General features: G+C 46.5%; 5 protein-coding genes across 7 annotated transcripts; 1 reads left to right on the top strand and 4 right to left on the bottom strand.

Moving 5' to 3' along the window:
- Window positions 1-18,347: 18,347 nt before the first annotated feature.
- On the bottom strand, window positions 18,348-20,684 carry LOC117859674 (uncharacterized). Its single transcript, XM_034742838.2, has 2 exons — window positions 20,347-20,684; window positions 18,348-19,114 (listed from the first exon to the last, which is right to left on the bottom strand). Exons 1-2 carry the CDS (start codon window positions 20,547-20,549, stop codon window positions 18,640-18,642), a joined length of 678 nt encoding a protein of 225 aa, XP_034598729.1. The 5' UTR covers window positions 20,550-20,684; the 3' UTR covers window positions 18,348-18,639.
- A 3,902-nt stretch (window positions 20,685-24,586) lies between these two features.
- Window positions 24,587-28,527, bottom strand: LOC117861147 (probable GTP diphosphokinase RSH2, chloroplastic). Its single transcript, XM_034744645.2, has 6 exons — window positions 27,406-28,527; window positions 27,127-27,312; window positions 25,875-26,335; window positions 25,617-25,775; window positions 25,193-25,544; window positions 24,587-25,087 (listed from the first exon to the last, which is right to left on the bottom strand). Exons 1-6 carry the CDS (start codon window positions 28,114-28,116, stop codon window positions 24,803-24,805), a joined length of 2,154 nt encoding a protein of 717 aa, XP_034600536.1. The 5' UTR covers window positions 28,117-28,527; the 3' UTR covers window positions 24,587-24,802.
- Window positions 28,528-30,316: 1,789 nt separating this feature from the next.
- LOC117861495 (protein trichome birefringence-like 14) lies at window positions 30,317-33,965 on the bottom strand. Of its 3 annotated transcripts, none has more exons than XM_034745063.2 (6): window positions 33,812-33,965; window positions 33,451-33,558; window positions 32,244-32,493; window positions 31,970-32,152; window positions 31,502-31,697; window positions 30,317-31,389 (listed from the first exon to the last, which is right to left on the bottom strand). In XM_034745063.2, exons 3-6 carry the CDS (start codon window positions 32,395-32,397, stop codon window positions 30,561-30,563), a joined length of 1,362 nt encoding a protein of 453 aa, XP_034600954.1. In that variant the 5' UTR covers window positions 32,398-32,493; window positions 33,451-33,558; window positions 33,812-33,965; the 3' UTR covers window positions 30,317-30,560. The 3 variants fall into 3 exon arrangements, with proteins under 3 accessions (XP_034600954.1, XP_034600952.1, XP_034600953.1); XM_034745061.2 differs by having other exon boundaries at window positions 33,647-33,950; XM_034745062.2 differs by having other exon boundaries at window positions 33,655-33,950.
- Window positions 33,966-35,854: 1,889 nt separating this feature from the next.
- On the bottom strand, window positions 35,855-39,033 carry LOC117860238 (protein trichome birefringence-like 14). The gene is given in 5 exon segments (XM_072294465.1): window positions 35,855-37,225; window positions 37,332-37,527; window positions 37,751-37,882; window positions 37,885-38,061; window positions 38,583-39,033. Coding segments are annotated over 4 exon segments (1,320 nt in total). The 5' UTR covers window positions 38,048-38,061; window positions 38,583-39,033; the 3' UTR covers window positions 35,855-36,396.
- An 8,888-nt stretch (window positions 39,034-47,921) lies between these two features.
- LOC117859814 (probable serine/threonine-protein kinase PBL8) lies at window positions 47,922-50,606 on the top strand. The gene is made up of 3 exons (XM_034742995.2): window positions 47,922-48,693; window positions 48,843-48,979; window positions 49,635-50,606. The coding sequence occupies exons 1-3, from the start codon at window positions 48,096-48,098 to the stop codon at window positions 50,352-50,354; spliced, it is 1,455 nt and encodes a 484-aa protein (XP_034598886.1). The 5' UTR covers window positions 47,922-48,095; the 3' UTR covers window positions 50,355-50,606.
- The last annotated feature ends 20,351 nt before the right edge of the window (window positions 50,607-70,957 follow it).

Genomic DNA, 70,957 nt, shown 5'->3' with positions numbered 1-70,957 from the left:
TAAACATCTTCGATGGCAACATCGCACCGAACCAACTCATGGTTGTGGGCCCCCGTCGCGCAGCACTATAAAGAGAGAGGTGGGGATCGGGGGTACGCACGCCAAGGTTGATCGTGCCCACCAAACCCACCTGACAAACCCTAGACCCGATCTACTAGGCGCTGTAGCGGCGGGAAGCGCCGCCGCTACCTGCGCTGCCGCCGCCCACACTCGCCGCCATCACCGTCCATGGCGAGCTCGTCCTCCAAGCCCGATGGTCGGTGTCTCTACTCTATCTCTCTCTCTCTCTCTCCCTCTCAGTTTCTCTTGTTTAGACCTAAGACAATGTTGATTAACCTAGATCAAGTGTCATACCCACTAGATGTGGCCCAATTGATCACTGGTTAAGTTATTTGAGTTAATGCTAAGCTAATTAAGATCTATCAGAAGCTATATATAACAATCATGGCTAAGAATTTCGAAGAGGCTAATAATATGAAGCTTGTGCTTACAGCTTTTGAGCATCTTTCTAGCCTCAAGATAAACTTCCATAAGAGTGAATTATTTTGTTTTGGTGATGCAAAGGAGGCACAACGAGAGTACATGGATATTTTTCAATGTCCTATTGGGGAGACTCCTTTTCGATACTTAGGTATCCCATTGCACCATACTCGACTTTGTAATAAAGATTGGAAAGTCATAGAGGAAAGATTAGAAAGGAAATTGAGTACATGGAAGAGCAAGATGCTATCCTATGGAGGAAGGCTAACTCTCATTAACTCAGTCCTAAGAAGACTTTCTATGTGCATGGTCTCATGTTATGAATTACCCAAAGAAGTTCTTAAGAAAATACATTACTTCAGATCTAGATTATTTTGGCAAGGGGATGGGCACAAAAGAACGTACAGATTGATAAAATGGAACGATTTGTGTAGCCCAAGAGATCAAGGAGGTCTAGGAATCTTGGATTTAGAAGTCCAAAATAAATGCCTCTTAAGTAAATGGCTTTTCAAGTTCATTTATGAAGATGGAATCTGGCAAAAAATTCTAAAAAGGAAATACCTAGGCTCAAAAACTCTTACACAAGTGGTGAAAAAACCAGGTGATTCACATTTCTGGTCTGGGTTAATGAAAGTCAAAGAGGATTTCCTTGGTTGTGGAACCTTTAAAATTCAAAATGGGGAACAAATCAGATTTTGGGAAGACAAATGGCTTGGAAATACTAGTTTCATGAACCAATACCTAGCTCTCTACAATCTAGTAATTCGGAAGCATAACATAGTGAAACAGGTCATGTCTTCAGTTCCTCTTAATATTTCTTTTAGAAGAGTTCTAAGGGGAAATAATCTGTTGAATTGGAATGAGCTGGTAACAAATATTGCATGTATCCAGCTTGTAGATCAACCAGACATGTTCATTTGGTCCTTGCAAAAAAAATGAAATCTTCTCTGTTCAGTCAATGTACAGAGCGATTCTAAATATGAGGGTCGTACCAATTAACAAACCCCTTTGGAAATTAAAACTTCCTCTAAAAGTAAAAGTCTTCCTTTGGTTCCTTCATCATGGGGTTATTCTAACTAAAGATAACTTGGTCAGGTGAAATTGGCATGGAAATGAGAAATGTTGCTACTGTAGTAATAATGAAACTATACATCACCTCTTTTTCGAATGTCACATGGCTAGACTGATTTGGAGAATAGTTCAAACCACCTTTGGCTTACAAATACCTAACAATGTCATTCATATGTTTGGGTCATGGCTACAAGGTATTAGATGGAAGGGAAAAAAATTTAATATTGGCAGGTGTAAGTGTTGTTTGTTGGGCCATATGGCTTAGCAGGAATGACATTGTCTTTCATAAAGTAAACACGCAATCTTGTTTGCAGATCTTTTTCAAGGCAACACATTGGATAAGATTTTGGGCATTGCTCCAAAAGGAGGAAGACAAGGACATTATACCAAAGGCTTGTCGAGCTTTGGAGACCAAGCTATGGAGATCTTTGCAAGAAATGGATGGCCGTTTAGTAATAGGCTATGCGTAGAAGCTATTTACTTTATCCAATCCTTTTAGATCACACATGGTTGTTTTGTAATAATGGCTGGATATTCCGTACTGTGATGTTGAGGCCGGAATATTGAACTATTTCTTTATTAAAAAATAACAACCATGGCCACCACCGTTACAAATACGAGCCACCGTTCTAGCAGTAGCAGCAAGAAATTTGTTTGCCAGTTGCCACTGATGTTAATTGGAGTTCTTCCAGCCCGTGGCCGCCAGTCATTACATACGGAATGGCTTCGTATGTGATTGATCCAACAATGGAAAGAGGAGCATTTGGCTGCAATAACGATGCATCGTTCATGGCATGGCAGGGTCTCTTCGCGGCACCAAATGGGAATCAGCTTGCACTGGGAGACAACATCAATGGATCACTCTTGGGGCCTGTGTTTTGCCCTGGCACGGTGTTGGAAGGGAACTTCAGCCTTGCAGCAATTTTTTTTTCTTCTGATCAGTACGAGTTGGCCAGGTCCAGGACGCTCCCATGTATGACGTTGGTTTTGATGGTCATCAACTTGGTGCAACTGATATATAGAACCGCCGCCGCTGCTGCCAACGTGGCAGCATGGTGTGGGAGGCTGGGGGCATACTGAAGGTCTTGTGATCTTGGATGAGTTCCTGACCGAAACTAAGATTTCATGTTCCCGGAGTATATGAACAATGGTCAAAAGTAGTTCGTGGAGTGCAGCAATGCAGCAGCAGCAGTTAGTAGAGTAATAATTGTGACAGAGGGAGAGGCTCACGAGTTTCCTCTTCGAGATAAACCAGCTTGCAATAATGTATGGTTACCTAGTCTCTGAGTAAACAAAATCGTTAACTGCCATTGCTGCCGACATGCCAATCGAGGAGCTAGCATTGCGCCCTCGGTCATTGGTACCATTGACACTGTAACAATGCCGCTATTTTGGTCACACACCAGTCACAACGTACTTCTACGGTTTGCAGCACTATGAGCAAGGTTGATGGACAATGCATATGTCTGTCATGGAATTGTGACTTGCCAAAAGTGGCAGTTAGCAGATGTTGCTAGTCAAACGAAGAATAGATATATTATTGAAATTACAGTGGATACTTCGTTTTGCGACATACAAATGCGTGTAAGTAAGTGGACGAACTCTATTGGGATGGAATATTACAAACATTTAAAAAAATATGCAATTAGACAACGCACATGTCACTTAAGATAGGGTTATTCGTGCAATGGTCATGTACACATTCAGGAGAGGGGGCAAAAATAAATAATTGTTTACTAGAAAGTGGTGGGGTAGTAGTAAATAATTGAGATGAGAGAGAAAGAGAGAGAGAGGGCCCTAAACACCAAAGGGGCTGCATATAAATTGAGACATACCAAAATAGGAAGTTGGTGGATATTGCTAGCCGAAGCAGAGAGGGATGCATTGGAATTTAATTCAACTAGATACTTACTTTTGCAACATACAAACTTGTGCAGGCCAGTGGCACTGATGGAATATAAAAATATTTTTTTAAGATGAGTAATAAGGTACGTAATACGGAATCACTAAGGACAGGGATGTGGCAGCGATGTATGCAACCATCACATCCTCATAATGAGAGAGAGATAGGGGGAGGAGGGGAGGGAAGGGGGAAGGTTGACCTATAAATACACAGCCTAAGCTAGTGTGGTTGCTTAAAGTTATGGAGACGTTGACCATGTTTCCTGAAAAGATTAGAGCCTTGGTTGTGGACAACGATGCAAGATTTCTTAAATCTTGTTCTACAGTGCTTTCTCTCCTAAATTTTAAGGGTACGTATATTCTGTTCTTCAGTTGATCTATTTCTATTCTACGTATCTAAATCTTACCATACATGTTCTATTCAAATCAAATCGCGTGTGCTCGCTTTTTCGCGCCAATTTTTAAGATGGGGGGAGGGGAGGGGAGGGAAGGGGGGAGGTTGACCTATAAATACATAGCCTAAGCTAGTGTGGTTGCTCAAAGTCATGTAGACGTTGATCATGTTTCCTGACAAGATTAGAGCCTTGGTTGTGTATAACGATGCAAGATTTCTCAAATCTTGTTATACCGTGCTTTCTCTCCTAAATTTCAAGGGTACGTATATTCTATTCTTCAGCCGATCTATTTTTATTCTACATATCTAAATCTTGCCATATATGTTTTATTCAAATCAAATCGCGTGTGCTCGATCTTTCGCGCCAATTTTCAAATTTCTCACCGTTGTTTCTTAAAGAAAATCCTTTCACCCCTGTTGTGTACATGTTACTGAATTGTTTTCAGTTCTGATCCGTGGGGCTAGCAAGCTCCCTTTTGTTAACACAAATAGATCAAGATCTCCTTCTGTCCGATCTTTTTTGGGTTTAACACAAACTCCTAATTTTACGGACATTCTCCGGCACCCATGATCTTTTTGCAGTGACCACCTGCAGAAAGCCTGCTTCTGCTGCACTCACACTCCTACTTGGATCCAAGCCCAAGGACGTTGACGTCTTGCTCATCGAGGCTGAGAAAGCCGCAACCTGTGGCTTTGACTTCCGTGGAATCGTGGAGCCAAATCTGTCCATCCCGGTCATCTATTATTGTAAGCACACCCTATACTATGGTCATCACTGCAAGAGGAATAATTTATAGATTAATCATTTCGCTGCCGTTCCATGGATGCGTTCCTGCTGCTAGATCACGAGGCCACCGGCGACAAGGTGGACGCAATCCGCCGCAAGCTACGGTCGGGGACCTACACCATCAGGAAGCCGCTCGACGTCGACGACGTGCGCGACCTGTGGAGGGTCATCGCATGGCGCAAGTGCTGCCTCGAGGTCAAGCCGAACCACGCCGGCCGCAACAGCGTCACCTTCCCCTCCACCGCCGTGGTCGGCTCTTATGGCAGAGGCCAGAAGAGGAAGAACAGCGCCGACCCCGGCAGCTCCTCCGGCGGCGGCGCAGGTTGATCTGCTCATCGAGAACCAGAAAACCCAGATTTCATTTTATCCAAATATATGTTCATCGTGTTAATTACATGCGGACAGAGAACGAAAATGGTTCGAGTAATTCTCTTTACGTCGGTTATGTATACAATCTCTCTAACACCGGTATTCCTTAGTAGCATAGTTTGTTCAAATTCTATGTTGTATAGTAGTAAAACTCCGCAAAATAAATCTTTTTCGTTTTAGATTGTTAACTTGTCGTGCATATAGTTCTTGCTTCAACTCTCTCCCTTCATCAAGCAGGAGACCACTCAGCCATGGGACAGCAGCAGATGAACGTGATACAGGGCCAGGAGAGGGTTAACTTGTTGGCTAGCCAGCAACAGGTGCCAAAATTTCTTCCAAATTCCGTTGCCCATTTGTACTAGAATTGCTGCTTACTTGCTACTTTACAGTACTTCATCTGGAATGGGTTTAAGATGAAATTTGGAACTTTATTTAATTTGACAGTAATTTCTTCATTTTGGCTTCCTCCTGCATGCGTTACTAGTTAGTGCTAGCAACCATATACGTGTCATTTTTTTTTAGGACACCATATACGTGTCATATGCAGTGACGCAAGACTATCGCTAGTATATATTGCTAGAGATTTCGGTTGTCCCCTCTCGGTCATCTAGCTAGCAAATTTTCGGCAAACTACTTAAAAAATAGTTCACGTTAACGTGCAGCCAAAAAGTATTTGTAAGTAGTCATTAAGTGCTTCTGCAAATGAAACAAGTATCTATACTTTTTTTTTCTATAACATTGTTGTGAATGCTATAACATTTTTTTAAGGTTGTGAAATATGTTTCGCACAGATCGATTGCTTAAGTCCAAAACCACACTGGAGTATATAGACACATCAAAACAGGAACTCTTCACCTTTTAGAATTAAAACATCTAATTAATTATTGTTTGATCATAATTTTATCCAATTAATCCATGCATTTTTAATTTTAAACTTAACTATGCAAGTACCATTTGATGCCTGCATAGTTACTGGTGAGATTATTTAGTACAATAGTACTTCATCTCCTTTCCGAAAAATTCTTAGTACTCTATCAGTCGATCTGAAAATTACATTATTAAGTGTATTCATATTTCTTTTATAGCTTGAACCACACGAACTCCGTGGCATGGAAGCCAAGAAGAACAATGGTAAAGCGCCCATGGTCCAGCAAGCCCATGCCATGGATGCTCGGCAGAAGCTGCGCCAGTCTGTGTTGCAGTCCGTTCTCCGTGCTCTCGACATGCCACAGTACAACCCCAGTTCAAGCATCTTTGCGGATGCTGCCGGGCCAAGCAACAACGTCACCGCCTGCGCCGGCGCTAGCAACACCGCTGGCCCGACGTCACTGCCGGTGTACCCTCCAGCACCGGCGCCGGCGCCAGCACTGCCTCCGGTGAACCGACGCATATTCCCTGCCCAAGCACCTCCTCCTCCGTACCCAACGCCACCGCCAGCAAGGACTCCAGTGTACCAAGCCCCAGCACCGAGTCCTCTCTACCTGTTCCCGCCGCGGAGTCATGGGACTGGGCCCATCATGCTTAACTTTCAGCAACCACAGGGCGGTGATCTTTTCACCGGCACGGTTACTGGTGGGGCGACGACCTTTGGAGCTTCAGCCATTGCACAGACAGGAGCATACAACGGCAACGCTGCCAGTTCCTCCCTTCTTCATGATCAGTCCCTGAACCCTGGTACAGATGACCAGAATGAGCTCTCAGCCATGGTGGCCATGTACACCGGGCCCAATCCCAATCCACCCATGGCTCCCCAGCATGTTGGTGATAGACCAAATGAGGCAGCGATAGCCACACTGTACAATAACAACTACACCAACTACAGTGCCGGCTCACTTGCGGCGCCGCCTCAGCACGTTGGTCACGACGCGGCAGCGTTCGCGGCGGCGGCCAAGGAATTAGAAGCGGTACTCAACAACGACAACTTCAGCACCGGATCACACATGGCCATGGCGCCTGATCAGGTTCTCGGCATGGCTTTGAATGTGAATGAGCTAACAATGGCAGGTCGTGGAGCATTTGGCGGCGGCAACGATGTTGCCGCATCATCCGTGGCGCCTCATCAGGATCTCGCCGCCGCTGCGCCGAATGGTACTCACGTTGCACCAGGAGCAATGCTGGATGACATCTTCGAATCGCTCATGGGGCCTCATGGCCCTGGCGCAGCGATGGATGGGAATGCTTGCTTCGAAAAAATGTTTCCTGATACTGACGATAACTTCACGTTCCCTCTGGAAGATCTCATGGCCCTTCTAGACGACGGCCAGAACGATGGTGCAAGCGCAACCGGTGGCACCAACACCGCCACTGACGTTGCAGGGACCTCGCAGATCGGTGGGGACGAACAAGGCATGGGGATCTGGGACATGGGAGCTGCTGACAAACTTGGGAAGGTGGGTGATTTCTTGGCGAATGGCACCGGGAATTTCATGTTCCCGCGTGACGTGAACAAGGGCAGCAACAAGTAATTACTGGAGTGCAGCGATGTAGTATCAGTAACCTAGAGATCAGTAAGAGAGTTTGGGAGAGAAGAGGGCTCGTGAGTTTCTCCTGTTGAAATAAACCAGCTTTAATTTGATCGAATAATGTACAGTTACTCCGCTGAACTGAAGCGATGTCTTGATGGATGAAGATGTTAACCTGTGCTTATTTATGTTTCCTTTGTTTTGTTATTTTTTAGTCGCTATCTCTGAAACTGTTTCATTTGGTTTCATCCATGACTGATCGCTGGATGCCAATTTTTTTTATATCCAAGACTCAGCTTAAATTCTTTGCTTAGCCAGTATAGTTCAATCTTGCATGAGGTACAAATCTGTGTTGATTATGACCAAAATTGAGCATCGATGGATGCACATCAATGAAGCCCAGCCTTCTCTTAACACACCTCACATCGCCTTACATTTCTGGACCGAGGGAGTAGTAAAAAATTCTAGAAATAGTTAGACGACAACAAGCAGTTCGTTAGACCATCTCATCTGAAACAAAAAAAATATTACGGACGGCCTACAATTACTGGAAGAGACATAGGGGTGGCTAAGGCTACTCTTAACACATTGTCTTGTGCCATTTTTTTTTCAAAGAACTTAAGAAGACTTGATGCACAACTGTATGAGTGAACATGCAATTAACATGAAATGTACAGGGCATGCAAACCACATTTGCAAACATAGAGATCCGAGCATATGCCATCTCCTGCAGCCCCACATCAGTGCTGTGATGTCATCTTCAGGCTTCAGTCATGATGCCCGAGACGATATCCGTCTTCGCTGCCTCTGGTGGACTGCATGCGCTGATGGGGTGCGTGTCATGAGATAGAACAAGGCCAGAACTGGCCGTGATGGCTGGCCTGCAGATTGGTAACTGATTCATACAGATGCAGGCCGTCCGAAGGAACCACTGCACCGGCCGGAAGTCTGACAAGTGGCTGCTCGCATACCTCAGTGGCTGCAAGAGATGGAATGGAATAGAAAAGGGTTGGGATATTGTTTGTTTCTTGGATGTTGGTCTTCAGGCCTTGGTGCCATCGCAGCAGAACAACACCGTGCCACATCGATGGACCAGACACCTCTCCTCCTACCGCATCCGATGCCCACCGCTGCTTGTAAGAAGGATTCTTTTTTTTTTTGAAAAGGTGAGGCATGAATCACTGTAGAGTTAGTATTGGGGTGAATAATTTCAGTCTGCATGGTCATCATGAGGCTAATGAGGTATTGTTTCTTTTCTTGTGCCTGCGGGTGGTTTCTTTCATGCTGCCTGCTTTGTCGTTTCAGTTGACTTAGTTCCTAGGCCCGCGGCATCTTTGACGCTATGACCCCACTGTTCTCTCAATGATCTCACAAATCAGTTACTCTTGTTATGGCTATGCTTATGACACTATGGAAGAGGGCTGCATGCGGTCACGGCATGTAGGGCTGCACATCAATTGAGTAGGTGGCAGATGTTGCTAGACGATTTGAGACAGTGCCCAAGTCACTAGGGACAGAGATCAATGATGACACATTAGGAATGAATTGAAGATGGAGAGACTAAAATGAATATTTACAAGTAGAGAGAAAATTTGATCTCTTTTCCCCGCAGTAAAAACAGTAAGTGTAACATAAGATACGGTAGCCAATTTTAACCATACGGGTTAATAAGCATAAGGTTTCAAACATTGAACTAAATTGAAAGATCCATCATAATTATCCTAGGTAGTTTTGGCTACAAACCCCAAATCCCACAAAACATCCCACCTCGATCCATCGCTGGTCAGCAGTCTTTCTGACCAAATGTGAGCCCAGCTGAGCTACGGTTTCATGTTTGACCGGTGAGGTTACTCCTTTGCCTATAAACACGTGCCTCAACCAGAGCCCACTATATCATTAGCCCACTCCGCTATTACTCATCGAGAGAAAGTTTTGCCTTTGTAGATGGCTTCCTCCTTCATCACCCGGTCTATTGAGGCAACACACTTAGGAACCAGTGAGTGCCTGAGTGTGGTGCCTCAAAGGCATGGAGATGGCTGCCTCCTTCTCAAACGGCGTTCGAATCTTGATAGTTAACGACAACACAAGGTTTTTGAAAACACTTCCATGCTATTGTCTATTTTAAATTTCAAAGGTAAATCCCGGTGCATTAGATTTGGATGTGTTGTCCTTTTTATCTAAAGCTTGGTAAGCATATTATTATTTCTCCATCCAAAATACCCTGTGTCAATTATTGTGCAAACTTTCCTTCTATGTTTTCCTCAAAGATGCATAGAGGTGCACGTATTTATTTGTTTGCATAGTTTCTATGAACAAGATCTTATGGGTGCATGTTGAGGTTATCTTTTCAGATCCTCGGCGTGAGCACAATATGCGTCAGGATATGCATCGCCCGCTCGGGCGGCATGGGCGGAACCAGCCGCCGCACCCCTCCTGCCCCTCCCTCAATGCCTCACCGCTGCCGGAGTGCACCGCGCGGCCATGGTGATGGCAGCGGCGGGACCTTCTCTCGGTTGCCCGGGGAGTGGCGGCGGTGCCCCGCTCCACGACAGCTTAGGCACGGCTGTGGCACTGGAGGCGTGATGCAGGAGCGAGGTGGTGGTAGCGGCTACAGCGGCTTGGGGCACCGCACCAGAGGTTGTGGGGCTACTGACCTGTGCTTGCGTGTGGCAGTAGCGCATGTTGTGGCCTCGGAGTTGCCTGCGGCAGACCCAATCGCAGGGTTGACGTCGCCCTTACATTTTTTTTAGGAGTAGAGAAGTTAACAACAACATGTATTTCAGACAAAAGGTATAAGAGCTCTGAAAAATAAATCTGTTTTTAGGTTGTTATCTTGACATACACATACTTTTATCGAGCAGGGGGCCAGCCAATCCAGAGATAGGGGCAGATGAACGTGATAGATAGGCAGGAGAGGGACAATAACTTATCTAGGCACCAACAGGTAACTTCTTCATTCTGTTCTTCACAAACTAGTGAACGGTAACTTCTGCATGCGTTACTACTTTTGCTGCTAGCAAAATATTTATATGGATCTTTTAGCAAACTATACATGGCACAAGATTATGCATGTCTTGCTACAGTTGGTTCAGTGTCGCCTCCGTTCATCTTTGCAAAAAGAAAAAGAAAAGAAAAAGGTAAAGTCATGGAGATAACAAATTCTAAGTTTACCTATTCCGGTCTCTTTGCACTATGTAAAAAGAAGCTTCTCACTATGTGCAGAGCCCTGGCACGGTGCTGGATAGGAACTCTAGCCCCACATGAATGTTTTCTTCTAATCAGTACGACAAGAATGCCTTGTTCCCACTGGGATTTCTAATGGGCCAGGATGCTCCCATGTACGACATCAGTTTTGATGGTCCTCAGATTGGTTCGTGCAACTAATAGCACCACCGGCTCCGCCAATGTTGTAGGGATCTAGCTGATCGGCACGGATCCTTCGTGAACACAGAACTTAACCAGCATTGCTGCCAAAGATGCCAATCAAGGAGCTAGCATCAGACCCTCTCGGTCATTGGTTACCACATCATTAACACTGTAACGGCGACGTTCTTTTGGTCAAACACCGGTTACAACATATATATAACTTCTATTGTCGTGCTTGCAACACTACAAGCAAGATTGAATGAACATTGTAAGTGGCAGTTTGGCAGATGTTGCTAGTCAAACCGAACACAGATATATTATTGGAATTCCAGTGAAAACTTCCTTTTATCTTATACAAACTCGTGCAACCCAGTGGGTGAACTCTACATAAATGGAATATAAAATAATATAAAATTAGCAATAAAGCAATGCGATGTTACTAGAGATAGAGGGTTGTGTGCAATAGTCATGTATGAGAGAGAGAGAGAGATGACCACCATATGGGGCTGCAAAATGAACTGATACCTGCCAAAATAGGTAGTTGGCAAATACTGCTAGTCAAATCAGAGATGGATGCATCGAAATTTAAGTAGATAGTTCAATACCTTTTGTAACACACAAACTAACTCGTGCAGGCCAGTGGACAAACTTCGCACCGATAGAATATAAAAATATTTTTAAAGATGAGTGATAAGACAATATGCGAGTCACTAAAGATGGGGTGATGCGGTGATGTGTGCAATCATCACATACTCGTTCGCATGAGAGAGGGAAAGGGGACATTTATTTGTAGACTTGATATTCTTTTTAAGCAAGTATATTGATCTGGGTTGCTAAAACTAGCCATGTAATGTATTCATTCTCAGAACCAAACGTAATAATGGAAGAAACAACAAGTGAAGAGAAATACAAAATTATCAAAACTAGTTGTTAGCAAATGTTGCTAGTCTTTATCTCTATCACCAGGGACGGATCCATGACTCCAAGGAAGGGGGACTCACTTCCCCCTTCTTCCTCCCTAATCTCTTTCTCTTCTTCTTTCTCCTAATTTTCTTCTTCCTCTTCTTCAACCATGGATGAAAGTTGTTGTTGAGGGCACTTTGGAGAGACTCCATGGGCTGCATGGGGGGTAAAGGGGGTAAGGGGCTCCACACCCCCCCCCCCCGGAATCCACCCCTGTCTATCACACCTTACTTGTCAGCCCCTCAAACCTCCCCCACTCCCCTCTCCCCCACCACCACACCCTATCTATAAATACATAGCCCTCCAACATTCTCAATAGTGCAAAGCCACCACTAATCAACCAAACATCAATTAGTATTGTGCATGTCCATGGACCAAGAGATATCAAACTTGTTTCCCAACGGGATTAGAGCCTTGGTTGTGGACGAAGACGCAAGATTCCTCGCATCGTCTTCCATGATGCTTTCTACGATAAACTTCAAGGGTATATTCAGATCTTTAGTTTACATGCATCTGCTATGCATATATAAAGCTTGCCATATGTGTTTTCTCTATCTACCAAAGAATCTGTTTTATCCTTCGTCTATGCAAGATTCAAATCAAACCGCGCGCGCGCTCTCTTTCGCGCCAATTTTCAAATATCTGCACCGTCTTTTCTAAAAGAAAATACTTTAGCCCCCATTGTATATTTCATTGAATTGTTTCTAGTTATGAACTATGAGGCTAGCAAGTTTCCTTTTGTTGAAAAAAAAACATGCTCTCGTTTTCTCCAATCTTGTTCTCTCCGAACCAAGCTTTCTCTGGCACTCATGGTCTCACACACACACAGCACTTACCCTACCTCTCTTTGCAGTGGACATCTGCAGAAGCCTTGCTTCTGCGCTGAAACTCCTCAACCGAAAAAAGATCAAAGACGACGTCGACGCCATCCTTGTCAATGCTGAGAAGGCCGCGGCGTGCAGCTTCGACTTCCGTGGAATCGTCGAGTCCAATATGTGCATCCCGGTCCTCTACTGTAAGCAAACTAATAACACATACAGTCATCAACACAAACACTATCAAACGTTGCATCATCACATGATCACATCAAGCACCGAAAGCAGAATCGATTAATCATTTCGCTGTCGGTCCATGCGTGCAGTCCTGCCGCTGGGTCACAAGGCCACCGGCGACGAGGCCACCCTGTTACGGCCAGGGACCAACACCATCAAGAAACCACTGGACGCCAACGACGTGTGCGACCTGTGGAGGGGCATCGCGTGGCGCAAGTGCTCCCTGGAGGCCAAGGCGGACCTGGCCGGCGGCCTCATCAACCGCCGCCGCGTGCTCCCCGCCGCCGTCGTCGAGGCTCTTCTGGCCGGCGGCAGAGGCCGGAAGAGGAAGAACAGCAGCAACCCCGGCGGCTCCTCCGGCACCAGCCTCTCAGGTTGATCGATCTCCTGGTCGTGCACCGGCTCGAAACACCATAGTTTATTTTGGTCAAATGTATGGTCGCCGTTTTAATTTCTTTCGGATAGAGAACGAAAATGGTCTAATTTTCTTAATGTCTGGTATAACAATCTCTCTAACATCGGAATGCAGTAAAATAAACCTTTTTTTCTTTTAGATTGTTGTTAACTTGCCGTGCGTGTATGTTTGCTTCAATAACTCTCTCGCTTTTTTTATCAAGCAGGAAACCAAGCAGCCATGAGACAGCAGCAGATGAACCTGACAGAAGGGCAGGAGAGGGACAACTTGGTTAGCCAGCTACAGGTGCCAAAATTTCTTCCAAATTCCTTTGCCCATTTGGTGCTAGAAGTACTGTTTACTTGCGATTTTTACTGCACTATGTTCTGGAATGAGTTTAGCGTTGAAATTGGGCCTCCTCCTGTATGCGTTACTAGTGTCATCATGCAGTGACGAAACACCATATCACCAGCATCCCCCCAAAAAAAAGACTAAATCTCCAGGATATAAAGCTACCGTTTCAGCTGTCCCCTTGGACATCTGGCAAACTTTCGTCGACCTACTTAATTTGGGTAATACGTGCAGGTGCAGCCAAAGTAATTCTATGTTTGACTGGCTACTATATCTCTGTGTTTTTAAGTACTTACTAGTTAAGGTGCTTCTCCAATGAAAGAAGTATGTATAATCTTTTAAATAAAAGAACGTTATGTATGCTATAACACTATACTTTTTTACGGTTCTAAATATGTTTCCAACAGATCAGTTGGCCAAAGTTGCGTTTCAGATATGTTGCTTTGGGCCAAAACCACATTGCATGGGAGGGAGTGTATAGACAATTAAATCCCAAGTTCTTGTTTGATCTCAAGTTTATCCAATTAACTAATGCATGTTTGATCTTAAACTTTATAGTGGCCGGCCATTAAACTTGTCTGTCTGTATTACTTAGGTGCCTGTACTCTCAAAATGCATATCTGACTCCTTAAACTTATATTAGGCTCGGGTATCATTTAGGTCCATATACTCTCAAAATGCAGATCTAGCCCCCTAAACTTAGCTTCAGGTGTCATCTAGGTCCATATACTCTGTAAAAGCATCCGTCATCTCAATTAAATTGTTAAATAACTTATTTTTACATCGATATAATTTAATTATAGTCAAATAAAGTTTCAACTTAACGTGTGTGAAGAATATTGATGTGCTAAATCTATAAAGATTGATGATATTTTACTTTGAAGGCAATATCTTAACTTGCCAAGTGCGCATGACAGGCGTGCTCTATTATTTTTGGAAAATTGTTCAAATTTGAATAACTAGTAGTTGCACTTACTAAACTAAAATTAGGGGTTTATAAGATAAATTACTAGATGAATATTAGGAGAAGCTAAAGGGAAAAAAATAAGTCGGAAAATGTGCCAGTGAAAGTAATGGCTTGCTCGAAAGCATAAACTTTGATCTTATCATGTTGTATTAGTGGGATGACACTGCATTTCAAGAGTTTAGGGACTTGTAAGACACCCAAAGTCAAGTTTAGGAAGTAAGATATGCATTTTGAGAGTATAGAGACCTAAGTGATACCCGAGCTCAAGTTTAGGGAGCTAGATATGCATTTTGAGAGGAATCTAAGTGACACAGCAAGAAGTTAAAAGGACAGCCAGTGTATTTTACTCATAACTATGCAAGTATCATTTAATGGTAAAGCGTCTCTGAAAAATTTCTTAGTAATCGATTTGCAACTTGCACAGGAATGCCGAGGCATGGAAGCCAGGAAGAATAATGGTAAAGCGCCCCTGTTCCAGCAACCCCGAGCCATGGATGGTCGGCAGCAACAGCAGCAACAGTCTCTGTTCGTGCAGTCTGTTCTCCGTACTCTCGATGTGCCACCGTACAACCCCAGGATCTATGCGGACACCGCCGGGCTCAGCGACAACGCCGGCGCCTGCGCCAGCAACACCGATGCCCTGCCACCTGCACTAGCAACGCCTCCGGTGAACCCAAGCCCAGTCCCAGCCCCAGCACCGCTTCCTGTGTACCCAGCAGCCCGCAATGTCTTCGGCGCCACCGCGCCGTCGGCGGCAGTAGCAACCATGGCGGCCGGCGGCCGTCCGCCGCTAATGCTCAGGCCGTTCTCAGCATCACACCAGGGCCCACGGCCGCTTATCGAGCAGCAGGACATGTTCGCGCTGGGGACGCGAGGCGGCGCCGGAATGCGGCGCCGTGAGACTGGGACCATCACGCTTAACTTTCAGCAACCACCGGCCGGTGATCTTTTCACGGGCATGGCTAGTGGTGCGGTGATGACCTTTGGAGCTTCAGCTGCGGCCACTGAGCACGCCGGAGCATACGGCAACGCTGCCTGCTCGCTTCTTCCGTCCCTGAACCTTGGCACGGATGACCACGATGAGCTCTCAACCATGGTGACCATGCACAACGGGTCCAACTCCAATCCACCCGTGGCTCCTCCTCCCCAGCATGTTGGTGTTGCATCGAACGAGGCAGCGATGGAAGCACTCTACGACAACAACTACTGCTACAGGTCACTCATGGCGCCTCGCCTCGTCGATCACCGTGTGGCACCAGCAAACCAGGTAGCGGCCATGGGAACGCTCGGCAGCGACGGCTACATCGACTACAGCACTGCATCAGCCATTGCACCAATGCAAGCTGATCACGGTGTAGCAGCAGGCATGGAAGAAGAAGCACTCAGCGCCAACAACTTCAGCAACTACAGCTCCGCATCACCTCTGGCGCCTGATCATCAGGTTCTTGGCACGGCTTCCCATGTGAATGAGCTAACAATTTCAGGAGGAGCACCATTGGGCGACAACGCTGCGGCATCGTTCACGGCGTCTCAGAATCTCGTCGCGGCGGCGCCAAACGGTGATCAGTTTGCGCCAGGAGCACTGGACGACGACGACCTCAGTGGATTGGCCATGGGGTCTCATCAGGGCCCTGGCACGGAGATGGATGCGAACGCTGGCTTCGCGGCTATGTCTCCTGCTGATCAGTATCCGGCGAACACCATCTTCTCGATGGAAGAACTCCTGGGTCCAGACGACCAGCAGGGTGGCGCAACTGATGGCGCCGCCACTGACGATGCTGCAGGGACCTCGCTGATCGGAGGGGAAGGTGGCAACGGGACCTTGGACATCGGCGCTGCTGACAACCTTGATGATGATTTCTTCTTGGGTGATCTGTGGGATTTCAGGCCCCAGCCGTATGACGTGAACAATGGCCGCAAGTGATTGCTGGACTGCAGCGATGCAGTATTGGTAACCTGCTAGAGAGTAAGAGTGTGGGAGAGAAGAGGGCCCGGTTTCCTCTTGTACATAAACCAGCCTTGAATAATGTAATATAGTTAAGGTCCTGTTTGGAAAGAGGGTGTTAAAGTTTAACACCCTACTTTTAACACTTTTTAATACTTTTCTATCCAAACACTTGTGTTAAAAGTGAGGTGTTAAAGTTTAACACCCCATTTTTCATAAACACATGGAGGGGTGTTAAAACTTGCTAAAGGTGTTAAAAGTGGTCCCCTAGTCCACTTTTTCCCAGGTTACTCCCTCTCTCTCCTCCCTGCCGCCTGCCCATCCTCCCCTCCTGCTCATCCTCTCCGCCTGGCCAGATCCGCCGCACTGCCCCTCCTCCTGGCCGGATCCTCCACCGCGGCACCCTTCCCCCTCCTCCGTCGCGGCGCCCTCCCTCCTCCTCCGCCGCATCCTCCCCCCTCCTCCCCGGATCCACCCGGCACCGCCGCCTCCGCCTGGCACCGCCGCCAACGCCGGCCATGCCGCCTCCGCCCGACACCGCTGCCAACTGCCGTGAAGCTGGCCACGCAACTCCTCCCCATGGCGCATGGCCCCAACTCCCCGTCCTCGTCCACCTCCTCCTCCTCCCCCTCCTCCTCCGCCTCCCTGTCGTCGCTGGTGATGGCAGCGGCCGCAACCGCGGGGGCGTCGCAGCGGAAGCTCGACCCTGAGGCGCGTTGATCCGAAGGCAGCGCGCGGATCTAGAGGGGGCCTGCTATCACCACGCTGCTGTCGGCCACGCCGCTGCTGACACCCGACGCTGCAGCCGTGCTATCCCGCGCCGTGGCGTACGCGTCCAGGCGACACCACACGCACACCACGCCGCTCCACACGGCGGCCGCGCTGCTCTCCGACCTGGCGCCACTGCTTCGAGACGCCTGCGTGGTGGGGCGAGCGGGCGTGTCCCCGCACCCGCTCACCCTTCCATGCGGCCGCGCTCAAGCGCACCTACGCGCACCACCGGCGCATCGAGAGCGGCGACGTCGAGGCCTACGACCACCGCGTCGGCGTGCCTCACCTCGTGCTCACCATCCTCGACGACCCATGCGGAGGAGCGGCGGCCATCGAGGAGCTCCACTGGGATCTGACCGTGAGGAGGGATAAAGGAGAGGAGAGAAAGGAGGAGCAATTGAGGGGCAATGGTGTCAATTCCAACCTTTGGTGTTAAAGTTTAACAGACCATCCAAAAACCCTCATGTGTTAAACTTTAACACTTCATTTGAGGGTGTTAAAGTTTAACACCCTTTAAACTTTAACACGATGTATCCAAACAGGGTCTTAATCCGCTGAACCAAAGCGATGTTATGCAAGATTTAAGTCTGTTAACCTGTGTTTATTTGTCTCCTTGCTTTGTTGTCTCTGAAACTATTCTATTTGGTTTTACCCATGTCTGGTCGATGGTTTCCAATTTTGGATATCCAAGACTGCATAACTACTTTGGTTAGCCAAACCCACTACAAATAACAATTTTCAGAGGTGGGTAAATGGAATTTCCAGAGGCGAATAGCTGCTTCTGAGTAGTAGTTGGATTTTCCACAACAGGCAATGAATTTTTGTTGATCAGACAAAATTCAGTATCAATACACATCAATGAAGCTCACCCTTGAAGTTCCAAAGATCAGCATTGGTCGATCGATCAACATGCATTCCTGTAAAAGAATTCCAGGTCACTTGCCACTTGCCAGTATCTTTATGGACTAGGTTCATGTTGGCTCTGTACAGTCAGACAATCTCCAACCATTATCGAGGTTACTGGATTGAATTCTTGAATTATGCATGAGGAAGTTCGCTAAAAAAATTATACATCATGAAGAAGCAGTGGGAAATGTATTAGAAAATCTTGTTAATTTACAGCTGATGGTCGTTACATGAGTAGATGCCAGTTTACGCGATCCATGTTAGTACATTATGTTAATTTACAACAGATTATAATGAACTATTTTACAAACACACATATACCTCCTCACCAAACTCAAAGTGCTCGCTTATTTATCCAGAAACCTTCATGCCAACTTTAGATATATTAGAGAAGATTGGTACTAGAAACCTGAGGCAAAAAGATAACAAAAGGAACTGGAAAATCCTCTAAATTTTAATCTAATCTTCTTTCTTTTCTTTGAGACGAACCGAGGAACTTGATCTATGCAGACAATGCAAATCCATCATTGATAACGACCTCATAGGCGCAGATGATGCATTAGGCGCAAAAGATCCTGATCGTGGTGTGGATATAAAATCATCAGGTGAGAGTGGAGAATGTAGCTGCTCAGGCAGCTCATTCTCTTCAATGCTGATACTGCTGCTGCTCCTCGAACTGATACTAGCCAAGGTCGCCAAAGAGTTTCTGCTCAAACTAGCAAGCCTCTTAGGAGGCGCAGTTTCATAAACCTGAGCAGCTGCTGTTTCATGTGAATTTCCATACATGATGCTGTAGGCAAGAAGATTCTTCCGTTTTCTGGAGTATGCATTATCTGCCTTAGTGATGTCTTTTGCAGAACCAGAAGATGTTATAGCTTCTTTGAGGCACGCAAAGGATTTGGATTTACCATTGTAGAATTTGGATATGCTGCGCCTGCCCAAGGAAAAGATTTTCTACGTCAAAAAGGCAATATATCGAAGCTATCATGGATGAAGCTATCATGGATGCAGCGGGCATCCATATCTGTATGCACAATGATTGAATTTAGAAGACCCATCACAATGTTCCACGCAAAAGCAATAACATAACAATGCTACTTGCTTAATATTATCAGGAAACATATCCCACCACATAATAAAGAATTAAGGATGCTAATTCACATTTAAAATATACGTAGTCATAGAGATAGCAGGGAATCTCAGTTTTGAGAGAGCAAAGGTTGTGTTTTGACAAAACAACACATTTAAAATATGCTAATTCCAGACCTGGTACGAGAACGGATATGCTATGGGGAAAAACCAAACAGACAACCTTTGCGTTCGTGTACTATTAAGAAGAGTTTGTACTTGTACTTTGTGTATGGATGATACTGTGGCCTGTGGGGGTGCTTCATAAGCCAATAATTGATTTTCTGTGGCTCAGAGACATTCAAACCACTGCAGTCCTTCTCCATCGAAAGTTGCTGCTTAAGATTGGTTGGTACCATGTGAGGCAGGTCCTTTTCAGTTACTTAATAATTCAACCAAAATGTGCCATGATTACCACACGCATTTCCACGCTAGATATTCCGGTAGATTAATTCATTTCAATATTCTACATTTAGCTTTCAAAACGTCTGATCATTCATTAAACTTGTTGAGATGGTTGCATAATTATTTATTATGATATGCAAATACTTCTCATCTCACAAATGTAAAAGGTAACTAGTCTTCTTCAATCACTGGTCAAAGAAGATATTGGAGCATTCCTCACCACATAAATTTGACACGCCAGAATTATCCAGAATAAACAAGAATAACCTACAACCAAGCTAGACCATAACAGCAGAGTATGGTCTGCTACCCAAAGCAACTAGTAATTCAGTGCCAAACATCCAAGACTACTTCAATCTCAAATTTCCCTGCGCATCAATGTTAACATCTCCAAAATACTCATAAATTCCAAAAAATAGCAGTGTGTAGTGCATATCATCGCCCAAAAAACAACAGCAGATCACAATTCACACAGTAACAACTACAGCTAATCCCTGACACATATTTTTAGGAATTAACCCATATTCACCAACGGAACAAATTAGCATCCAACTATTCCTCCGCAACTCAGATCAGGAAACAAAAACTCCCTCAAGCGCAATAAACGAATCAAATAAACTGGCAAGAACTCACCGAATGGGGAGCGCCTCCTCCAATGCCTCCAAACCCGCGAGGCCGCCGCCTCCCCCTCCTTCCCCCGTGAACGCGCTCTGCACCTCCCCTTCCTCCTCCTTCCCCGGCGGCGGGCACTCGTCGCTGTCCCTCCCTATCGACGACGAGCTGCACGTCGACGCCGGCGGGGGCGGGGCCATCGCCGCCTCGACGTCCACCGGCATCCGTCCGGCCCGGGACCGACGGCCCCGATCGCGAGGCGGGGGGGCGGCGGGCCGCCGAGTCGCCACGCGCAGGCACGCAGCGTCGGGGGCGCGAAGGGACGGGACGATCGGAAGGAAGGAAAGGCTTTCGCGGCGAGTAGATTTGTTTCCGTGGCTTTTTCTAACTTAGTTTTGGGAAGCAACTACTATTTCGTGATGGCGATGCCTAACTGACAAGGCTTATCGCTTCTTATCGCCTTTTCTTGCGTGCCACCAAGCAAATCTTAGGTTAGGTTTACTGCGTGCTACTCGCTCGTGCCGGAAATTTCTTGGAAATTTAAAATTTATTGCAGTTGTAGAAACTTTGTAGAAAACATATTGATTTAATTGTTAGATATTCAAAAGGTTTGGCTTAAGCTCATTTTACCATTATTTAATTTAGGTATAATTTCAGCAGTGAGCCCCTCGACCGATCACATTCATCCTGTATTAACCTAACCACTTTTTCAACGAGCTTCACTTATCCATCATCTTCTTCACTATTTACCTATTGGGGCTCCATTTGGGAGGACTTATTTCGACTTCGGCTTCAATTGTTTTACGTAAAACGAGGTACTCTAGCGTCGTTTTGTAAGCCGAGACTAAAATAAACTAGAAGCCAGATGAAGCCACTATTTTTTACTTCACCGGCTTTTGCTTCACTGGTGAAGCCATTTTGGAAGAAGCCAAAGATCCTTATTATTGATCATTGCATTTGTATCATCACCAATAACTATCACCTTCCTAATCATCACCAATAACTATCACCTTCCTACGACCAGTGGATCCTCATTACACCGTTACCTTCAAGCCCCATCCGTACTAACCTCTACGACAAGTCTTTCCTACAACCAATCATTTTCATCCTACACTTACACCAAGGTGTGTCGCCAAGCCAACGACCAACCTGGATCTCTTGCATTCCCTCTAATCTCAACAGCCACCACTTTCATAGTTTCATCCCAATAAACCTTAATGGTGTCAGAGTACCACCACTCGACGACCAAATCATATGTTTGTCTTCATGTTCTTGCCTTCTTCATCCTTGTTCTTACTTTTCCTTCGGTATATTTCTTCTTTCCTCTTTAACCAAATCCGCTTCCAACATACGCACTGCACCCTACCTTTTCGAAAACGAGATGTCATGTTAGAAATAAATGAGAACCATCTTGTTTTAGCATTTCCATTTAAAATATCAACATTGAGTATAAGTTTAAAACTTTTTGATTTGGAGGTACTTCTCACATAAAGATCTAGGCACCTCACAAAGCAAAGGTTGACCAAGTTTGACCAATAACTTGCTTCGATATTGTTTCCCTTTGTTTTATATATTTTCTTGGAGATAAACTCCCACTCCTCTATTAGTGAATGCTATGGGGACCTCCTCCAATTCCAGGTCAAAAACACAAATTCGAAGCGGAAGAAACATAGAGGGACAAGGGTTTCTTTCATGTTCCTCCGTGTGATATGAGACAGATGGATAATCAACATTGCACGTTGAACATATCAGATTCTCAACACACTTTTTATCTATGTTACTTTCGGTTAAGGCTATGATCAGTTTGAAATGGATGAGTGCATGACAAGGAAAGAACACTAGAGTAGAAAAGAGAAGATTGTGTAGGAGCACATGATTTACTGAAAGGAAGTGCTTGGATCAACGTTTCATCAAGAAAGAAATGGAGGAAATGTGTTGGAAAGTAAGTGTGTACTATCTTTGTTAGAATGAGAAGTTTTTCTTACTCTGACTAAGAAGATATCTTGACCCGTAAGCTTAGGCGGGTTTTTTTTTTCTTTCGAGGAATTAAGATAGGAGGTTTGGACGGCGACATATCATCCTGTCATTTGGGTGAGGTTACCTCCCGGCTTTCTCCTCGCATAGCACTTTCTTGTATGCTTCCATGGTCATCTCGATCTTGCCCGCAGTCGCATCAGGGGAGAGAGAGAAAAGCATGTAAATTTTTAACTTCAAGGTTTACTTTAGCTTTAGCCATACGAATTCTCAATATTCTTTGGGCCTAAAATTCCTGTCACGAATGTTTAGATACTAATTAGGAGTATTAAATATAAATTAATTACAAAACTAATTACACATATGGAGGTTAATTTGCGAGACGAATCTATTAAACCTAATTAGTTCATGATTTGACAATGGATGCTACAGTAAATATGTGCTACCCGCTCCTGCTTCGTGGGTCGAAGTCCATACACGTAGCCCAGCCCAAGTTTAGATGACTAAATGATACGTTAGGCTTTCTTCTACATCTTTTACTGTTTTTTCACGGGCCGAAATCTTTCAAATCGACACATGGATCAACATGGGCCAAACATGCAGTCCATAATCGCACCCCTACTGGCCCGGAATTCCTATCCATCCTCCGCAGCTTCCAATGTTTGAGATTCAAGCAAGAAAACAAGGTCCGTCAGATCTGTATAGCCCCCCCCCCTCCCTGCTTGCGTCATCGCTACGACTGGCCCCGCCGTCCTCGCCAGCCCCCAGGCGCGCCGCCATCTTGACCCGTGTGCAGGCTCGCCGGCCGGAGCCGAAGAAAAAGGTTGGATTCAACTTTTTTAAAAAATATTGGCATGTTGGATGTTAGCTCAACTTTTTTCGAATAAATGTTGGTTCAACTTTTTTAAAGAAATGTGGTTCAACTTCTTCTTGAAAAATGTTGGTTCAACTTTTTGAAGAAATGTTGGACAATATTTTTTATCCAACATTTTTCAGCGGGTCATCATTAAATGGGCTTTCAGTAGTCATGCGTATGGTTGTTGTGCTGGGCGATGCTCGATTTGCTGGACTGTGCTACAATGGGCTTTGGCTTTATAGTGGCGGGTTCCTCCTATGGGCTAGCTTCGCGACGCTCAGCAAGCACACAGCCGGCCCGGGCCGCGGAAAAGCTCCAGCCTCGGATCCGCCTTTTGCCCCGTCCGTGTGGGCGTGTGGCTGTGTGCGCACGGCGGCGGCCGCCGTTCCCTCCCTCGTCGAACCCCTGTGCCCTGAGACCCCGACTTCCCTGAGTGCGCTGTTCCTGTTCACGGTGGGCCGTGCGGCGGCGATGGTGCCCTGCCATGAGCCTCCCGGCGCTGGCTGCTGGTTGCAACGGCTACTACATCACCGGGAAGCGCGCCAATCCTCTCCGTCACCGACGCCGCAAGGTGGGGGCGCCTCGGCCATGCCGAGGTGGTACCTGTTAGGCGGCGGATGCATGGCAAGCTGAAGCATCATGGTTCCTCGGCAGGTAGCGGCGTAGTGCAGTCAGGATCATCCTGGTGACACGTTGGCTTTTTATTGATTCTCCAGCAGAAAATGTTTAGAGTTTTCCTTGGTTTTTGACCTGTTGGTGATCCTGCTTGGTTCCTATCCACAGCATTGTCTGCACAATTCTAGATTCATCCACCACCTGCTGAGTGTGCACAAATGAGGTGATTGGTTTGCTGCATCATCCTCCGTTCAAGCTCCCCGCATGCGACCTCGGGCTGGGCTAAGTTCTGGACCTAGCCCGCCACGTGCAAAAGGGAACGTGGAGCTTGGCTCCTGAGGTGCGGTCAGAATCTTCATTTCCCTGGAGCCAGGCTCGCGCGATGCATGGAGGAGCACTTGGGCAGCATGTCAAACAGAGAAAGCGGCTGGACGTGCTTAGCGAAGCAGGCAACCAATCAAATTTCCTCTGGATGGCCTGGCTGTATTGAAACGCGAACCAAACAGAAAGCTAGCGCACCCTGGCCAACGGGGCCTGCATGACCGGTGCGAGCCAGGCTGCGACCGGAAGGAAACCAATCAGACCCAAATTTGTCCAGCAGAAACAGCCACACACAATATACCACGCCAAGAATATTCTGCCGAAAGAATAGGAATCCTCCTCCACAAAGTGCACGCATGGACAGCATGGTTTAAATGCCAGCCAAATCGATGTATCATGTATCTGCCATCCTTTCCCGGGAAAGTTCAGAAACAGCGACACTGCAGCACAACAAAAAAATGTGCAAGTGACAGTGTGACACAAGGACACCACAAGTTCCTGAGTATTCCCCTGAATCTTGGAGGATGATACGAGGCACATTTCAATATTTCATCAACTTGTAAAGAGTTACGCACAGCAGTGTCCTGGGATCAACACCCCCAACACTAATTCAGTTGGGAGTTTTGTTCATCTGGGCTTTCTCTGCTGCAAGAAATTAGTTTTCATATTTACATGGTATTGTACAACAGCAGGTTACGGGGCACGAGGGTGTCAGCTTCTCGGGGTGGTGGCGAGGGCGAACCCGCCACGCTCGTACATACGCTGGATCTCCTCCCTGTACTCAGTCAGCGACTTGTGCGGGAGCGCAGGCGTCAGCTCCACCACATCACCCATGCTGAGCTTCCGGTTTGGATCGCTTATGGGCTTGTGGTTAACCCTCGGTCGCAGCTCCTCTTTTAGTGGGAAGCTGTAAGGGCTCCATCTTGGACTGCTGGCCCCGACTCGCTCCATTAGATCAACTACAGTCGAGTTTGGCGGGAGCTCTTGGACAGACATCTGAGTTGCAGATATAGTTTTGTCAGACATCAGAAATGACAACAGTTTTGTTATTGCAGAGATATTCTACCATTTATAAATTTCAAATGAGATAACAAAACCTACCTTATCATGTTTAAGCATGATCACAAATATGGGACCTTCATGGTTGCACTGCTGGCTGTAGGAATAAGGGCAATCCTCTGAATGCAGGGGAAAAGGACATGGTGGCCTAATCCCAACAGAGCTGGCTAAAGCTGAGGGGCGCTCTTTGCTCATTGCCTCGCATTGCCAAGTGAGCACCCACCTTGCCCATTCCACCATTTGGAGCACAAAGGAGTGCCTGAAACCACCTTCTTTGTATCTCCAGTGTGCGGCAAATCCATATTCTGCCTGGAGATGCATTTCCTTTGTTCGGATCTGGATCTCAAATGGATGGACACCCTCGCACATGATAACGGTGTGCAACGATCGATACCTGCAAGTGGTAAATTAGCAAAGTTTCCAGTAGAGTTTTTTCAGGAGTCAATCAAACTTTTGTTCTGCATACCCATTCAGCTTTGGATGTGATATATAGTCTTTAAATCTTCCAGTGACTCGGGGCCACAGTTTGTGGACTATGTCAAGTGCTCGATAACAATCTTGCTCTGTCTCAACCACAAGCCGCAGGCCATGGATGTCATGGACATCATCCATTGTTAAGTTCTTCCTGTAAAAATCACAGGCACGGTTAAGAGTTGGTATTGTGAATGCCGACTGTAAAAACTACTGAACTGCAGATAGATTAACAAATAGAACGACAACATACTTGATCATCTTGGAGTATATACTGTACAGACTCTTGTGCCTCCCAGAAAGATTGTGATATGAAATACCTTCATCTCTGAGACCTTTATCCAGTTTATCAAGAGTAGACGTAAGGAGTGCTTCATCAAAAGACATCACAAGTTTAGAGGAAAGCTCCTTGTGCTCCTCTGGATTCAAGTGTTTGAAGCAAATATTTTCCAACTGGTCTTTCCAGCTAGCAATTCCTAATCTGTTGGCCAAGGGCACGAATATTTCCATAGTCTCTTTCGCAAACCTTTGTTGTTTAACCAAAGGCAAAGCTTCTATCGTCTTCATGTTGTGAAGACGATCTGCTAGCTTTATCAGAACAGCTCGTGCATCAGCCATTGCAAGAAACATGGTGTGCAAGCGATCTGCTTCAACCGTCCTACTTGCAGTATTGTTGTCCCGAGCAAGTTTGCTCAAATGGCTTAACTTCGAAACCTGAATAAATAATTATTAATCCATGAGCTTGCAGCAGAAATAGCAACACAGTTTTTATGAACTGGATATGATTAAAACTGAGAAAAGATGACACAATGTATTCGTAAGGAAAAAGAAATAAAAGATTTATGTGTATCCATTCATGAAATTGTGTGACAAGGATTAAGTGAACATATATAACAATATCAAATTTCTCTCAAACAGTGATCAGGAAAGAGGTGGTTGCCCACTTGTGACTTCTTGTGGATGATGAAGGCCAGAACTGTTGATTTGTGGTTGAATGATCAAAGATGCTGACGAAATTTGGGGGGCATGTTACAGAAAACGTTGAACACTTGAAACAGGCCAGATTTCTTGCCTCTTTTCTTGGTACTGAGTTGAGAAACTATGTCTAATTTGTGGTGTTCGAACAAATAATGTTGACAAAACAAAGACAAAGGTTTAAGAATGGAATAGTTTGACTTGTTAACTAAGAAACTTCATCACAAGTTGATTGATATGGCCTACAGCTTATAAACAAATAAGTTGCTCAGTCAGGAAGAAGCTTCCAAGGTCAAGACATTAGAATTTGGGTCACCGAGTACTTTGTTTACTTAGTAGTAAAGGCGTAAAGCTATCCATACATTAAGAAAAAGGAGCGCATGACTCATTGACTTCTAAAGTTAAACAGGGTAATCTGGATAACTTGAATAACTAGTAGAAAATCCAGCCAAAACCTTCAGTAAACTACAGGGGAAGTTATCCCCACATCTAAAATAATGATCAAGAAAGAGTAACCAAAAAGTTCATACCCCTTCAACTAGATCGGCCACACCAGCACCAAACATCCGGAAGATATGATCATAGTCCATGAACGAATCATCAATTGTGTCATGGAGAAGGCCGGCAGACACGACAGTCGCGGTTGCGCCGATTTTGGCTAGATGCACTGCAGTTTCCACACAATGCTGCAGGTATGGATCACCACTAGCCCGCTTCTGATCACATAACCAAAGCAGAAAGCCCATAAGGTTTAACAACAACACAAGAATACAAGATGCCAATCGAGAAGCAAGGGTTCCACAATTTACCTGACCACGGTGTGCCCGCTCGGCCTCGAAGAAGGCCTTGACCACAAGCTCGTCGCGGAAGATGCGGTGGCGAGCTTGAGCACCGGCGAGGAGTTCATGAGCATAAGGTTCGCAGGACGGCTCCGCGGCAGAGAGGTTCTCGTCAAGCTCAAAGGCAAGCTCGGCCGCGTCGATACCAGCGGCCGCGGGGACGCCCAGGGGCAGGCTGGTGACGGGCGCGTAATCAATGCAGGAGCCCAGCGCGTTGCGCACGAAGCTGGAGAAGAGCCGGTCGCGCTCGCGGCCGGCGAGCCAGGAAACGGACGGGCTCCTGGACGCCGGCGAGGAGGCCGGGCTGTGGAACAGCGACGCCGGGCTGCGGTGGAGGTGGTCCCGCAGCTTGAACGGCGACGGCGACGCCGACGACGACTGGGGGTGCGAGTAGCCCCCGCCGCCGAAGCCAGCGCCTACGCCGACGACGGCCGCCGGCTCGTCGGATCTGTCGTGCCACAGCGCGCCGAGCTCCTCGTGCGCCGCGGCGCGCGGCGCCGCGGACGGGGACGAGAAGAGGCAGGACAGGCCCCCCGCGTGGCGGTGCGAGGTCGCCGCCGACGGGGACGCCGCTGCCGCGCACGGCGCCGGGCCGCGCGAGCTGCCCGCGTCGTGCTCCGGCGGCGCGTAGATGGCACCCGGCGGGCTGGTGTACACGGCGGCCATCGCCGGCACGGACATGGTCGCCGGAAGCCGAGCGGACCCTCAACCACCCACCCAATCCAATCCTCTCCAATCAGCAACCCGGAGCAGAAAAACACGCAATCCGCGGCTTCAGCTCCGACCCCGGAGGCCTCAACCTCAAATTCAATCCCAAGAGCTCTCGCAGCTTCGCGGACACGAACCAAATCAAGCAGAGCAACCCGCGCTAATCAGCTCGAGCTCCAGGCGCAGCCGCAGCGGGCGGGGCGGGGGCGCAATTCGACCTGCAGAGCACGAATTCGGCGCCGGAGCACGGCGTTGGCGAGATTGCCCTGGCGAATCCGCGGGGATTAAGAGGATGAGGACGCGCGCACAGGCTGCCTCTGCCGCGCGTGTTTTTTGTGGGTCGCCTCCGCTGCGTGGTTTGTGAGGTTGTGGATTTCGGGTGCGTGAGCAGAAGAATCTGGGGCCGGGGCCCTCCCCGCCAACAATAGCCGCGCGGGGGTGGAATGGCGGAAATGCCCCCGTGCCAGGGAGGAATCCAGCCGGAATTCGGCTTATTTTACCACATCCGCTTCTGGCTACTTTCGGATAAGATCTGTTCCTTCCACGAGACTCGTCAACTCCTCGATCGACACTAAACTAAAAGTTCATCATATTCATCGTAATCATATACAGCAAGATATGATCATGAAGTAGATGCAAAGGTAGACCCATAAAACACAAAATGGCAGTATCACTTATCATTTAAAAAATCCTACGATACTTACAACACAAGAACTGTAATAGTTGGCTTTTGATTTTTGAAACAACCCCAGCCCCACAAAACACACACATAACAACCATATAAGAAGAGTTCACTCACGTTGGACTTTAAAAGGTAAAGTGAAGCTAAGACAAATCTTAAACGGAACATACAGCAAAAGTAACTAAATTTAGAAAGTTTTTATGCGGTGAGAATTTATTGCTTACATTAATAGATAAAAACTTGGACTCGCGTCTACGTAGGTCCGCCGTTTTTGTAAGAAGAATAATCCTTATAAACCTTTAAAGATAGGTCGACTAGAGAAGAAGGGCACATTCGCTAGCGGGTAGCAAGTGCATGAGTTTTGTAAGAAGACGGATGAAGAGATACATCACGCATGTGTTGGCTCGATGAAAGAAAGAACTAGGCGCCAAAATGATCCAATTATCTTCTATAATGTGATTAGAAATTGTTTTTACATATTATCTACAAATATATCTTATAACTAGAATTGCTACTGAACCGGCTCGTCAGCTAGTACTCAACCGGCTAACTGATTAATTCCTCCTGCCCTTCTAGAGAAGGTCTAGCGGAGCACACACAAATTACTCGCAAATCGCACCGCGTTCCTGTCAGAATCGTCCTAGATCACGATCAGCCTGCAATTTTGGCCATGGATATCTCTGCGAGACTGCGATCCGTTGCTCAATTATGAGTATGAATACTAGATCGATCCGTGCCTGGCAACGTCCGCCACAACCCGGAATCGCATGGAAACGCTGGTCCGCCACTCGCGCCCCGCGCATGATTGCTCCCGTCCCGTCGCCGTCGCGTCGAGCCTTCCCGTCGCTGCGGCTTCCCAAACGGCCAAACCTCTCGCTTCCCATCACGAGGGAACTCGCGGCACAGGCTTCGGCATGCAAAGCGGGCATCGCGTCAAGCCCTGAATAGTTTGCCTGCCAATTGCCATCAGTCCATCACCTGATGGCGTAGCTGATAAGCCCCTGCGTCCAGGCCTGGGGCAACGCGTATGGTCGGTGCATGTGCAACGATGTTAACGTGATGGCAATAGTATATTAGAGAAGGGCACGATGGATTAGTGCTGCTAGGCTCACAACAAACTGTGATGACTGTTCAGCATCAGGTACACAGCCACATTCAGTGCCGATGTGCCATCTTGTTCATGTAACCGCAACGACATTTAGAATGTATCCGATGACACCACTTCATACTAAATACTATAATAACAAGCATGCGCAACTGACTTCAACGTATAGATCAGCAACAGTAGGGATCAGCAATGCATAATTATCTCTGTTTGGTAAGTGAGTTCCCAGACGGCTGGATGTTTTAGCTTTTATGGATACAAAGATTTTGCAATACACTTAGATATTGCAATACACTTAGATATAGGGGGTTATATCCAGATATATAGCAAAACCTATGCATGTAGAAAAATCAAAACAACCTACATTTTGATTGAAAAGGTGGGAGTAGTGAGTAACGACTGCCATTCCAATTTTCCAAACAACAGTAGACATACACGGAAGCAAATACAACAGTTACTTACAGTTACACTAGAAAAGAAAAGCCTCTATATAGTTACAACTTACAACAAATCACGGTTCCGAAAATCCCGATCTACTGCCGCTTGATGTTTTCTGTCAGCAGCATAAGAACTCTTCAGTAAAGCCTAACAAAGTATATAATAGCTTTCAATCATCCAATTAGCTACAGCCTACAGCTGGGCTGCAAGGATCTCATTCCACGTATCGGGTACACCAGGAAGGCACCAGTGCAAACAATCCTGAACGCCCGGCGTGGCCTTGATGCTATACCGTGATATATGGCCCTCGTCCCTCAGACGCGATAGGGCAGTGACATCCAGCAGGTTGATCCTGGTTCCCCTCACCGCACCCTCAGCATCGGTGTCTTCGGAATGGTTCAAGTGAATGCCACTACCTTTGGCCAAAGGATTTGTGTTATCACATCGGCCCCCAGTGTTCCAATCCCCGTTAAAGAAGTGTCGAGGTGATATTGATCTGTAGAACACCTTCAGCTGGGGGTGGTTAGGGAGCTGAGCATCCAACCAGTTGATGACACTGTGGATGGTGAAATTTTTGGCCTTCCAGATGACAGCAATGTTCCGGTTGTTGTTTGGTGCACCACCAAGATACATCTCCCACTTGTTTGCCTTTAGCTTCCCTCGATTCCAGTGGTGGCCGGTATTAAGAATCAGGACATGGAACCTGTGAAGGTTGTTCTTTAGAAAAGCAGGTGGTCGGTCAAGGTGCATGGCATAACTGGTTGCATGATCTGATGGATTCAGAGGCTCCAAATCACAGAGTGTTGATGACCAATGGTACAAAATTGTTGTATTGGTGCTCGGGAACCGATAGGCCCAGCCGTCTGGTCTTTTTGCACCTGGTGCTAACACAAAGCCATATTCCGCTCCAACATCTTCCACATCTGGCCTCTGTTTTCCACCAGTCACCATACACATCATTGATTGAAACATCTGCCTCCCTAAAGAATCACCCACATAAGCAATGGTTTTATCCTGCATTCTGAAATATGTCCAAATTAGTATTTGCCTATTGAGTGAAAGATAATTCACAGGCCAAAGAGTGCAGTATATGCCATCTCCAAATTCATCTTGGACTGGCAATGGTCATGTACCTCCTCAAGAACTGAGAGGCCTCAAACTCTGGCATCTCACATGCTTCTGGCTGCCATCTAAATTGTTCATATGCAAAATCTGTGCGCTGGGTTAATCTGCAGGACCAACTCTCTGAAAGCCACTGCTTACAGCCAAACCCCGAGTACAGTGGTCTACGATTGTCAGAAACCCACTTTCCATTCCTGTAGTTACATTCTGTAGGATAGATGAAGCAAACATTAGATGGAAGTATAGAGCCAGACAATCCGCATTTATGTACAAGTAGACTGAACAGAAAATAATCTTCTGCATTAATTACGTAGGCAAGATGAGGAATATGCCAATGCATAAAACAAGCACATTTGAATGATCACAGAAGAAATAGATTCATGGTTTCTCCAGCAGCCAGGGGCGTTGCCAGGAATTAGTTTTTTTCGTTGTGGGGGGGGGGGGGGGGGGGGCGGCAACAGTATGTGTAAATGCCATACCTTTCTTCTCAGGAGGCGGCACTTCGTTTTCATCTGCAACATCAACAGAATAGCCTACCATAGTCAATGGTGGTGGTGCACCAGTAATTTGCTTTTCTACTTTAACTACTGACTGAGGCAATGGGTCCGCACTTGGAAAGTCTTCTTCTGAGGATGTATGCTGATCTACAAACTTTGAGTTAGCTGCAGAAGTTTAAAAGGAAAATGAGAAAAGAGATAGATTTGATATGAAGAAATTTTTTTAAAAAAATTGTTTCATTGTGCTTAAGATGACCTGGATGAGTCAAAACCAATGGATCAGGTTGGAGGATTCCAGAATCATAGTATGTGCCTTTGTCCCATTTCCAAAAAAGAAACAACATGAAAAATGCAAGAATGATAAGCTTAAGCTGCTTGAACCGCAATCCATTTATACTTCCAAGCCTCATCCCTTTATTGATGTTCTGTAATATAAAATATTCTTCTCTTCAAATTTGATGCGTACAACCATCCATATAAAAAGTAAGAAAATGTTGTCAGTGAACCTGTTTCAGAAAAGGTAATGTTAGATGCATATTCTAGCACATAATGCAACATTTCCAAAAGAAATGTTTAGCTGCCAGCTATGTAAGAAAGATATACAATTCAATGCATTTCCTTTTGACAATTTACTGAATTTTTGGCTGCCAACAATAAACAGGATCAAGCCTGTCTTGGCACATGCCAACTAACTAGTGAAATCATGTTGCAACACAAACTTTATGGGGACAGGCCATTTTCTGTGACCTTTTGTCAAGCAGTGACCCTTCCCACCATATGCTCGCTCACAAGTCACAAAGTGCTTTGCCAGCAATCTAGTTCACTTTCAATTTAAGATGCAGAAGCTTTGATGCTTTACCAATATCCTAAAAGTTCGACCAAAAGCGCATACCATGTAACATCCCGGAACAATAGGTTAACAATTTGGTCCAATGAAAGAAGATAACACACATTTTGAGGTTGTGATTGCAGATCAAATCATCCAATTTAACACGCTACTATAAATGCTCCAAAATCGCTAGGAGCACAAAATCTAGACAAGTAATAAATGCAGCATCACCACAGAAAATCATTAACTTAGTAAGCACTCCCTTAACCTTGGGCAATGCAAATCAAACAAACTTGCCTTTGCCAATGCCACCTCAAAATCCTAGGAGTAAATGCGGCAATCAAATGAAAACAAAACCTAATTTAGAACACAGCAGCCGGCGCTTGAATGCTTGCAGCCTGTGTAGAAAACGAACTCATAATCTGCCGCTAAACGGGATCGCACCCAAACCAAATCCAACGGGGGAAGGGAAGTTAGAAAGCGAGAATTGCGCTACCATGTCCAACCCCACAAATATTGGAAACTACACGTCCCTTTCCCTTCGATCTAATCCCTGGAAAAGGCGGGCGAAAAATAAACGACGCAGGAAATTTCCTGAGCGCAAAGGAACGGTTGCGCGAGAGGGTGGACTCACCGGCCGCCGAATCAGGCCTCCGCCGCAGCCGCCCGTCGCCGAATCAATCCCCTGCCGCCGCGGATTCGTTGCCAGGAGAAAGGGCGCCGGCCGCCGCCTGCCGCTCGGCTGTTCGATGAGATCAAGAGAAAGGGGGGAAAATACATCAGCCTGCCAATAAAAGAACGACGGGAGAGTCAGGGGAGACGCTCCGTACCGCCGTACCTTGCCCGGGGTCCCTCTCCTCTCCCCGCTAGATCGAACGGCTCTTCCCCGCGTCCGGCGACCGCTCGGCGGAGGAGGAGGGAGGAACGCAGCCGGGGTGGTGAACGGCGGGAGGGGCGGAGGGCGACGGCGTGAAGCGGTAACAGCGGTTAATTACCGGAGGGAGAGGTTAGGTTATAGGTTAACCCCGGTGTGTGTGGCTTGCCGATGTTCTCTCAGCCGGGCCAGCAACGGCAACGCGCTTTGATGAGTTGATCTGCCTCCTGGTTGGTAATTTGATGGAAGTTTTACTGGGGAGGAGGATTAACAGAGTTCATTTATGGCGATCGATGGAGGAAGAGCACGGCGGGTGTGATGCTGAGAGATCTTGCAGACATTCGGGTAGATGATGGGTCGTGTTTTTTTCTTTAAAGAAAAGCCCAAGTCGTGTGTTTGGTGAGGAGTTGTTGAGCAGTGCCACGGCCCATTGCATTTCGAGGCCCATCACTACGTAGGAAGGTCAACTGGAAACGGACCAGGAGGCCCTTGGTGGTGTCGGCTAGGCCCTTCGCGTGCGCAACCTAATCTTGGGCCCGAATTGACTAGTGCACATGGCCCTTTTTGTTTTCTGAACTTTATTCTCACAAATACGTTCCTAGTGGAACCATTTCAAAATCAAAATCTGGACCCTTACCTTAGCGCCATCCACGCTGACACCAAACTTACACGTCTCGGCGCTAGCCTTTCTAGCGCCAAGGTCCTACACAGATGCCGACGTGACGGGAGCTTGCGCTAGCCATCATGGCGCCCGTAGATCTCGACGCCGAGCAGTTACCTTGTACCTCTTGGTAAAAACAAAACCAGAAAGGCTGGTGCCGAGACATGTAAGCTTGGTGCCAGCGTGGATGGCACCAAGCTATAAGTCCAGATTTTGAAATGGTTCCACCAGGAACGTATTTGGGAGAATCTTCCAAAAAAACAAGGCTAGAAAAAAATAGCCGGGCCCCCGAGTTACTTCGTACTGAGCAGTTATTTTTGAAACCAAAACATTTTTTTTTTCTTGAAACGAAGCACTGAGCAGTTACCGATAAAACAGTTGCATTACAAATATGATTCTCTTCAACAAAAATGCTGCCATTCTAATGCTACAATGAACATCAGAATCTCGTTCCAATAATTTTTTTTTTCAACAAATACGTAGGGGGGCTGCGTATTTAAAGAAGAAAATATAAAATTTTAGGTTACAACGCGGGCCTCCCGGGACCGAGCGCGCACACACGGTTTTTAGTCACTTTTAAGCGATTACATACCAGAAACAACAACTGAGGCAACGTGTTCCAAACGATGAGCTAACTAACTAGGTCCTTGTGCTCCTACTGGTACAGGAAACTCTTTCTCAGAAAACAGTAACACAACTGATGAATAGCGAATCAGACTCTTTCTCAGAGTGCAACACAAAACTAGTACCAAAACTAGAATGTGGTCCTTTCTATAAGCAATGAAGATTCGCCAATCCCCATCCCAAGTTCTAGCTCGTAGCAAACTCTCTGAATCAGGCTGACGCTTCCAGGCTAGCTATCTGAACGAGTCTAAGGGGATGTTTAGGAGGCATGGGCTAAACTTTAATCCCTGTCACATTGGATGTTTGACACTAATTAGGAGTATTAAACATGGGCTAATTACAAAATTACTTACACAACTCCTAGGCTAAATCGCGAGACGAATCTATTAAGCCTAATTAGTTCATGATTTGACAATGTGATGCTACAGTAACCATTCGTTAATGATCTATTAATTAGGCTTAATAGATTTGTCTCGCGATTTAGCCTAGGGTTCTGCTATTAGTTTTATAATTAGCTCATATTTAGTTCTCCTAATTAGCATCCGAATATCCGATGTGACAGGGCTAAACTTTAACCTGCTATCCAAACACCCACGACAGATTGCATCGTTGGCATGTTCGTCATTTTCTGATACAGTCATCTACCTGAATCTGTCCACCCTGTTCTGTTGTTGTCCGAGAGTACCAACCACTGCCAGTTTGCCGGTCGTACTCCAATCCAAATCCAGCAGAAGCTTCCTCCAAAAAATAATTCCGGCAGGCAGCGCCGTGCGTGCGGGAAGATCGGTGCAGCTGCCATGGATCTTCGCTTCAACCAGCTGCTGCCTCGTGCCAGGTTATGAGCACGTGCGGTAGTTGCTGCGTTGCTGCTGCCTGCAGGCTGCTGCCAGCGTGTCCCCGTGCGCATGGGATCAGGATTCAGGCCATGTTTAGTTACCTCCAAACTTCCAACTTTGATACTATGTAAAAAGAAGATTCTCCATCACATCAAACTTGCGGTACATGCATGAAGTACTAAATATAGACGAAATCAAAAACTAATTGCACAATTTTGTTGTAGACGAATCTTTTGAGCCTAATTAGTCAATATTTGGACAATAATTCACAAATACAAACGAAACGCTACAGTTGTGCATTTATGGCAAAATGCCAATTTTGCCAGTCCCAAATTGGGAACTAAATAAGGCCTCAGACGGAGACAGTGGGTTCTATCTGCCAGAGTGTGAGCGCGGATTATGCTCTGTCCTTGCCTTTACAAGTGCAGAAATCTTTTTGTCAGTATGCACCAATCAGGCAAACATGAAGACATGACATTTGCACGACGCAGCTTACCTTCCTTTTTATTTCAGTTAACGAAACCATACTGTCTGTGTGGGTGGTTATCTGAATATGCAAGCCTGAATCGCCGAATCAGCTCCGGGCTATAGCTGGGCTGCAAGGATCTCATTCCACGTATCCGGCACGCCAGGAAGACACCAGTGCAAGCAATCCTGAATGCTCGTTGCGCCCTTGATACGGTACCGTGATATATGCCCCTCCTCCCTCAGGCGCGATAGGGCAGTGACATCCAGCAGCCTGATCCTGGTTCCCCTCACCGCGCTCTCAGCATCATCATCTTCGGAACGGTTCGAGTGGACGGCACTTCCTTTGGCCAAAGGACTTGTGTTATCGCATCGCCCCCCAGTGTTCCAATCACCGTTAAAGAAGTGTCGAGGCGATACCGATCTGAAGAACACCTTCAGCTGGGGATGGTGCGGGAGCTGAGCATCGAACCACTTGATGACACTGTGGATGGTGAAATTTTTTGCATTCTGGATGACAGCAATGTCCCTGTTGTTGTTTGGTGCTCCACCAAGATACATCTCCCACTTGTTTACCCTTAGGTTCCATTCATTCCAGTGGTCACCAGTGTTAAGGATCAGGACATGCAACCTGTAAAGGTTGTTCTTCAGAAAAGCAGCTGGACGGTCAAGGTGCATGGCGTAACTGGTTTCAGGATCTGAGGGATTCAGAGGTTCCAAATTACAAAGTGTTGACGATAGATGGTACAAAATTGTTGTGTTAGTGCTCAGGAACCGATAGGCCCAGCCATCTGGTTTTTTTGCACCTGGTGCTAACACAAAGCCATATTCCGCTCCGACATCTTCCACATCTGGCCTCTGCTTTCCACCAGTGACTATACACATCATTGATTGAAACATCTGCCTGCCTAAAGAGTCACCCACATATGCAATGGTTTTGTCCTGCATTCTGAAACATGTCCAAATTAGCAGTATTTGCCTATTGGCTGAATATATATTCATATGCCAGTATATTCCATATCCAAATTCATCTTGGACTGGCAGTGGTCACATACCTCCTCAAGAACTTAGAGGCCTCAAACTCTGGCATCTCACAGGCTTCTGGCTGCCATCTAAAATTTTCATATTCAAAATCTATGCGCTGGGTTAATCTGCAGGACCAGCTCTCTGAAAGCCATTGTTTACAGCCAAACCCCGAGTATAGAGGTCTACGATTGTCAGAAACCCACTTTCCATTTCTGTAGTTACATTCTGCAGGATAGATGAAGCAAACATCAGATAGAAGTCTAGAGCTAGATAACCTGCATGCTAAGTGCTAACTAATGTACGAGTAGACTGACCAGAAAGCAATTTTCTGTTTTAATTATATAGACAATTTGAAGAACATGTCAATGAATAAAACAAGCAAATTTGCATGCTCACAGAAGAAATAAATTCATTGTTTATACGGTGGTCACACAAAATGTGTAAATACCTTTCTTCTCAGCAGGTGGCACTTCATTTTCATCTGCCATATCAACAGAGCCTATCATGGATAGTGGTGGTAAGGATGCACCAGTAGAGCAGATATAGATGTGGTACAAAGAACTTTAAGAGAAAATGTTTATATGTGCTTAAGATGACCTGGATGAGTCAAAAGGTCTGGCTGGTGGATTCCAAAATCATAGAATGTGCCTTTATCCCATTTCCAAAGAAGGAACAACATGAAAAATGCAAGAATGACAAGCTTAAGCTGCTTGAACCGCAAACCATTTATACTTCCAAGCCTCATCCCTTTATTGTCTCCTGCAACAGAAAAATAGTGTTCTCTTCAAATTCGATGTGTGATTAGGAACCAAACCATCCATATAAAAAGTAAGAAAAATGTTTACAGTAAAAAAAAACAGTTTCAGAAAAGGTAACGTCAGAGGCATAATACTAAGCATTCCCTTCATTCTTATCCTGGGGCAATGCAAAAAAAACTAATTCGCCCTTGCCACCTCAAAATCCATTTGGTTCGGCTTCGAACCAACTGTCCAACTCCCAGAAGTAAACACGGCAATGAAATGAAAACAAAGACTAACTCAAATAACAGTAGCCACCTAGCCGGCGCTTTGAATCCCAGCAGCATTCGGTGTAGATAACTGTTCGTCCACAATAACAAACGAGCCCATTGGTCATATATAATCTGCCGCGCTAGATCAAACCTCACGAATATTTTAAAACCACACGTCTTTCGATCCCGATCCCTGCAAAACGCAGGCGAAAAATAGCCGCTGCAGGAAATTTCCAGTGCGCAAGGAGCGCGAGCGCGGGAGGGGACTCACCGGCCGGCGCTCGTCGCCGAATCGGGTCTCTGTTGCCGCGGATTCGTCGCGAGGAGACGAGGCGCCGAAAGCCGCCCGCGGTCCGGCTGCTTCGATGAGATCGAGAGAAAGGAAATGCGGTAGCGAAAAAGAAACATCAGCCCACCAATAAAAAGAGTCGAAAAGAGGTCATAGAAATCATCGACGGAAAGCGAAAACGATCCTTTTGGGCAGGAACGGAAGAGCTCGCCGGAGGGAAAAGCAAGGTAAATTGGATTCGCTCGGCGGCAAGACCAAAGGAGGGAGGAGTGCGCCTCGGAAAAATCGCAAGGGCGGGCGCTGAAATACCATGCAAACACAAAAATCGCAAGTCGTTGTTACAAGCAGTGCGACGGCCCATTTATCGTTCAGGCCCTTCACTTCGAAGAAGTAAGTAGGAGTAACTCAGGCCCATTTATACAGTTCAGGCGGTTGTCTGGTCCATTGGAGACGGACTGGGCCCTAGGTGGCGTCCTGTAGGCCCATCTATTCTTAAATGGACCCTAAGATTTTAGCTTCAACACCTTCCGATTTTAGTGTTTGATTCGTGTCATTTATGGCTAAGATAAGATAGAAGAACAAACAAACTATATAGATTTCTGAACCCATAAAATTTTGAATTAGTCGTGTTGAATCACTTTAAGAAAAATGTTGAACCGTGTATCAGATGGGGGAACCTAAGTTAGATGGGATGAGTTAGGCTAGCTAGATAACTATATTTATCTAATCCCACAGAGTGTTAAATGGATCTATCCGAAATGTTGATATAATATGGGTCGATCACTTAATTCAGTTAAATAAAAGAGAAATTTTAGAATGGTTGATGAGAGTCGTCCATCCAGAGAAATCATGCGTGGAAGGATAGAAAGTATCTAGAGAAGTACCTAGAGAAAAGTACCAAATAGGTGGGGACTAGGTACCAAAAATATTTATTCTTTTAATTAAATTCCTCGGATCAATGGTCATAAAAAAATTAAAGAAAAAGTACATAGAAGTAACCCGTAGTACTTAACAATTATTGAAACAAAGCTCTTAAGAAAATATCGAAGCACATCCGAAGTGGACAGGCAGACTAAGCGCAAGTACTTTCCCTGTCCCTCAAGATTGCATCGGTGGCATGTCGTAATTTTCTGATACAGTCATCTGAGTGAGCTCTCCAGTCTCCACCCTGAACGAAATACTATTGTCGGGGGAATATCAGCTGTTGGCCGTTTGGCGTTTGCCACTCATACTCTGAAGAATCCAGCTGAAGCTTCCTCCAAAAATGATTCCGGGCCAGCAGCACCGTGCGCGCGCATGTGCAGATCGCCGCAGCTGCCTCCGATGATCTGCATGCAGTTCAACCTGCCAGGTTATGGGCACGTGCGGGTAGTTGCTGCGATGCTGCTGCCCGCCACCTGTCCCCGTGCTCATGGGATCATCAGGATTCAGACAAAGACAACGGATTCTGTCTGGCAGATGAGTGAGCGCGGATGCTGCTCCGTTCTTGCCTTCACAAGCGAGTAGTGCAGAATGCAGATGCTTGCTCTCCTGCTGCTCTGTGTCTGTGTGAGTTGCTATCTGAACATAGCAAATTGTCCACACACACAATGCCACAATTGAAAAAAAAATGCATTAGACGTTGTTTGCACAGCTAGCTGACTTCTGCCTCCAGCTTCGAAAAAGATCACAAGTAAACAAGCAACAGGTTGATGTTTTCAACCTCCAAGCAGAAAACCAGTCTATTGTCACCACGGCTTTACGGTGATCTCATCAGGCATCCAGGTTTGGTTTCACCTAACCGATGATCATCCGAACCACCTCTCCGCAGGTTTTCAACAGCGTACGTCCCTTCACACGGGAAAACCACGGCCGCGTACGCTCCAGCTCCAAGGAAACCGCGGACCCTGCAAAAGCAAGCAGCGTGAGGGCGATTAAACTAAGAACGCAAGGATTCTGTTTGGGCGATTTGGTCTTACTGTTCTGGCAAGCTGCTGGTTTAAAACTTGTAATTTGATACGTCGACTTTTGCTTCGTGCTACTGCTTGGTCTAGGCGTCAATTTTCTTTTAGTTAGGGCGTGTATGTAGTTGGTGACCAAATCACTACTAAAGTGCTGTTCGGATCACAAAGACATTGGAACGGACAGAGCATTCCTTCGGAGCTCCAAATGTCTCGTTCTAGTTTTGTTTAATGTTCGCATGACGAATTTCTTGTAGTGGAAATGGATGAGATCACCCATGCATAACTGAATTTGGAGGGAAAACTTACCCTGTTTTTTCTTTCAGGAAATGTTAGTCTCTTCTTGTTTGTTGGAAATATTTTGCTGAAAAGTTTTTGCATTACCTGATTTCCATTGTGTTATATGTCCTGAATTCGGATTTGTGTCGTGACCAAGAACGGTGTTTGCTATCTCATCCCTCGCGAAAGCATGATGTACTGCAGTTGCCACAGGGTCTTATAATTTTCAATAGATGCAGAGTTTCTGAATTTATAAGTTCCGGAGTACTCTCCCATGTCCAGATGTCCTTGTAACAAAATTCTAACGGAATCTCCTTGTTGTCAGCTCACCATGTCATCGAGTAAGTTAATCAACTTTTGCCGGAGACTTGAGAGACAAGGAAGAGTTGCCTAACCTGGGTCAGATAGAATGATGCGTGCCGCATCATTTCATCAACCTGAATCGGAAAACTTCTCGTAGAACCTGATGGACGGATCGAGAATCATACAGGTTTGATTACATGTCAGCGATGACATAATTAAGAAACCTAGGAAGATCATATCATTTTGTTACATGTCAGCAATGACATATAAGAAACCTAGGAAAATATAGAACAATTTGGGGATTTGTACTTCGATTGCCTCAGCTCTCGACTCTTTTTCCTTTACTTGACAAGGTAGGACTTACTAGTACGTTATGAAAGCATGATGCATTCCTTCCAAAGGAAAAAATAAAAAAATGCATCATGCGTGTAATTCCCTGCCTCTCTCTCAACTGTAGTTTATTTAAGCTAGTGTATGACAGTATGAGTATAATCTGCAAGTAATAGCACGCGAAGTATCTCTATAGTGCGGTGCGTGATTATGCAAAATAATCAACTATACACTAAAAATGTAGTTATCAGTATGTGTACTACTACTAACGGTGGACTCCATAAATTCTGCAAAAAATGGGGAACATCTGACTGCATGCTATATAATTCTGAAGTATCCTGGTTTGATTCCAGCTTCAACATCAAATGATTTTCCAATTTCCTCTTCAAAAGTACAATTATGTTAGATATTTGCAGGTTTTGTCCTCTAATATAATCAGCCACATGTCTTATATCCGAGGCTCTGAACTGGCCAAGCTTGTGGACAACTCCTAGCCTATTATCTTGGGTTCTCGAAACAACTGTAGCTGTTTCAGTTTCAGTCCTTAGTCCTTACCACTCCCTTTCAAACTGATGAATTTTCTTCACAGCCACGGAATTTGGAACCACCTAACCATGAATTTTGAAGGCCTAAATTCGTTTTTCGTGGCCCAGCATTTTTCTGTAGTTACTTCCATCGTCCAGATTGCAAGATATTTCTACAACTTGATGTGATGTACTCATGTACAACGATAATGACGCTGTACGTCTAATAGCACCTACTCCTGAAAATGAAAGGAATTGTTGTGATTAGCATCGCTTCTTGGCTTCCTGCCAAAGCGAAATTATTGTACTCTCACTACTGTTCAGATAGTTATTGATCGTCTTCAATCCATGAAAAAGATATTTGCGGCAACATGAGTTTTGCTACATTGATCAGAAAAGGTTGACAATGATGTATGCATGAATAATGTCGAATGGAGCATATGAGTTGTTACTACCAGTAGAATAATGCAGAGTAAACAAAAAAGATATCTGAGTTTCATGTACTTTAGGTGAGTAGAAGCTAAACCATGACGACATACCAGCTAGCGTTTCTATGGGACAAATTACTAGCGTTTCTGTGTATGCAGGTCATTTTTACTAGCGTTTCTGGAAATGATCTGCAGGTTGCAGTCAAGGACAAATTCAAAGTTTAGAAAGCAAAGGTGTGGGAATGATAACATATGGGAAGTCTAAAGTATGCCTCAACTAATGGTGATTTTATCTTTTTTTTTTTGAACATCTCATGTCATTGTGGGATTAGTTAACCCGATGTTGCTAATATATACTTTGACCTTGTGGAATTGTTCATCCAACTAACCCCCTACGCACATTCAAACATAAAAGAAGTATAAAAAGGGTAAGAACTTTCCTAAAGCCATTTGAATTCATATTCTTGCTACCAGATGGCCTCGTTCCATGTCAATGTACAAGGTCAATCAAAATTTGATAACGTGTTTTTGAGTTTACATTACTTTCCTCATGAAACATAAAACAATCCTTGCACTTGAAAAAGTCAAATACAAAGAGATTACAGCAGTAAAAGCCTAGTTGGAACTTGGAATTAAGTAATTAACTGCATGGCACATGAAAAACCTGAACAAAAAGAAAAAAACAAATACTAGATGCCATGCTAGTTATAGGAAAAATAAACAAGAGATGCACCATGAATGGTTCGTCATAGCCCATAAGGTATAAGGGAAGATGGAAATACCAAAATTGCCTCGAAATTTCAGTGAATTTGATATATATAGTGAATGGACAAGGGAAGAGAGAAATACCAGAGCTGCCTTGAAAATTCAGTGAATTTGATATAGTGAACGGACAGGATATATACTTTCCAGTCAGATATTTCAGCGCCATTCGTGCCAGCCGAGAGCCACTGTACCATATGAAATTTTCCACAGGACTCCAGCCCTGCAAAGCTTCCTCACTTGGCTGCCTTGTCTACCCGGCTCTCCACTTTGCTGGCGTCGCTTTCAGGTTTGGTGATTACCGCACGAATCTCCGAGCCCGTGAACTCCAAAACTTCCAAACTGGCAATGTCGATCGTGCATGAACAGTGACTGCCTGATGGAATGTCCAGTAAGGCATTGTTTTTGGCCGCGTCTCGCGTCAGTGAGTAAAGTCAGTCAGCAGCGACGATGAGACGAATAAGATTTTTCTAGCTTCTGTCAAAATTCCAATCACCACGACTGTGATTGTCAGTATAAACTTCCAAGGCAGCAACTGCTCTCCAGCAACGTACGAGCTGAAATGGTGCCCATCGATTTGCGAAAAATATCTCAGATTACGAAATATTCAATCCCACTTTGGAAGAACGATCACGGATCGATCGAGCACGCTGGTCAAGCAACGCAACGCACCTTGAAATTTTCCAAACGACGCCATCCATAGCATGGACCATGGAGGGCGTGTGCACAGGCACAGCTGGCGCGTGGACCTCTGCCGTTCGGAAGACCACGAGTTGGATTTATCTGACAACATGCAGACGACGAAGCTGTGGCAGTTGAAAGGAAAGGCACTGGCTGAGAAGGTCCCAAATCAAATCTCGGTCAAGTGCAATTGGAGAGCGGAGAGTAGCGGCCCCGCCACCCCAATCATATGCACATTTACACCCTTCACGGTCGTCCCATCAAATTTTTATTTTCCACGTTTTTTTAGGTTCTGCATATTTAATTTCAGTATTTTCGCTATCGCTAGCTCGAAATATATAAAGTGGCTACTGCTTTTTTTAATACAGATATACGTTAACGCTTGCTGGCACGTACACACTCACTTGTCAGTCTCAACGAAGAGTTTCATAGAGTTTCTTAAGCAATAAATTTCATGCTACATCAACAATTTTAATAACTTGGTAGGATCATTATGAGAAAAAAGAATAGGAAGTTTTATCATATAAGACCATTCTCAATGGCAGTTTCATGGATAATAAATAAGATGCCATGTAGACAATTGTGATAGTATGGCACCCTATTTATAAGGTGAGAGAAGAAATTGGTTTCATGAGGATGAAACCATGTGTACATAGCTTCCAAAATGCTTGTGTCTTGCATGTAACTTTGGAAACAATAAAAGATGAAATAATGCATTGTGTGATGAATTTCATCTACGAACTGAATGCACTTTTGTTTATGTGGCACTCTTGCTTATGAACTAAATATTTTTTCTATTATTATTCGTCAAGAGTTGCTTGCACGCGTGTAGGTGCATGTATGTGAGCTTTGATTCAAATTTTTTTTCGAAACGGAACGTCGTTCCAGTGGCATGCATACCAGTACTCCTGCAAAACGGGTATAAGGGTGTGTTTGGATCCTCAGGCTAAAGTTTAACCCTTGTCATATCGAATGTTCGGCTGATAATTAGAAGGATTAACATGAGCTAATTATAAAACTAATTGTAGAAGTCCTGAGCTAATTCACGAGACGAATCTATTAAGCCTAATTAATCCATCATTAGCAAATGGTTATTGTAGCACCACATTATCAAATCATGGACTAATTAGGCTTAATAGATTCGTCTCACGAATTAGCCTCTATCTGTGTAATTAGTTTTATAATTAGCTTATATTTAATACTCTTAATTAGTATTAAACATCTAATGTAACATGGAGTACTTTAAACCCAGCATCAAACAGGGCCTAAATTGGCCGTGATCGGGCCACTTGGCATGGCACGGCGTGCGTACTGCTGCCGGGCAGGAAAACGAGGTCGCGGACTCGCGGTCACCGAAGCACAGCCCCCCATTCCGGCACGTTTTTTCGCGGGGCGCCGAGCCGCGAACCCCACGAGGCGCGGACGCGGCGGATGCGGTTGCGTGCTCGCCTGCGCGGGCGGGCGTCGGGGTCAGGCGGTGGCGCGGCGTCTCTTTCCCGCTCTCGAGCCCCGGGGCCAGGTGGCGATCGGCGCGGGTCCGCCGTCCGCGTGATCCCCCATCCATCATCCATGATTGCCCGTTAGGTTGCGATGAATCCTGCGTGCGTGCGGGCGCGCAGGTGCGGGGCACGAGAAGATGCGCGGCGCGTTCCTGGCGTCCCGGCCGGCTGGCGTGGCCGGCTGCTGGTCGCCTTCGGGCATCTTGAAGTTTGTTCAGGATTGTCAGAGCAAAATTTCAGTCGTGGAGGGGCTGCCAATTTGCAAAACATGGATACACGCACAGTTTAATTTTTTTCCCACAAAAAAAAAGGGTTAGCAATGGTTGACTGTACATCTAGGTAGGGCAGATACATCCAGAGGACAGCATGGCACAGACCCACTTGTTCGATAATGTTTAGGTACTGCTACAAGACTTAGTAAGCTAATGTAGTAATTAAACATTTTTCTCAGTTTGCAGGTAGTCAGAGATAACAAAAACCTTGAGCTAGGCACATTGCTTATTTGCCCTCCACTGTTCCTCTTAAATCTTTCTGAAGGGCAATGGTTTCCCCAGGTCCTGATTCCTGAACCAAAGCAAGAGAAAGGGTAAGATGTCAACTCGCAAGACGGCAAGAGGGATACGTTTCTGCTACGATGCACTAGTACTCGCAAGAGAGCTCGCACATCACCAGTCAGACCGTCGGAGCGTTCGTTTCGTCACTGCTGTTTCGTTTCTTGCCCCCTAAGAACGAGCTCAGTTGCTTCCTTTCTCTTCCAACTGGCCGTGATGCGCAGATGTTGCTGGTAGTAAAATAATCCTCCATTCTTCCGGTGCATGAACACGACGGCACGGATCGGGGGACGGGATGAACGAAGAGAATAATCCGAGCCCCGGAACATTCTTTATCGGAATGGGGTTGGAATAATCCTGATCCCCAGAAGGGGCCAGGACATTCTTTATCGGCGACTGTGCGAGCTGTCTGTGCCCCAACCCCAACTCCAACTGGCCAAGTCTACCAGGGGAAGGGAAAGAAAACTAACGATTTCAGAGGCAGGCGAATACTACTAAACTGTAACGATAAACACGACAGGTAGGCTGGATCCCGGCTAGCCAACAGATAATCTGGAGGTCCTGATTCTGTGCCAGAGCTCCCAGACGTGCTCCACGAACCGCCATGATTGGAGTGCCAGTGCAACGGAAGACAAGGTGCCGCGGCATGTCCTCCTCTCCTCGCACCTTGTACTGTAGTAGAATCCCAGCCCAGATCGTGTCCGCACTGCACAGGGCCGGCCGGGCGGTTCAGACTTGAGACCAACCAGACTGTTCATCAGGGCGTTCGTGCAACCCCTGCCGCCTGGCGCCTGCCTGGCCGGAGAACATTACTGTATTCCTCTCTCCTTTTTTTTTGGGGGGAACGTAATGTGTGGTTCGTGATGCGTGAGAGAGGATGGAAGGATCGTGATGCGTGCAGGTCGGAATCTGATGCCGTTGCTGGCAGCTCGATCCGCCGGCTTCCGGTAGCCGCTAGATCAGTCATTACCTGCTTTGCATCTGTAGCTTCGCTAGCTTCTACAACCTAGTATATCCTGCCGAAACAAAGGACTAGTCGTCGTCGCATTCCGGACCATCCCGAACCGAAACAAGAGAAAGAGAAAGGAGGTGTTTGGATCTTCACTTCACACTAAAATTCACATCACATCAAATATTCGGAAGCTAATTAAAAGAACTAAATATAAACTAATTATAAAACTAATTACACAGATGGAGGCTAATTCGCGAGACGAATCTATTAAGTCTAATTAATCCATCATTAACACATATTTACTGTAGCATCACATTATCAAATCATGGACTAATTAGGCTTAATAGATTCGTCTCGCAAATTAGCCTCCATCCGTGCAATTGGTTTTATAATTAGTCTATATTTAATACTCCTAATTAGTATCTAAACATTCGATGTGATAGAAATTTTAGGAGCTCCTAAACAAACACGCACCCCTAAAGAGTAGCTTACTCGAATGTGAAAATACTACCCGGGGAAATCTCTAACGTCATGTTCTGGGCATTACCGGATCGATCGGTGAATTCCCCGCACGGAACACGCGCGGTTTCGTTGTAAGGAAGCAAGGCTCGTGTCAACCGTCAGGTAGCGACCGCGCATTCACACGCACCTCTGTTCGCGTACTCACCGCGTCCTGCTCATCGGCGTCACGTAACGCCGGGGGAAAAAAAAACACGTGACGCTCGCCGGTCAGCGTCGCGGAATCGTGGGAGCGGGTCGAAGTCGAACCCACCCACTCACCCCGGGGCGCTCCCAAGCCGGCGGGACGAGGCGTCCGTCCGCGGCAGAGTCGAGGTTTTCACCCGTGTCCAAAAGCAGGGGAGGCCGAGTGCCCAACCACTCCGCTGGCGTTTCTGCCCAGGGTTCTGACGTCCGTGCGGGTGCCGCGGTTTCGCGGCTGCCCGCTTCGACAGGGTCAAGGCAAGGCACGGCAGGGTTGCGCGCGCCCCGTTCCGTTAGGACGCCGCACGGTTGGACGACCACCTCCCTCCAGCTGCCCTGTCCGATCCCCTGCCGCTATATATACGCCCACTACCCGCCCTGTGCTCCCTCAACTCACCGCCGCCGATCTCTCCCTCCAATCCTCCTCCATCCAAGTCCAAGCACAACGATCTCTTCGCCGCAAGCAAGCAAGCAGGCACTCGCATTCGCCTCCGATCAGTTCTTGGGGCTTGTCGAAGCAAAAACCTTGGCGTCAACAACAACGATGGCCGCGCAGCCGTGGAGATCGCTGCTCTGCTGCGTGAGCGGCGGCGGCGCGGCGGCGGGCGAGGAGGACGCGCAGTCACCGCCTCCGCGGCGGAGCCGGAGCGCGCGCAAGGAGAGGGACGACAACCGGGAGCGGCGGCAGCTGCTACCGGCGTCCTCCTCGTCATCCGTGTCCCGGGTGTCGCTGTCGGGCCTCGACTCGTCCGGCCCGCTCACGCCGGAGGACCTCTCGGTGACGCTCTCCGTCTCGGGGTCCGACCTGCACGCCTTCACCCGCGCGGAGCTGCGCGCCGCCACGGCGGGGTTCGCGCGCGCCAACTACCTCGGCTGCGGCGGGTTCGGCCCGGTCTACAGGGGCCGCCTCGGCGCCGGCCTCCGCCCCGGGCTCGACGCCGAGCGGGAGGTCGCCGTCAAGTACCTCGACCCCGACTGCGGCACGCAGGGGCACAGGGAGTGGCTCGCCGAGGTCTTCTTCCTCGGCCAGCTCCGCCACGGCAACCTCGTGAAGCTCGTCGGGTACTGCTACGAGGACGAGCACCGGATGCTCGTCTACGAGTACATGGCCAACGGCAGCCTCGAGAAGCACCTCTTCAAAAGTGAGTTACTTTACCTGCTCGTGAAGTTAATGAAGTTACTAATACGCAGAGTAATTAGTTAGCCAGATAATCATTGGCATTTAGTGGTTGTTGAGGATATATACTGCTCGATCGACTTGAAGCTGACCCGAAGCGTCGCCGTCGTGCAGGTCTCGACGGATCCATGCCGTGGATGAGGAGGATGGAGATCGCCGTCGGCGCGGCCAAGGGCCTTGCCTTCCTCCACGACGCCGACACGCCGGTGATCTACCGCGACTTCAAGGCGTCCAACATCCTGCTTGACGAGGTGAGCGATCCACATCCCCACTTGAAATTTTCCACGTACTCCTTTCGTTGCGCTTGAGCCGCTGGAGTCATCAAGTCGTGGTTAGGAAAAGCACGGTCATTTCTGACGCATACGTTAGCTCTTGCGTCGTTGTAGAAAAGGATGGTGACGACACCAGCCGTGTAGCTGCTGAACATTCAGCCTGAATACAAAATAAGGAGAAATTAGAAATTTCACAACGAGATTCCGAAAGCTCAGTAGAAATCCACTTTTCGAGATTTGACTCCGAATCGCCCATAGGAGATGGATGTCAAAGTCGTCTGCCACGTACTACGCGCTTCAAAATTGTTGGCTTTTTCAGCTCGTTTAGAAGCCCAGCCCCGACATGATTGCAACTTGGAAGGTTCTTGGATGCCCAATTCTATCAATCCCAGCTCATGCAGTCGCACCTAAATAATGGGCTACACACCTACCCATAAAGAATTCGCACCTGTCTCATCCGTACCTCATCTTAGTATTTTTCTTAGCATCAAAGCATCAGTAGCTTAACAACTTGATGCCGGTCGACAGTGACAGTCTGATGGAGGCGTTGTCTCGCCAGTTCCCTGAATGTATCTCACTGTAATTGTCACGCATGATCTTTTGCCTGACTCAATCTGGTTCTTTGGATTTTCAGGACTACACCACCAAGCTGTCCGACTTTGGGCTCGCGAAGGATGGGCCTCAGGGCGACGCGACCCATGTCACGACACGTGTCATGGGGACGAACGGGTACGCGGCGCCCGAGTACATCATGACGGGACACTTGACCGCTAAGAGCGATGTGTACAGCTTTGGAGTAGTACTTCTAGAGCTGTTGACGGGTCGTCGGTCCGTCGATCGTGCTCGTCGCCCGAGGGAGCAGAGCCTGGTTGATTGGGCCAGGCCCTACCTCAAGAAGTCCGACAAGCTTTATCGGGTCATGGACCCAGCCATGGAATGCCAGTACTCGTGCAAAGGGGCCGAACGGGCCGCTATGGTGGCTTACAAGTGCCTGAGCCAAAACCCAAAGTCCAGGCCCACCATGAGGGAGGTGGTCCAAGCCCTCGAGCCCATATTGAAAATGGACGATTACCTTCAGATTGGCCCGTTTGTGTTCACGGTCATAGTGGAGGACGTCAACGAGAAGTACGAGGGCAAAGGCGAGATGGCTGATGGTGAGACGGTTAACATGAGGATCGAGACGACGGTGGAGGAGAAGCGCCAGAGCCATCAGGACCGGCACCGGCAGAAGTTCCCGAACTCGGCGGTCCACGCCGACGTGGTGCTGCACCGGGATGGTGAACTCGGGACGCACATCAGCGCGCTTCGGCGGCACCGGAGGACGTCGAGCTACGTCAAGGAGAGAGGAGCTTAGGTCCTGATGGTTGTTAATTAGCGTGGCGGATATTAGGAAAGAAGCAGCAGAGGGGAAGACTGATTGTACATAATTAAGCTAGATCGTAGAGGGGTGTGACACAACAAGCCACACAGAAAAGACCATGCCGCATTGGTTTGGTTGCCAAATTTTTTGGTTCAATTCTTTTGTTCGTGATAGTGATGCTTGGTGTAATTGCCCATAGTGTCATGGTTACAATCCAATATTAAGTCTAGTCCTTGCCTTGACTAATGTTCTCAGTTCTCGCCTCAATTGCAACGTAAAATAAAATCTTTTTTTTTAATTGTTGTAAAACCAAAGGCTGAAAGAACCAACGCCCTCCTGAGAAGAAGACCGCAAGTGTGCGGGAGAGAGAGGAGAGAGAAGAAGGCCGCAAGTGTGCGGGAGAAAGATCAAAGCCCAAAAGGGTCGAGAAATGCTAGCCCAGCCTATGAACAAAGAAGACCGAGAGGTCCAATCCTTCCAACCCGCCCGCCATCTCCGCCGCAAAAATCCTCCATCTCTGCGGCTGCGCCGCCGGGTGCAACGCCCGGTTGTGACCGCTGCGCTGCTGGGGGATCAGGTCGATTGCAAGCTCCTCAACCCGTCCCTTGCAGCGCTACGACGACGTCCGGGATGGCCTGCCTTTTCCGCGGGACCGCTGCTTCAGCCTTCAGCTGGACCGGCGCGCGCGGCATCTTCCAGTCTAGAGAAATTTCTACTCTCCTTTTCTGTGTACTGAAATCCATCCTGTATAAAGAAAGTTCTGCCTTCCTGCTCAACGGATTGAGTGCGAGTCAAGTCCTGCAGAATCATCGATGAGATGAAAAAGATTCACGTCGCACACCAAACCCTCGACATGTACTGGTACTGCCGTTTTTTTCTCACCTAGAGTCATTGAGTCACTGCATACCTTATTCTATGATGACTTTTCCATGGGAAGAGAAAGAGGAACTGGCATATGAAGCTGACAGTCCCTGCTAGCAGTGTGCTGAACAGGTTGGAAGTTGGAACTATGGGCAGGAGTCACTACGGGAAACACTAAAGTCGCCGAGTGTAATTTGTTCGCCGAGTGCATTATTGCGGGCACTCGGCGAAGGCCACGTTTGCCGAGTGTATTCCTTATAACACTCGGCAAACATAATACACTCGGCGAAAACACCATTTGCCGAGTGCTAAAAAAAACACTCGGCAAACTCACAGGAGACACTCGGCAAACAAAATCCACTCGGCAAACTCTTGAGCACGTGACCTGCACGTGCGGCGTCCGTTGAAGCCTGTGACGGACGTTAGCTGTTTGCCGAGTGTCGACGGGGGACACTCGGCAAAGCTCAGGGTTTGCCGAGTGCTAGGCCGGGCACTCGGCAAACCTCCATGTTTGCCGAGTGTCTACATGGGGCACTCGGCAAACATGAAGGTTTGCCAAGTGTTTTTTGACACACTCGGCAAAACTAAAATTTTTTTCCCTCCTCCACCCTCCAAACTTTTTATACTCCACATGTATGACATTTGGCACTGCATGGTAGAAGGTATTGACCTGTTTGCTATATTTAATCAATTAATTTCATTTAGAGTAATTTGTTGATTTAAGTCAAATTTGAACTGTGGAATAATGGAATAATATGAGTGGAAAAATCATATTCATGTTAGTGAGTCCAAATTGAGGTCTCACACGGAAAATGAAAAGAAATTTCGAACATTTTGTTAAGGAAACACGACTCCAAACGTGTGGTCAAATGATTTTTTAATTCTCAAAAATACAAACGAAGTTTGAAAATCACGAGATTTTCCAAGATGCTATGATTTCATATGCAGAGGCTGTGGTAAAAAATTGAGAAGGTTTCGCACAAATTTTGACATATGATGCTTAGAATTCGAAGCATCTCCGGAGAGGATTCGTAGAAGTTGGAAGGATCCGGTAAGATTTTGAGTCGAATCGATACTCTAATTTGTCATTGAGTTCAAATTTATTTTTATAGGCCATAGAGAACATAGATTGGTTCATGTCAAATTTTGGGAATTTTTCGGATCCGTTTGAGAATTTTTATTTATTAATTGCAAGTATATGAATTTAATAGATATAAATTGAATATGAGCTATAAATCCATGAAATAATGGAATAATATTACTTAAAAAAATGAAATACGCAATGTTTAGTGAATTTGATTAGGTTTTTGCAAACTTTACATACTTTTAATTACTAAAAGTACTTTGCACATGCAATATGGGTACTTATTTGCCGAGTGTCGCAGTAAGGCACTCGGCAAAGACTTTGTTTGCCGAGTGTCATCCCGCGGGCACTCGGCAAAGCTTGCTGCGGGTCCACGTGTCATTGTCGGTTAGAAATCCAGGGGAAAAAAATCCTTTGCCGAGTGACCCTGATCTAGCACTCGGCAAAGGTTGAAAACTCCAAAAAAAATTAAAAAATACCTTTGCCGAGTGCTAGATCGGGGGCACTCGGCAAAGACTGGAATTTAATCCGGCGCTAAGTCCCGTACGCGCACACAACCGCACACGCACAGGCACACGCACACACACCGCACGCGCCATAGCCGGACCCGCGCCGCCCCCGGCCGCCCGCCCCGCGCCGGCTCCCCAGCCGCCCGACGCTGCCCCGGCCCGTGCCGCGCCGGCCCCCGGCCGGCCACGACCCCCGACCGGCCCCCTGCCAGCCCCCGGCCGCCCACGGTCGGCCCCCGGTCGGCCCCGACCCCCGACCGGCCCCTGGCTAGCCCCCGGCCGTCCCCGGATCGATCCCGACCCTCGACCGGCCCCGACGCGCCGCCCCCGGTCCCAGCACTAAGGTGAGTTGATTAAACTGAATATTATCTGCAATATTATCATGCTTGAAATATTGTCATGCATTAGGTATCATTGCTTGTTGTGGAGTCGGCCATCGTGCCGTTGTGTTGTTGTAGATGTGATTGTCGGCCATTGAGCCGTTTTATTTGATGCAGGTGTAGGAAACCTCCCCGTGCAGGGGAGGTGCTGTCGAAATTTTAACTTGACAGGAGTATTTTTTTTTCAGGAGAGCGTACGTTACCGTCCTCGAGTCGTCACTTTGCAGGATAGCAAGGTGAGGCATCCTACACCTTTCTTTCCGTATAATGTTCGTATATCATGTAACCTAGTTAGGCGTCTCCCGTTCGAAGGAGATACGGTTGGAAATATACAGATCTTTGCATATCTATAACCGTATCTGTTTCAAATTATCCACATTTTTTGGACAGCCCGAGGATGTGTAGGTGGGTTTAGTATCCATGGTCTATTCCGGTCCGAGATAGAGTTTAGGCAGCACCTCCCTGTTGTTCTCCAGATACACAATCTCCTATCAAGGACGTGTATTTGAAGAACAGCGGGGAGGTGCTGCCAAAATTTTATCTCGGGTCGGAGTAGACCATGGATACTAAACCCACCTACACATCCTCGGGTGGGATTAGGACCTATCTTTACCTAATAAACAATATAGGAACGTGTATATGCAATGTGAATTTTGTATTACTCGCTTATATGCTAGAGGATGGAGGATCGTTAGTGGATGTACACGGGTCGCACTAGTCAGAATACGTTGACCAATGAATGGATTGACAAGACGGATGCTTTCTTGGAACGAGCGTTTGCAAGTGTCAAAGGAGCTCGATCGACTTGGTATCCGTGTAGCAAATGTGGAAACATGCGTCGGCAAACCAAGCTAGACATGGGCAAACATCTGGTGAAGAACGGATTTACGTCAGACTACACCAGGTGGATCTACCATGGTGAATCTGACCGTGGGAGAGAGGAGGTCTTGAGACAACGCATCGAGGAATTTGATGATGATGTCGGGATGGGAGACATGTTAAATGACTATCATGAAGCACACTTCAAAGAAGCACATAGGGAGGAGGAACCAGAGGCTACCGCTAAGGCTTATTACGAAATGTTGTCTGCGGCACAGCAACCCCTTCACGGCCATACCAAGGTTTCTCAACTAGATGCCATTGCACGCCTAATGGCTGTGAAGTCTCAGTTTAGTTTGAGTCGAGACGCGTTTGATATTATGTTGACAGTTTTTGGAAGCCTGCTCCCGGTTGGTCACATCTTGCCAAAGAGCATGTATGAGGCACAGAAAATCCTTCGTGCACTTAAGATGCCATACGAGCATATACATGCTTGCCCGAAGGGATGCATCTTATTTAGGAAAGAGTATGCGGAAGCAAAATACTGTGTGAAGTGCGAATCGTCTAGGTTTCTGGAGGTAGACTGTGGTGACGGTCAGAAAAAGCAGCTCGCAATTCCTGTGAAGGTTCTACGGTATCTTCCTTTCATACCGAGGATTCAACGGCTTTTCATGACTGAAGAATCCGTGAAACAGATGACATGGCACAAAAACGGCCGTTGATATAATCCTGAGAAGCTAGTACACCCATCCGATGCTGAAGCCTGGAAAAACTTTGATGCGATTTATCCTGCAAAAGCTCTAGAGGCCTGTAACGTACGCGTTGCGTTGGCAACAGATGGGTTCAATCCTTATGGAATGGCAGCCACCCCGTACACCTGTTGGCCTATTTTCGTTATCGCCCTGAATCTCCCCCCTGGCGTCCTCTTTCAACGACATAATATATTCTTGTCATTGATAATTCCAGAGCATCCGGGGAATAATATGAGTGTGTACATGGAGCATCTGATTGATGATTTGCTCCGTGCTCGAGAGAATGGGGTATGGACATATGACCGATCCACAAAGACAAACTTCAAGATGCATGTTTGGTACCAGTACTCCCCGCATGACTTGCCGGCATATGGGATTTTCTGTGGATGGTGTGTTCACGGGAAGTTCCCATGCCCAGTATGTAAAGCATCTTTGAAGTTCATTTGGTTGTCGAAAGGTGGCAAATATTCTTCATTCGACAAACATCGACAATTCCTCCCTCCTGACCATCCATTCAGACAAGACATTAAGAACTTTACCAAAGATGTTGTAGTTACAGACCCCGCACCGCCGATGATGACAGGGGCCGCAGTTCGTGCTCAGTTAGACACTCTCGAGGTCAATAATGAAGAAGGTGGTTTTTTGGGATATGGCGAGCAACATGCTTGGACGCAGAAGTCGTGCTTGTGGAATCTTCCCTATTTTGATGACCTTCTTATTCCACATAACATTGATGTAATGCACACGGAAAAAAATATCACCGAGGCAATTTTTGGTACAATCATGGACATTCCTGACAAGACAAAGGATAACGTTAAGGCTAGAGTGGATCAAGCGACGTTGTGCAACAGACCACAGCTAAACATGGCGCCTCCAAGAGCTGGCAAGTCGTGGAGGAAGCCTAAGGCCGATTTCGTTCTGACGAGGGCCGAAAGGAGGGAGATTCTAGAATGGTTCCAAACGTTAATGTTCCCTGATGGCTATGCAGCGAACTTGAAGAGGGGAGTGAATTAGCAACTATGCGAATCAACGGGCTTAAGAGTCATGATTACCATATATGGCTTGAGCGCCTACTTCCGGTGATGGTTCGAGGCTATGTCCCTGAGCATGTGTGGCAGGTGCTAGCGGAGTTGAGCAATTTCTTCCGCCGGCTTTATGCGAAGGAGTTATCTCGTACTGTGGTTGCAGAAATGGAAACAATGGCGCCTGTGTTGCTCTGTAAGTTGGAGAAGATCTTTCCTCCTGGCTTCTTCAATCCAATGCAGCATATGATTCTACACCTTCCGTATAAAGCACGAATGGGGGGGCCTGTGCAGGGTCGTTGGTGCTATTCAATTGAGAGATGTCAAATGGTTCTTCGAACTAAATGTAAGAATAAGTGCAAAATTGAAGCATCCATTGCAGAGGCATACATTCTGGAGGAGGTGTCAAACTTCACATCAAAATACTACGCTGACAACCTTCCTAGCGTGCATAATTCACCTCCTCATTACAATGCCAGCGAAGATGAATTGAGCCTTAGCATTTTCCGAGGGCAACTCGGAAGTGCAAGTGGTGCGACCCGCAAGACCTTGAACCATGAAGAGTGGCGCTCTATCATGCTGTATGTGTTGACCAACCTATCTGAGGTGGAGCCGTACATGATGTAAGTTCTCAACAAACTTGTTTCGAAGTAGTCACCATTCTCTTGCCTAAACGTATATTTCTCGTTGCTACAGGCAATTTCATCGTCAATTCTGGCGTAAATCAAGGCAACCGTACCCGCACGAAGCTGAGGCTCTTTTCAAAGAGGGTGCGGGAAATGGAATGCCCGATTTCATTTCTTGGTTCAAACAGAAGGTACAATCCAATACATTCGGACATTCTCGTACATACGATTAGTATAACGAACCGCCCTGTTTGAACTTGCAGGGCTGAACCGATGCGTCTATGAATGTCGAGTTGAGACAGGTTGCCGATGGCTATGACTATAGGGTCAGGTCGTTTGCCGGTTATGACGTCAACGGATATCGTTTTCACACAACAAGGCACGAGCAGAGTCGGCCCAATCGAAGAACCACAAATACCGGAGTTTTCACGCCAGGCTCTGATGGGGTCGAGTACTACGGAAGAATTGAAGAAATATACGAACTAACTTTTCATGGGTGCAAACCTCTTAATCCAGTTATATTCAAATGCTATTGGTTTGATCCATCTGTCATGAGACGGGCCCCTAATCTTGGGCTAGTCAAAATTCGACAGTCATCCATGTTACCAGGAGACGATGTCTATATTGTGGCTCAATAGGCCACGCAAGTTTATTATTTGTCATATCCGTGCCAAACTGACAGCCGTCTTAAGGGTTGGGATGTTGTGTACAAGGTATCGCCACACGGTAAACTACCTGTACCAAACAATGAAGATTACAATATAGACCCCAACACGTACGAAGGAGAGTTATTCCAAGAATATGGGCTCGAAGGGAGTTTTGTGATAGATTTAACCGAAGCGATCGGAATGGAAGTAGACAACGAAAGGGTTGCTGCAGAGGACGGTGGAGACGAGGTTCAGAATGTGAAGGACTTAGAATTACTTCAACGATTACAATTAGCTAATGACAGTGATGACGACATTCCTCCTTCGGAGCACGGGCTTGACTATATCGACACGCGTGATAGTGATGATTAGACTTATGATCCAGCTAATCCTAATCATGATGATTATTTCTAATACATGTATGAGTCGTACTAATTTAGTTATAATTTATTTATAATTTGCATATCTTTGTAATTATGTTTTGTTTACCTATGCTGACTGGTTTACACTAGTCATTGAGCAATGGTGGGCGGTATGAGGAAACTCACGTCGATTTGCGAGAGACTGGCCACGTCAGGGACTGGTTCAGGGTCAGGGTCACGTTCAGGGATCCTTGGCCTTTTGTGCAGGGTTCACTTCCCTGGCTTGGTGGTGTACGCCGGACAGCAGCAGCCGGCCTACACGTCGGACCACTGCGTCGCCGCCCCCGACGTCCCTGATCGTCAACAGAGATGATTCCCCAAAATAGCGGAGCGGGTCAAGGCCGAGCTGTGGGTAAGTACTCCTCGCACTAAATTGCTCAATACATCACCTACGTTCGACATTCTTGAAATAATAACTGTATACGCGTCTACATGCAGGATTTCTATAGATGCCAGGAGGGATTCGAGGCCAAGGCGAAGGCCGTCTGTGATGTAGCCGCCAAGAAGCTCGTGAAGGACATGCATTACGAGGCGCGCATCCAGGCCATCATCGAATTCCACGCTCAATACAGACGGATGAAGGTTAGAAAAGAGGCAAGAACAATGAACCTGACCAAGGACCAATTCATGAGGGTAAGTAAATAACGTTGACACTTACTATTTAAGATTAATTAGGCTCAATTTCTTTTTCATATGTCACACGCTTGATGATGTAGGTGCCTCCGTGGTGGTGTCGTGCGCATATCCAGTGCTAGGAGAAGATGGTCGACGTGTGGTTGGAGCCCGGGTGGTTGGAGAACCACCTTGCTTGCCGGCAGCAGCGTTTGTAGATGCCGACTGCACCACACCATCAAGGCAGCCTAAGCCTTGATGAATATAGAGAAAAATGGGTACGCAACTTCAATTCTTTATTCTAACGTTCAATTCTACATAATTCCTAATCATTTTGTATTTTTTGCCGCAGTCGGCGTCACATGATGGCCGACCTTGATCCCAGCTCAAGGCATGGGTCCTCTCCAAAAAGGGCAAGGCGACGGCCGATATCGATTTCAACCCAGACGACCCGTCCGAGGCGTACAACCATCCTAGCATACACAGTCGCGTCAGCGAGTATACAAAGATGGCTAGGGAGGTTCACGGGCTAGACTTCGATCCGAGCTCCGAGGACATTGATGGAGAAATCGTGATTGAGGGTGGGAGGAGGCAAGAAGCATGGCCGATATTGGATTGGCGATGGCGTAATCGACACGGCCTCTACTCCCACTCTCTCCCAGATCCGAGCTAGGAGCACGGACTCGAGCCCGGCGATACGGCCACGACCCACCACTGCACAGTTCCAGATGGAGGCTCTCCAGGTTCTTTCTCTTCCATTCATTGTTCGTTTGTTGTTATACTTTAGCTTTGCATTATAACATTGCAATGAAATATTGTAGGCCCAGGTGGAAGAAGCAAGGAAGAAACAAGAGGAGATGGCGGCGCAGATGGAGGACATGCGGCGAAGGATGGAGGAAGAAAATCGGATGAGGATGGACCAGATGTTCCAGTTCATGCAGAATTTTGCTTCGAGCATAGGTCAGTCTTTGCCTCCGCCACCGCCGATGCTGTTCCCTCCGCCTCAGCCACCCACAACTACTCCTGTGAGTCACTTGACACATTGTGCTTAAGATTCAATACTTTAATTTTGACAACTTTAGATGTTAGCTCAGAATGTCCTATCCTATGTGCAGAATCAATCGGCGGCTTCGAATAATGAAGATCAAGATTTTTCACAATGGTCTCCTTGGCCTCCACGGAACTAGACTTGCTTGTGAAATTGGTTGAAACTAAATTGTGACTTGAACTTGGATTTATGGATTGTTTCGTACTTATGTTGAATTATGCCTGTGATGTTTATGAATAATGTTTCTAATGGTGGTTGTGAATTATGCATGTGATTGTTTATTACAAATGCCTGTGATGATGTGTATTGTGAATTGAGAGGGGTCCGTTATACGTGGCAAAATGGGAAAAAAGGGGGGTACGGTGCACTTTGCCGAGTGTTACACTCGGCAAAGAGGAGCCTTTGCCGAGCGTTTTGGCTTTAACACTCGGCAAAGGTGGCAGTTCCAGGTCCAGGCGCCACTTGTTTGCCGAGTGTTAAAGCCAAAACACTCGGCAAACATCAATTCTTTGCCGAGTGTCAGGGACACGGCACTCGGCAAAGTGCCCGTGTTTGCCGTGTGTAGGCACTCGGCAAACACTAGGACTTTGCCGTGTGCTGACACTCGGCATATGGGCCATGTTTGCCGTGTGTTGGCACTCGGCAAAGCCGTGGTGTTTGCCGAGTGCCTACCGTCTGGCACTCGGCATACCTGCCGTTACCCTCGACGCCGTCAACGCCCATCTCGCCGAGTGTGTCTTTTCACCAAGTGTTTTTTGGCTGTCGGCAAAATGTTTGCCGAGTGCTCGAGTTTTGACACTCGACAAAGTCGTGTTTGCCGACACAAAATTTGCCGTGTGCTATATGCCGAGTGTAACACTCGGCAAAGCCTTTGCCAATGTTTTTCGGTCTTCGCCGAGTGCCTGTGGCACTCGTAGTGAGTGCAGGACAAATGCATAATAGCCAGGCAAATAATCAATATGTGGACATCCGCCACCAATTCGACTAGAAGAGCATTTACAGCGCATTCAAAAGATTTGAAACTTTCCAGCTCTGGTCCTTCTCAGATGGCAAAATAGCCATTTCCATCCCTCAACTTTGGCTCAAGTTCATCCCTCAACTTTTAAATTGACCGATCTAGTCCCTCAAATTTTGATTTTGGGTCAAACTCATCCCTCAACTTTCAAACCGGCCAATCTAGTCCCTCAATTTTATTTTTTAGTCAGAATCATCCCTTGAGAGCTCAGAATTTTTATATTTAAATATTTAAGTTATCTTTCATATGCTTTTATGTATATGGTTACTACAATGATCATCTCCTACTTATTTTTGGAGCTAGATGGTAAGTCGGGGTAACATAAAGATTAAGTTTGACAAGAATAATTGGCCTTTAAATCTCGCTAAGCATTCAGATTACCTCCATACAATGTTAGTAGAAAATTCTCTAAGAATAATTGGCCAAAATAAATGAGTATAGTGGAAAGTTTGGCAAAAAAGTATTGGCCCACTAGTACTTGCTACGCATAAAAAGGTTGAGTTAAACACACAACCCACAATAGATACGGATATAAGAATTGACTATGATAACTAATAGACAAGATGGTTAAAAATGAATTAGTGAACTATATACATATATATTGGAATACCGGCTAATGCATATGAAAAAATGGTGTTGAGGAAGAGTGAAATGAATAGAAAAATGATATTTGAGGGACGATTTTGGCCCAAAAACAAAACTTGAAGGATCAGATTGGCTTGTCCGAAAGTTGAGGGATGACTTTGACCTGAAAACAAAAGTTGAGGGACTAAATTGGCCAATTTGAAAGTTGAGGGACGAACTTGACTCTCGTGGCAAAGTTAGGGGATGAAAACACCTATTTTGCCAATACAATAGTTCAGAAGACTTCAAATGTATTATACTACTATACAGTATTTGAGTCTGTCTGAGATGTTATTCAATGAAATAGCCTGAAGTAACCTTCAGCAATTGCTCCTAAAAGTTTCACCATTCAATTGAAAGCGTCTCCCTCAAGATTACCAATTTACCATTGTCGAAATAAGTTCTCTGCACTTCTCTCTAAGCTCACCATTCATTCTAACAGGCAACTGTGAGTTGTGACGATTAGAGAACCGGATCCATGATTCTCTCTCTCTATTCTTTGTAAGTTCCTGCAACTATTATTTGCATGTTCACATACAAGTATTACACATCCTTGTTCTTTGGTTTTCTGTTTGCTTTACTGGGTTGCTTCCTCTCCACACTGGAGTGGTTATGCTGTTTAGACAAGGAGCATTATAGTATCTTACATCCCTTAGCCCAAATAGTACCTTTAGGGTCTGTTTGGCAGAGCTCCAGCTCTAAGAAAATAGATCCGGAGCACTAGCTTCACCACAGAGCAGCTCCAACGTGGATCTATGCTCTCACCGTGGAGCTGAGGAAAAGTGTTTGGCTGAGACAACAACTCCAGATCCAGAAACAGAGATTTTGATTGGATTGTCCACTAATGCCCTTGGTGTTGATGGTGTTTTCTTTTTTTTTTAAGGTCATGTGCATGATCACTCGCTGTACATGGTGGTTTCCTATTTTTTTCTCTTCACGTCACCTGTATGGATGTTGTACTTGAGGTGTTTTTTTTTTGAAATTTCTCAATACAACTTTGTTCCGAGCAACATAATTTAACCATTGATGTCACATAACATATAATTAATCTAGTTCATACATAAATTAATTATCCATACATAGAAAATAAATTTGAAAATTCACTACTCCATTACATTCTACCTCCATAGAAAATAAATTTGAAAATTCACTACTCCATTACATTCTACCTCCAAGCAAGAGCAAGATTGGTGGCCAGCTCATCGCGAAAAATATCCATTGTAGTGGCACTACCTTCTGAAGTTGATCCATCCGATGGAATCACAAATTGATTGTACCGTTGCGGTATTGTAGGGATAAAATTAGGATCACGATCAAACTGAGCAAAGTCTGAATCCTCACTATTATGCTCACAAATGAAATTGTGGAGCACCATACAAGCAATAACTACCATTTTTTGCTTCCACATCGGGTAGTTCGGCATTTTGTATAAAATTTGCCACTTCATTTTTAATATGTCAAAAAATCGCTCAATCACATTTCGAATAGAAGAATGAATTGGATTGAATTTTTCCTTTGCGGTTTTCGGTTCCATACCTCTATGCCACTTAGGCGTATGATACCTCTCAACCTTATATGGAGCTAGATAACCTGGGCGATTGGGATACACCGCATCGACAACGTAGTATTTACCTACAAATGATGAGAAAAAATAAATTTATTTGTAGTCACATATAATGGTAACTATTCAAATAAATTTTACCTTGTGGTGGATGTGGAAAGAATTTCTCATCCACACTCAATGCATTGTATAACACACTTGTGTCATGCATAGCTCCCGGTTGGCCCGTTGACACATATGTGAACCGCATGTCAAAATCACAAACTGCTAAAACATTTTGGGTGGCTATCCCCGTCTTCACAATATACTTCACTTGATCGTCCGGTGGAAGGAAAACACGAATATGGGTGCCATAAAGTGCTCCAATGCAATCTTTGAAATGTAGATATGCTCGCTATCATCCCTTATTCTCCTATGAACATTATGAAAATTTGGATCTTTTGGCCTGATGAAATCCTTTGCCATGATCATCAAACAGTTTAGAACATCCTCGAATTTCCAACTAATAGTTTCACCAAAGTGCTTGAATTGATTTTGACATTTTCTATTAGACTCATTTCCCGCACAGATAAATAAGAAAATTCCTAGGCTCTCTTCAATAGACATGTGCAACGATGGTTCTAGCCCATACCTCTATACCAATAAACCATGAAGGTCAAAGAAGATTTCTATGCTCATACGCAGCTGGCTATGACATTCGCCTAGAGTTTGCAAAGTCTCCAACATAAAACCCATTCCACTGGTGGTAGACGCCCTTGTAGGTTTTTATTAAGGAACATATCAACATATATTTAAGCAAGCATAACACCTCCTAGGACAGTTTTGAAAAATTCCTCATTCTCGTCACTAGAATCATCACTAGACAGCTGCAAGAATAAAAATGACATGTCCAAATGACAATGTAAGATGAATAAAAAAGATAACAAATTGACCATCACAAATTATCCACACGACATAGATGAATAAAAAATGGCATGTCCAAATACAAAAGTTGACCATCACATATGTATCCATACAACATAAGATGAATAAAAATGACATGTCTAAAAAAAAGATGACAAATATAACTTGTCTACATCACTTTAAACATCATATCGTACTTCCTCTTAAGCCAACTCAACCTAGCCTCATTGGTGGGAACATGAACATTTCTCTATGCTCTTTCTTGACAAAAAGCTCAGTTGCCACAAAATGCTCATCACTGCCATACGCAGCCCCACATGCGTCAACATGGCCCATTACTTGTTCAATAGTGATCCTAGCTTGCCTACTTGCCACAAAAGAGGAAGCATTCTTTGATATCTTGAAGATGTGTTCTTGTATAACTAATGTTGTGCTTGCCTTAGGTTTATTGTTAGGTTTTTCAAGGATCACATGGGATTTTTTCTTAGCATTGGCAACAGAAGGAGAAACCTCCTGGACCTCATCACCATTGTCTAAGTCATTGTTACCACCCATCTCATTCCTATTCTCGGCATCCATGAAGTTGGAACTCATAGGATTGGGTGCTTCTTGGCTTGGGGGTATGATGGGGTTGGAACTCATATGATTCCAATGATCTTGCTCTTCATTATTGATGTTTGGGATTATTGATGTTCCCAGACATCAGCTTCAAGTCTTCTTCATTTTGAAGAGGCCTACTCTTAAATTTTCCCACGCTAGGATTACCCTAAAAGTTTTTGACAAAGGTAATAAATTAAAATTATACAAGACTAATAAAATCTAAAGATGAACAAAATACCATGCGAGAAGTGCTCACTTTTTTTTTAATTTTTTTCCACCACTTGGGTTCCATGTTGATAGTTCTCTTCTCCCAGTTCCAACCAGTACCAGTTTGCTTTCTCATTAATTTTTTCCATGCAGACAAATCAGCCCTCAAGTTATCCTACTTGTTCTTAAGTTGAGTTTTTTTCAACATGATACCGGTACTCTGAAAAAATCTTTCTTTCACCTCGGCATATCCCACATTGTTCAAATGAGTGTTTGGTCGATTTTCTTTTTTAACTTGTTCAACGAACAACTTGCAAACGATGGTGGTATAGCCATCATTCCAATCCATTTGATCACCCTAATAATGATTTCCCAAAAATATTGTTCAAATTCCAACTGTATTATACATACCTTCCACTACAATGGAAGAAAAATATACCTCATAATCCCTTGCCTTTTTGTTGGCTGATGCAGCACGTCTCCTAGCTTGCGCGCCCGAAGTAGCAGATGCCTGCGACACCATCAGGAACTCATCGCCGATCTCTGAGGTGGGCGTTGGGGCCGGCCATGGAAATGCAGCAGGCGCACCACCGGCCGCGTCCACCAGGCCAGCCGCACCCACCAGGCTAGCTGCACCCAGGCTTTCACCGCCGGCCACGCCCAGGCTTCCGCCACCGGCCACGCCCCACAGGCCAGCTGCGCCCCTTCCGCCGCCGGCCGTGCCCACCAGGCCAGCGCTGGCCACGCATAGGCCAGAGGAGGCCACGGTCGTGCCCTCCAAAGATGGAAAGAGAGGGGCGCCGCAGCCCATAGCTAGAGTGCCACCCATGACACCGGGATGGGGAAGTCCAACCCTAGGTGCCAAAGGGGATGGATTGGAAGACGAAAGGGGTGAGAAGGTGGAGGAGGCGCGGATCTCCTTATTCCTGGCGGCTCTCCGACCACTGATGGTGAGGAGGAGCACGTGATGTGGGCAACGGCAGATGAGGGAGAAGAAACGTCGTGAACAGAGAAAGCATGGCGTCGGGGGAAAGGAGGAAAGAAAAATAGAAAAAGCTACGAACCGGTATGCAAGGGGTGTGTAATCGATGGTATTGGTAGGTAATTTCTACCAACTCCACAAGAGGTTACAAAACTAACGTTTTGAGAGTACCCCCTGAGGTGCTCCGTGGATTTGGTGGATCTGGGAGCTAGATCTGGGTTTTTTGCGGATCTGGATTTCACGGTGCTGGACCGTTTGGCTGGAAAAACTGGGAGCGGAGCTGTTTTTTAGGATCTGAAGCTACGTGGAGCTCTGCCAAATAGGCTCAATATCGGAGTTTGGTACTTGGTTTAATAATTCATATTATCCAACTATATGTTATGTTGTTTGATAAATGGCCACAAAGATGTATACCACAACAGGTGATATGCACATGTGAGCATGAAGTACTTGTATCTTTAATACAACTTAACTGTTAACCAACCTAATAGCCAACCCACTATACAAGCTAGCTATGTTACTGGCTGTAAAGGTGTGTTTGGGACTGCTCCACTTCAGAAAAATAAACTCCATTTCACCAACTTCACCTTTTCATAGCTCCACAAAATAGCTCTACTCCACCAACTCCACCTTTTTATAGTTCCACTCCACCAACTTCAGAAAAATAGGGAGCTGATGAACCTGTTTGGCTAACAGTGTGACTCTAGCTATAAAAATTTATACAAATTAGTAGGAATAGTCTTTTTCGTCCTTGGTTGTGGTTGTTATTTGTTTTTATTTTTAGCCAATTTGAAAAATAAAATTATCTCATTCAATTCTTCTTTAGACAACTTTTTTTAGTTCTACATTTAAAAATTCAAAAAATAATCTTAAAAAATTATCTATTTTCAATCGCACTCATCATGATCATCTTTTGTTTGTTCCTTATCGTCCTTCCAGAATGTTCATCCTCGCCGGTCGTGACCGCTTCCATGGCTGCTTCTCTTTCCTCAAGCTGATGCTACACTCTAGGCTGCTCGCTGCCCGATTCGCATCAGCTTCCTCAGATTGCTTGCCACGCACTCCCCCTCGCGCCGCTGCACTACAGTCCAACGCGACCAGTGAATGCGATTGTGCACTGCGTTGGCCATCACCCTAGGCTGGGAAACGCGTGCCAGTGCCCCCTGCAGGGTGCGCCGCCTCGCGCGGCTGGCTCTCGCTCGGTGGCCTCCACCTCACACTGCTCGCTCCCCTGCTACTTGGAGCCTAGGTGCCTGTCTCAGGCACATCCGCGACGGCCGTGGCCCCTCCTCTTTCCCCTCTTCTGTACCAGATCTGGTGGGGAGGAGTTCCAGGTAGTGCAGTCTGACCATGAGGAGCTTCAGTGGTGGGGGTGTGGAGGACGGTGAGCAAAGATATGGCCAGCGACCGGCCTCCCGCCGGCGGCGCTAGATGCCAGCATCACGAGGCGAGTGAACGACACTTCCTTCTTTTTTATGTTGCGAAACAGTATAGGAGAATTGTGTAACCAGTGCTGATCCATGAGGAGGTTTGAAACTATGGTTTCTGGAGCACCTCTTGAGGAGTTCCAGAAAAACCTTGGAGTTGGCCCCTAGATCTTATTTTTTTCTGGAGTTGGAATTGTTGGAGTTAGAAGTGTTTGGCTGGATGGTACAGGAGTGGAGCAAAAACCTAGAGCGGAACAGTCCCAAACAAACCTAAATGACATGGCAATTGTATACACCCAGCACCAGACTAAATTAAAGGGTGCTGGGACCCATCACCACTGCTCTCCTAAATTGAGTGATAGTGGACTTTTGTTACAGCCGGCAGCCCGCTGTGCCATTAGCCATGCTCTGAGTGGGTTGACAATGACATGTTGTTTGAGAAGGAGGTGAAGGAGCTTGTGCTGTTATTCTGTTAAATGTCACTCGCCCGATTATGGATGGCAATGGGCACAAATTACCCGCGTGCCGCGGGCAAAAACCCTGTAGGGCAAGGATATGGGTTGTATTTTGTGCCCATGGGCATGGGTGCGGATTTGAGTTTGTGCCCGCGAGCAAAAAATTAACGGGTATAAAAATATCTTACCCATGCCCGCAGACCCGCGAACCATACAACTATATAAGAGATTTCTAGGGTTCACCTTCATTGATCCAATCCTTCTCCCAACTGCACCCGCACGCCACCTCTTGTCCTCTCCGCTCCCCGCCGTCCGCCGCTACCGCCACCTCCACCTCTCCACGCCTCCGCCACCACCTCCACCCTCCCCCCCTCTCTCGCTCCGCTACCCCCTCCCCTGTCGCCGCGATTGTGCCTGCGGGTGACGGGCGCGGGCACAACTTCTTGCCATGATGGGTGGCGGGTGCGGGCACGGGTACAGAGTTTGCCTCGCGAGTGTGGATCTATAAACCCTCTACCCGCGGGTAATGTGCCCGTTGCCATCCATACTCTTGAGGGAGGACTTGCAGTTCCCTCTCCACCGCCTCCGGAGCCACAGCCTACGGAGCCTGGCACTGGGCTTCTTCGGGCTGGCAGCGCTGCGCCTTGACTTGTATGACAACCTAGCATCTGTCTGCGACGGGTTGCCGCCTCTCTGGGCAAGCTCTCTTGGTGGTGATTGGCAGCCTGCTGCCAGAGCTGAGCAGCCTTACGGTGGGGTGCAGCGACTTGACTGCTGGATGCGATGGGCAGGGCCTGGTGATCAACTCAAGAACGCTCAAGATGCTGAATCTCTAGAAGTGCAGCGCTGCAAGTGGCCTCACCATCGCCTACACCCCTGCACTGGAAGGCCTTGCCACGGGCCTTGTCCCTTACCTAGCAGCAGGCCGGTCGATGGTCTTCATCAGTCTCAGGTCCACCCCGACGTTGTGCGTGCCTCGACAAGCGTCGGTTCTTGTGCGACTCCTCAGGGGACTACCACGTCTACAAAAGCTCACAATATGTGTACGTGATACCTAGCTGCCCCCTGCCACCTGCCCCCCCCCTCTCTCATATCTCTACCTAATATTAAAGTGCAGTTGCTTCTTCTAACCGTCGTGATTATTTTGCAAAAAAGTCCCTCAACTTTTTCATAATCAACCCACAATCCTTGGAATAGTTCTTGATGATTTTGCAAAAAGTTCCCCAAACTTTACTGCAATTGACCTAAGATCCAACCTTACCTTCACAAGTACAGAACAAATGCTTCACGAGTTCTACCCTTTAATTCTTTGGTTTTTGGTTCATCCGTCTACTTTTCTATTTCCTCTTTTTTCGACCGTCGTCTCTGTCTGAGTTCATCACGGTTGCGCTCGACAGGTCTCTGTCTCATCTTCTACATGATCCTCCATCTGACCAATCCGGCAAAGGTCGGCGTTGCCTAATGCCTATAGCCCTGCGACTCCTGTCGAGCGCCTCTACTCTACCATGACGAGCCTATCGAGCCGCCCAGCTGCACCGCTCGCCTCCTCCCCTGTCGTTGTTTCTCTCCACGAAAGCATGGATCCATCGATCTCCTTCTCCAAGCAGCAATCAATCAAGGTTAGGCCCTAGCAAGCTTCTCCTTCACCAGCTCTCTCTTCCCAGCCACTTCATCTTTCCTCTATACTACGCCATGTCCTCATGAGTCTCACAACAACAACAATAATAGTCATTCTTGGTCGGCTTTCCTCCACACTTTAATAATCATCGTCCGAAACCACCAAAATGAAATCCACATAATCTCCTCTCTCTCCCGATACCCTCACACATGAAATTGGTAGCTGGAATCTTTGTCCCAGCAAGACTCCAGCAAGGAACCACTGCAATGCACGCATGACGGCGGTGGCGGCGCGAGGAACCACCGCAACACCCTGCCGGTAAGGTCAAGTTACCGGTCTTATTTATTTTCTCTTTGGATTGGATCCGTATACGCAACTAATTTGGGCTTTAGGGTTTAACAACCCAAATAACAAATAGACCACGTTTGTTCCTCATGCTATATAACAAGGCATGTAATATATATATTTTTTCATTTATGATAATCACATGAATTTTAGAGCAATATCTTTTTTACATTGGAACGAATTCTCCCGTTGCAATGCACAGACATAATTGCTAGTATATTGTCTATTTTTGTTCCTCATTTATCTAACAATGTAACAAGATGACTGAGTTGCTGATCACCATACCTGGCGTCCTCATGCGGAGACTTGATGAACTCTCTCCCAGTGCCAATGGTGACGTCGAAGACACCAAGGCTTGGTCCCTGTACTACACCCCCTGGTGCATCATTGATTCCCTCAGGCACCTGATCATCAGAGATTACAGCGGCGGTTCTGGGGAGGTTGCTTTGATCCATAGTTATTAGGACAGGATCGGACAATAAACAGGTCGAGCTCTCGGTTCGCGGTTTTGGTGGTTGAACCGGCGCCGGTTCAACACGGTTCAAATATAATAACTTATCAACCAAAATCGCAAACACAGCTGCAGCCTGATGACTGTTATCCTCGCTGCCGAAGGCAAGGTTGGGGGGTTCAAACCCCAGCCACACCACCTCCCATTCTTTTCCTCCTATTTTCTTTGCTGTGTGCTCGTTTTTCCCTCGCTGGCTCCTTTGTGCTCGGTTTTCTCTGGCCTGTACCGGTTTCTTGTCGGTTTATACCGGTTCCTTGCTAAAAACCGCTGGTTCAATGGTTTTTCCTGGCTCGATTGCTTATTCGTTCTTTTAGGCGGACCGGACCGGTGGTCCGATGTCTGCTCTCTGCCACCACCAGGCTCATTTCCCTCACGCTACGACCATATGCTACGGCGCCATTGGAGCACGCTGCCGCCCCGTTCCAGACCTGCCCCACAGCGTCCAGGGGGTGCACCATACTAGTAGAGGAGAATGAAGAGGACTAGACTAGTGCTGCATCTGCAGCGAGCTGAAATCTTATGCATGTTGAGAGCTGTAAAACAATCGAAAATACCAGGTTACATGCTGGGCAGTGTTTCGACTTGAGATCTGTGGTCAATTGTTATTGTGATCTTTCTGAATGCAAATCCAATTTTGAATATGTATCTTCCTAGCCTAAATATAACATCAAAATACATTTTTTTTAAATAGTCTACACTTAAAAAGACAAAGGATATGTATATCTGCCTGAAAATACAATTATTCAATATATATATATGTTCTTGGGTGGGTGTGTGTGTGTGTTGCTGAATTTTTGGAACTTAAGGAGTATGATCTGATAAATCATCCTTGATTATTAAATATTGTCAAGGGGAATGGTGGAGGCAGTTGCAACTTGTTGCTCCTCTCTGATTGATTACATACAAGAAAAAGGAAAAAAAAAAGGCCATGTTTTTGTTCGTTTCTAAACATTATTCTGCTGTTCAGAACTTTCTGTTATTTGCAATTTTCTGCAGATCACTATGGCATGCATTGGTAGTACAACAAAATTCAGGCTCTGAACAGAAAGCAAACGCTCTCCGATCCTCTGGCGGGCACCAGCATGCTCAACTGCTTTCGCCGTCGACGCGGCGGCCGTCCTGCTCGTCTTCCCTCCTCCGACGTGGGCAGCCGGTGGCGACAGAGTGTGCAGACGGCGTGGGAGCAATGGCATTTGCCCTGAGTGTCTCGTCGGCGTGGAAATCCTGCCCGTCACCTCCTGCAGGACGGATGGCGAAGCGATGGCCGCTGCCGGCGGCGGCGGTCAGATTTTCATCACCGAAGGGCACCATCGTGCCGGGAAGGTAAATCTCCGGCGGATTGGATGGAGGACGCGGGGATCCGCCGCGATCGTATCCATATCCTTGGGAATCAGCACCATTCTTCGACTGGACGAGCTTAAGGAGTATGATCAATGGGAAAAATGGCTCTTGTCGGGTTCCAATTGTCGGTCGGAGTCGGAGCAGCTAGCTCTTGTCAGATTCCAATTGAGAGCTTTCAGGGCGTCTGCCGTAGTTGGGCTAAGTGGGCCGGGAAGCAGAAGGGCAG

This window comes from Setaria viridis, chromosome 6 (assembly GCF_005286985.2).
Source record: "Setaria viridis chromosome 6, Setaria_viridis_v4.0, whole genome shotgun sequence".
In the NCBI taxonomy this organism is placed as follows: domain Eukaryota; kingdom Viridiplantae; phylum Streptophyta; class Magnoliopsida; order Poales; family Poaceae; genus Setaria; species Setaria viridis.
This window is presented reverse-complemented; position numbering and strand designations above follow the sequence as displayed.

Coding starts and splice junctions, on each gene's coding strand:
- LOC117859674 (XM_034742838.2), bottom strand. CDS start 20,549: ATGCCGGTGGACGTCGAGGCGGCGATGGCCCCGCCCCCGCCGGCGTCG. Junction 19,115..20,346: donor GAGGAGGCGCTCCCCATTCG/GTGAGTTCTTGC, acceptor TTCCTTGGGCAG/GCGCAGCATATCCAAATTCT.
- LOC117861495 (XM_034745063.2), bottom strand. CDS start 32,397: ATGAGGCTTGGAAGTATAAATGGATTGCGGTTCAAGCAGCTTAAGCTT. Junction 31,698..31,969: donor GCCGCCTCCTGAGAAGAAAG/GTATGGCATTTA, acceptor TCTATCCTACAG/AATGTAACTACAGGAATGGA. Junction 31,390..31,501: donor GCCTCTCAGTTCTTGAGGAG/GTACATGACCAT, acceptor GACATATTTCAG/AATGCAGGATAAAACCATTG.
- LOC117861147 (XM_034744645.2), bottom strand. CDS start 28,116: ATGTCCGTGCCGGCGATGGCCGCCGTGTACACCAGCCCGCCGGGTGCC. Junction 26,336..27,126: donor TGGCCGATCTAGTTGAAGGG/GTATGAACTTTT, acceptor TTATTTATTCAG/GTTTCGAAGTTAAGCCATTT. Junction 25,776..25,874: donor ATATACTCCAAGATGATCAA/GTATGTTGTCGT, acceptor TGATTTTTACAG/GAAGAACTTAACAATGGATG.
- LOC117859814 (XM_034742995.2), top strand. CDS start 48,096: ATGGCCGCGCAGCCGTGGAGATCGCTGCTCTGCTGCGTGAGCGGCGGC. Junction 48,694..48,842: donor CGAGAAGCACCTCTTCAAAA/GTGAGTTACTTT, acceptor GCCGTCGTGCAG/GTCTCGACGGATCCATGCCG. Junction 48,980..49,634: donor CCAACATCCTGCTTGACGAG/GTGAGCGATCCA, acceptor TTGGATTTTCAG/GACTACACCACCAAGCTGTC.